The sequence below is a fragment of the Hemibagrus wyckioides genome, linkage group LG26 (assembly GCF_019097595.1).
Source record: "Hemibagrus wyckioides isolate EC202008001 linkage group LG26, SWU_Hwy_1.0, whole genome shotgun sequence".
NCBI classification, from domain to species: Eukaryota; Metazoa; Chordata; class Actinopteri; order Siluriformes; family Bagridae; genus Hemibagrus; species Hemibagrus wyckioides.
The window spans coordinates 9,670,567-9,742,655 of record NC_080735.1 but is presented as its reverse complement, the minus strand read 5'-3'; the positions used below and the strand labels follow the sequence as shown (position 1 = coordinate 9,742,655).

At 40.3% G+C, this 72,089-nt stretch overlaps 1 protein-coding gene across 7 annotated transcripts; it reads right to left on the bottom strand.

The window, feature by feature from the left end:
* Positions 1–15,082: 15,082 nt before the first annotated feature.
* LOC131346651 (mitogen-activated protein kinase kinase kinase kinase 4-like) lies at positions 15,083–66,504 on the bottom strand. 7 transcript variants are annotated; one of them, XM_058380197.1, is made up of 32 exons: positions 66,100–66,502; positions 65,696–65,761; positions 40,249–40,305; positions 34,693–34,818; positions 33,976–34,083; positions 32,981–33,071; positions 32,743–32,873; positions 32,531–32,585; positions 31,731–31,809; positions 30,716–30,891; positions 30,492–30,564; positions 29,551–29,761; positions 28,191–28,352; positions 26,042–26,128; positions 24,429–24,875; positions 23,007–23,156; positions 22,495–22,731; positions 21,390–21,493; positions 21,139–21,272; positions 20,955–21,052; positions 20,643–20,812; positions 20,416–20,533; positions 19,915–20,154; positions 18,925–19,042; positions 18,522–18,692; positions 17,787–17,930; positions 17,538–17,672; positions 17,322–17,422; positions 17,062–17,211; positions 16,742–16,901; positions 16,436–16,575; positions 15,083–15,875 (listed from the first exon to the last, which is right to left on the bottom strand). In XM_058380197.1, the coding sequence occupies exons 1-32, from the start codon at positions 66,154–66,156 to the stop codon at positions 15,792–15,794; spliced, it is 4,380 nt and encodes a 1,459-aa protein (XP_058236180.1). In that variant the 5' UTR covers positions 66,157–66,502; the 3' UTR covers positions 15,083–15,791. The 7 variants fall into 7 exon arrangements, with proteins under 7 accessions (XP_058236180.1, XP_058236179.1, XP_058236182.1 ...); XM_058380196.1 differs by having other exon boundaries at positions 22,495–22,737; positions 66,100–66,499; XM_058380199.1 differs by lacking the exon at positions 22,495–22,731 and having other exon boundaries at positions 66,100–66,504.
* Positions 66,505–72,089: the final 5,585 nt, after the last annotated feature.

The following is a 72,089-nucleotide window of genomic DNA, read 5'->3' as shown; positions in this document are numbered from 1 at the left end:
CCTTTGACAGCATCCCATGATCCAGTCCAGCCTAAAGTTCCACATCTAGAGCTACAATACTTTACAGGTATAGGACAGGAAGAGCTGTACAGATTATCACCATGGCTGTTCCATGATCCAGTTCCATCTAGACTGCTGAAAGAAGTGATACATACAGCTGGAGAGCTATTATTATTATTCATTTATTATTAATTATTATTTATTATTATTATATTATTAATTCCTCACCATACTTAGGTCACGTCCCTAAACCTCTCAAGTTGGCAGTCATTAAGCCTCTTCTTAAAAAAACTAAATTAGACCCTAATGAAATAACAAATTACAGACCGATTTCAAACCTTCCGTTTATTTCTAAAATATTAGAAAAGGTGGTGACTTGTTTTTAGCTTCTGACCATCTCAATTTTAGTCTTACTTGTTCTTAGTGCTGCATTCGACACTATAGCTCATAATATTCTTGTAGATCACTTACAAAAATCACACAGGTATTCAGGGACAGGTGTTGAAATGGTTTAGATCCTACCTGTCTGATCGATACCATTTTGTAGATTTAAATGGAGAACTGTCCAGTGTAATGCCAGTGAAATACAGGGTTCCGCAAGGGTCACTTTTAGGGCCTCTGCTGTTCTCAATATACATGCTTCCCTTGGGGAACATCATTAGAAGACATAAGATTAGTTTCCATTGTTATGCCGATGATACCCAGTTATATATCTCATCAAAACCAGATGAAATATCTAAATTGTCCAGAATAACTGAATGTGTCAAAGATATAAAAGATTGGATGACTGATAATTTTCTATTACTAAATCCAGATAAGACACTTACTGGTCCAAAAACCAGCACACAGAAGCTCTCGCAATTCAGCTTGCATTTAGAAGGATGTACTATTACTACTAGCTTGACAGTGAAAGACCTGGGCGTAATATTAGACAGCAACTTGTCCTTTGAAAATCATATTTCCAATATTACAAAACCAGCCTTCTTCTTAGAAATATTGCCAAGCTTAGGAACATTTTATCTGTATCTGATGCAGAAAAGCTAGTTCATGCATTCATGACCTCCAGACTGGACTACTGTAATGCATTACTAGGTGGTTGTCCAGAATGCAGCCAGCAGAGTTCTTACCAGGTCAAGAAAATACAATCATATAACCCCAATATTATCATCCCTGCACTGGCTACCTGTTAAGTTTAGAATTGATTACAACCTGCCAACCCTGCGAGGATCCTGAGGCATCCAGAGATGGACCAACTTCAAGTGGATTCTGCTTCATGAGGATATGGGTATATCGAAGCAACGCTGCCAGCCCTGTGTGGACTTCGAGGACGACAACAACCTCCTAATTAATACACACACTAACATTCTACATCACACTGTAGACTGTACATAACTGCACAAAGGACATTGTTCATATCACACTCTCTGGTGTTTATAATAATTTATAATCACACTCTCTGGTGTCACCCAAATGAGGAAGGGTTTCCTTTTGAGTCTGGTTCCTCTCAAGGTTTCTTCCTCATACCATCTAAGGGAGTTTTTCCTTGCCACAGTCGCACCGGCTTGCTTACTTACTAGGGATGATTTTGTCTAACATCTAGGACTTTTTACACTATGTTTTTGTTTCCTAAGTTCTGTAAAGCTGCTATGAGACACTGTTCATTGTCTCACTGAATTGAATTGAATTGAATTGAATTGATTCTTGAATTCTTGTGTTAGAGCAGCTTAGACAATTACAAGATACAACACCCACAAAAATATAAAATGAGAAATTTTATAGATAGATGGATGGATGGATGGATGGATGGATGGATGGATGGATGGATAGATAGATAGATAGATAGATAGATAGATAGATAGATAGATAGATAGATAGATAGATAGATAGAAACACAAAATAAATCACTTGTTGCACAGGACGTCTGTCAGAGACACATCCACCAAACCGCAGGGGTTTAGAATAGAAAAAGCAAAAAGTTTTTTATGAACAGAGTGTGTTTTGAATCACTATTTTGTAATATCAATTTCAGATAGACCGCAGCAACATTATGTTATAATATGAAAAGGTTGATCAATACTTTTAATTGTCTTTCATGCATAAACCACCATCCTTAGTTAATGAACAAATTAAAATATTTACATTCCTGCTGCTAATTTTCTGTGCAGCAAAAATACCTAAAGTAGATCATTTTTATGCCTCCAACACTGTATTATCAGTAACGATCTGTAATCGTTGCTCCTGTAATCCAAAAGGATGGGAAAATTGATAACACAATAGATACACTACTTGTTTGGTATACAGGATGCAAGATCTCACAAACCTTACTTTTTTTTTTTTTACTATAACATAAAGAACATTTTTCATTGTCCTCCATCTATCCATTCAATCCCATCTCTACATGTATCCTAACTGTCCACCTCATCTGTCCTCTCATATGAAAACCACTGAGTTGTGAATTCAGGGGCGTTTCTAGGATTTGAAAACATCAGGTGCTGAGCCCGAAACATTAGGGGCTAATTAGGGAGAGAGGGTAAGCAAGAATAACACGTTTTGTAAGGGCATTTTTTATGTAATATTGTTTAATAGTAAACACAAATGAACACAAATAGTACGCAACTTTAGAAAATTTCATCGCCATGCAATATTATCCCTGTTACAGCTTGTGTGTGAAGCAGTGTCGTGCAGATCCTTTTTTATCATTATTATTTTACAATAATCTATATTATCCTTGCACCTCTTATTTCATTCCTCATTTATGCTGGCACTACTGTATGTATTATTGTTTGTTTATTTATTTATTTATTTTGCCTCTCATTGTTCTCTCATCTCTCATCTATCTTGTCTACTTCATGCTCTTGGTGACTTTTCTCTCCTATTTCTTTGAGGGTGGAATCATCAGAGAGTATCCCCGAGACTTGACTTGAGCAAAACGGTCAATCACCATACTAGTATTTCTAGTGCTGAGAATTCCTTTATCAGTTGACAGAACAGCCGAATGATGGAGTCTGTTCTGGTCCATCGTTCCCCTTAGCCATCTCTGTATTTTAACTTAAATACTGCACTAGTTGTATAATAGAAAGTCATGATGTTCAGACTGTAATGTCTTAGTGCTTTAACAGTTTATATTTTATTTAGATCTATCTTTAGGCTTATTTCGTTTAAGGCTATTGTACATCTTATGTATGGAATAATATTCAGAACTGTCCTATATGTCAAGGGTTTTCAGAATCAGAGACAGTGGGCCTCCTTTTTGACACAACATAAATTTGTTAGCCAACTTTTATCAACTGTGTTAACATTAAATATTAAAAGTTAGGCTTATTATCTGGATAATAAGATTGTTGTGTTTTCTGACCGTGTTTTTGTTTTTATTGCTGTCGCTCTGTAAGGTATTTTAGTCACGTGGCGTGAAAGCGGCGCGGTGCACACCGACAGGTGTATGATATTAAAGTATTGCTAGAGGTACACCGGCAGGATAAAAGTCCCCATTGGTCCACTGCTTCTCAACCTACTGCCCTTCTCTAGCCAATCAGTAAAGTGACATCACTGACGCGCGACTCTGCCGGTTAGTGTTACCTGTCTTAAGCAAGTGAGATGATTTAATTAATACGTTTAAAGTTTCTTATGTGTGTCTATTGTAGTATCGTGTCAAACCTCCTGTTATTATGCTAAAGAGTATTTTAATGAACTGGACAAGTGTATCATCGTACAATCATTAGCATCATATCATAACGTAACATAACATGTTGCTGAGTAGTGCACCCGTAGCACTAAGCTCATGTGTTCAGTTTCATCATGATGAAATGTATAGCTTTAAAGTAATGTCATTCACTGTGTTTACTCTGATCTCTGTATTAACCCAGACTCTTAATCAGAGTCCTGTATCACCGTGTCCACAGGCTCAGGTCAGTCAGATACAGGCTCAGATACAGGCTCAGGTCAGTCAGATATAGGTTCAGGTCAGTCAGATATAGGCTCAAGTCAGTCAGATACAGGCTCAGGACAGTCAGATACAGGCTCAGATACAGGCTCAGGTCAGTCAGATACAGGGTCAGGGTCAGCAGGATCAGAGACAGACACATGCACTGATCAGGAAATGGCCAAGTGCATGCTGGTGCTGTAACAAAGCATAGATTCCCCATGCAATGTTTTCAAGATGACCGTTAATAAAAAGCTAGATATTCAGTTTTATATGAGGATATGAAAGTCTGCTGCATTTCTCTGTATCACATTTTTGGCTCTTTCCCCGATATTTTCAGGAGGCAGACTGCCTGTGGAAAAAGAAGAATAAACACTGTTCCGGAAACCAGGAAAGATAAAAGCTTTAGTCTGAATGTTCAGGGCTGCCATTACAGCAGTGTTCTTGCTTATACAAGATGTACTTGTTTGATATATAAAATACAATTGTTGTTTTTTTGTATAATGTTTTTAAAGTATTTGACTCTGCACTTCTGTTTCTGCCCATTGCAGTTTTTGTAATTCTGTGTCGAGGGCTGTTACTGCTAGTTCTGTCCTATGTTGAAATAAAGAAAGAAATAAAATAAAGTTTTATTAAAGCAGTGAGTGTTACTCTTTCATATTATGACCAGAGAGAGAGAGAGAGAGAGAGAGGGAGAGAGAGAGAGCTGTTTATTCATATTATAACAATGGCTTCTTGTCAGAGTCAAGCTCAAAATAAGAATTTATTTCTAGACTCTTTATTTCTGTCTGTGTGTTAGAGACAGATCAACATCATTATGGAGTTGCATGCCACCATAAAAGCTGAAGAAGGATTTAGGGTTAAATGCATTGCAAAGTGATGCTATAAATGTAAATAAAACATATTTATTCCAAAATTTGCTGCACATAGTTTAAAACTAATAAACACAGATATCCTCCAAAGTCTCAGGATGGGGAGTTTGGGTCAGTGTGTGTCCTAAACTGTGCCTGTGGTCACAGCATCCACTCAGTCTCTGTAAGCACAACCCCAGGTTCAAACACTAACCGGCAGAGTCGCGCGTCAGTTTACTGATTGGCTAAAGAAGGGCAGTAGGTTGAGAAGCAGGGACTTTTATCCCGCCCCCTAATCTTTATGGCGCAGATTTGACGCCATAGAGATGTCAGCCAAAATCGCATACAATAAACAGCAACAGTGCTCAACTAAACCGATCAACATTTATTTAATTCCTCTACACTCCGGTGGCAAAATCCGGGATAAAACATTCAGGGCTAGATTAAAATCATTCGTGGCTTGAGCCCCAAATGATTAGCCCTAACCGCGCCCCTGAGTTATGATCATTATTGAGTCTAACATTAAACTAGCATCCAGAGTCTGCTTGTCATACACTGCTGAGAGGTCTGAAGTTGCCTAGCAACAACAGTGCATGTTAACGTTAGCTCAGTCCATATCCATATATGATGATCCTGACCTGAGCTAATTTACTGAATCAACTGACTAACATCTCCTGTCTTTCTTTTCATCCATGATGTCATTAAAATCATCTGTTGCTGCTTCTGGTGTTTCATCGCTGATTGTGCCACAAACCACGATACCTGTTCATTACACCTTTCAGTGAGATATGTGTGCACGTGACATGTGTCCTGCTCGGTCCGACTCCTCAGCTGAAATTACTACTCTACAGTTTGCGCCTACAACATTACAGAATAAAGATAGCGTTTCAGACAATATATTATATATAACGATATATATATTATTATACAGTTATATATACATCATACAATTTCATTAGTGCTTCAAGTGAACACTAATGGATTTCCGATTTTCAGCAAAAAGTAAGTAAAGTAAATCTATCTATCTATCTATCTATCTATCTATCTATCTATCTATCTATCTATCTATCCATCCATCTATCCATCGATCTATCTATCTAATAGCTTAAGAAAGAAACCGATCCAAATACTTATATCACTTCTATTACATTATTCTGATCTATTTAACCTTTCTTTGTCTAGAAATGTCCTGATTGATAAGAATGTTGTGTCCATTGTTATTTGATTATGTATTTACTTTTTATCTTTATTTGCTTTAATATTGTACTGTACTATGTGTATACTGATCAGCCATAACATTATGAACACTGAGAGGTGAAGAGACTAACACTGATGATCTCCTCATCATGGCACCTGTTAGTGGGTGGGATATATTAGGCAGCAAGTGAACATTTTGTCCTCAAAGTTGATGTGTTAGAAGCAGGAAAAATGGACAAGAGTAAGGATTTAAGTGAGCTTGACAAGGGCCAAATTGTGATGGCTAGACGACTGGATCTCCAAAACTGCAGCTGTTGTGGGGTGTTCCCGGTCTGCAGTGGTCAGAATCTATCTAGTCCAAGGAAGGAACAGTGGTGAACTGGCGCCAGGGTCATGAGCGGCTCATTGATGCACATGGGGAGCGAAGGCTGGCCCATGTGATCCAATCCAACAGACAAGCTACTGTTGCTCAAATTGCTGTAGTAGATTTTCTATAAGCTGTGGCCTCTTTCAGGAGGATAATGCACCGTGCCACAAAGCAGAAATGGTTCAGGAATGGTTTGATGAGCACAATAATGAGTTTGAGGTGTTGACTTGGCCTCCAAATTCTCCAATCCAATCCAGCATCTGTGGGATGTGCTGGACAAACAAGTCCGGTCCATGGAGGCCCTACCTTGCAACTCACAGGACTGATAATGCTGCTAACATCTTGGTGCCAGATACCACAACACACCTTCAGGGAGCTAGTGGAGTCCATGCCTCGACGGGTTATTACATTAGCACATTACAGGACTGTGGTACACAATACATAGAACATAAACATATATGTTGCACATTCTGCTCCCGTTATACACAAAGAGGACTTGTGCACATCTGATGGACAATACCACTGCTTCTTATCATCTCATCAACTCATTTCACTGCATGACCACCCCGTACTGCTGCTGTCTGCACACTGCACATTTATTGCACATTATACACTTTATATAGTTTTCTAATTATACAGTTGTTACATTTTACATTTTTTTCTATACATATCCTATATTTTATATACATGTATTCTGTATACATATTATACCGTACCTTACTTTATTTTTATTTTATTTTATTTATATTTCATTTTTACCTACTGTAGAAATTGTAGTTTCATATTTTATCCTTGTCTTTTTTTCTGTCCTTATTCCTTTTCCTTTTTCAAGGGTGAAAATAGTCGTGTAAGCATTTCACTGCATATCATACTGTGTACGATTATGTATGTGACAAATAAAATTTGCCTCACACCTCTGTTGTGAGGGGCTTGAATAATTACAGAAAGCTATGGTGATTTATAAATTATCTCTATAATCTCTCAGCTGAGAACCCTTGGGGGGCATCCTGCTTCTTCACTATAAGAAAAAGCCAGGAGAATCCTCTGAAAAGAAAAAGGACAGATGAAGAATCTGATCCCCAAGATGAGTAGTCTCCTGCAAAAATTGGAAGAACAGAGACATGTCAGTTCTGTGTGAAGGGTCAGAAAACAGGATGATGCTCTATGATATCAGGATGACGATAGTCTGTCTAGAGTCACACCTTATATATTACAAAGATTCTGGACACATAATAACTGTTACCAGCTCTAGTAATTATTCTTTATAATATATATCTTCATTATAATCTTCATAAGCAGGCTCTCTCTCAGCTGAGAACCACCCAGGGACATCCTGCTCAAAAGAAAGCAAGGAGAATCCTCAGAAGAAAAGAGGGACAGGTGAAGAACCTGATTCCCAAGATGAGGAGTCTCCTGTAAAAAGTGGAAGCACAGAAGAGATAGAAGAGTACTTGGAGATGGGACAAATATCACACCCTTTGAAAAGTGTCAGCCCCTCAAGATTAGGTCTCAAGTTACACCTTATTATTTTACGAAAATTTCTGGACACATAACTGAATAATGGTTACATTATGGTTTCACTTTGTATTGCTTACTTGCCTTAAGATAATACTATATATAATTTAGTTTTAATACAGTACATGTACCTTTTATACATTAAAGTTTCTCATGGGTATTTGTTTGTTTTCTTTCTTTATTTATTTATTTTCAACAGCAAAGTTTTACACTGTTGGAAAGCTGTTGGGAAGTGGATCCTTTGGTTTTGTGTATGCAGCCATTCGGAAGTCAGATGGGAAAAAGGTAAATATCAGCACATAAAAAGTTAACTAGTTATCTGCCACAAACACAATACAAGACTTAAAATTAAATTTAAATTATGGATTTTTTTGCCGTTCAAGGTCTCCATGACCGTACTGTAGCTACGTTTAATAAATGAACCAAATATTGTAATAGTTCATAAAAATGAATCTGGACACAAAAAGACCAACATTGAATGCAATAACAATCATCATCTTAATATAGCCCTAAAGTAAACTTCAGTGGGGCACAGTGGCTTAGTGGATCGTATTTTTACGCAGCACTTCCAGGGTTGGGGGGTTGATTTGCCCTGTGTGGGTGTGTGTGGAGTGTGCAAGTCCAAAGATATGCATTTTAGCCTGACTGGCATCTCTAAATTGTACAGAGTGTGTAACAGTGTGCACAATTATGCCCTACTATGCTCAGTGTGTCCCCAGCCTTGTACCCCAAGTCTCCTGGTATAAGCTTTAGGCTCCCCCTAAGGCCACTGTGTAGAATAAGCAGTACAAAAACTAGATAGATGGAAAACTCCTCTTTGATTCACGTTAATTATGTTTATATTGAAAGATATGTAGCTTGCTGAGATATTCTGGTGATGCAACAGTGTTTAAATGAACAAAAAGATGATGATTATTATTAGTAGTAGTAGTAGTAGTAGTATTAAGCAAGGCCTTCAGGGGATGTAAACTATTAGAGTTTGTAAAAAAAAATACCTTTAGGTGGCGCTGTTTATTAGGTAAGAGGTTAATTAGGTATTAGGTTAGCCGCACACCCAAAACATCAGTTTTGCAGTCTAGTGGTTTATCATTTAAAAAAGGTTAAAGCAGATAACATCTTCAGAAAAGTGGTTAATTCTGTGTTTTCTAAATTAAAGTCAAGTCCTACTTTTATGTATGAGATTTTATATATAGTCAGCTAGCTACTCATTAAAACTGGCACCAAATTTGCATGATAGCAATGTGGCTAATGATCTCTTTCTGTTTTGCAGGTGGCCATTAATTGTGTGTCAAAGAAAGGCTTAGACTATATCACCCTTGTAAGTGAACTCACTTTACTTTTATTATGAAACGTATAAAAGGTGAAAGTAACAAAACAAAGTTAAATGTTTAAATGATGTCTCTTTTACCTCCTGGGGTGTGGTAGTTTTGTGGACTGATAAATGCTGAACACAGAACACAGGTGATTTTTAATGTAATAAATCAGATAAATGTTCTATGTATTTCTACTCAGTTTCAATACTAACCATGTCCACTCTGTTTTTAGCCCGGTGGTGAAGACATTCTATCTCTAGAGGTGGTATTGACGAACCATATGTGTGCAAGCCACCTCACTGCCCATATGTGATAGAACTGTTGGAGTGGTTTGAGACGCCTGAGAACGTCGTCTACGTCCTGGAGCGGCCTGAAAACTGCACTGACCTCTATAATTACTGTACAAGTTTACAAGACAGACTGCCTGAAGCTCGAATTAAGCAAATCATGCAGCAAGTAGTTCAAGCTGTATGTCACAGCAAGGACCGCGGTGTCTTCCATAGAGACATTCAATTACGCAACGTTCTCCTAAACACTCAGACCATGGAAGTAAAGCTAATCAATTTTGGCCTTGGTTGCCTGCAACCGGACACCGTTTACAAAGATTCTAGAGGTAACTCATCCTCAGGGATGATTGGAATTGGTTGATCAGTGGTGGGTCAATTTTGTGACCTTGCTTATGCTACTCTTTCTCTGTCTTACATTCAGCCAATCCAGTTACCTTCCCATTGAGATGGCTCTCTCTAAATGAGAAAATGCAGAAATCAAGGGCTGTCGGGCAGCTGGGCTTTTTGTTACTTTGCCTGTCAGGTGGACATGGGTATCCTGACAAGTTGCATGCCAAGAATCTGTCTGAAGGTCAGAAAATACAGAAGTTTCATACTTCCATATAGTAAAATGACTAGAATTAGAATAATTGCCCAAATCTGAGAGACAATATGAAGTTTTCAGATAGCTACCAAGTTTCTCTTTTAACCAATCGCATTACTGCACACACAGCCGGCTGCAGTCTCATAAAATGGTGTATGGAAGAAAACCCTGCAAAACGACCGACCATCAAGCAGATCCTCACTCATGAATGGTTCTGATGCCAGGTTAGTGCTCAACAAAAGTATAGACCTCAATAATAAAACAATCTCCTCGGTATCTTCAGCATCTGTCTATTCAGCTGGGGATGTGAAACTCTGGTGCTGTGGTAGAAAGCAACCTGCTGGAGTAGAGAGAGGAGTGTTGCACCTGCACATAGACAGAAAGAAAGCAAGACAGAAAGAAAGAAAGAACGAAAGGAGAAATAAAGCTTGACTGCAGTCAACTTTGTGTCTAATAAAGTCCAGATTTGATTCTTAACTTGATTTTTGGTGGTTAAGGACATAATGTAGTTTGTAAAAGCATTTCAGAACATGTAACATGCATCCTAAATTTTCAGGTCTCTACATGGTTTATCTTTAGATCATTTGTGGACCAATATTTGAGCCACACCCACAACCATAACGGTGCTGTTGAAGTCTGTGCCTTTGTTTAGAATACGACACTTTTAATAATTGCAGTTGGCCTTATAAGCAGCAGTGAGGTCCGTAAAAATGCTCTTTAAATCAAACATGGAAAATTACAAGCCAATGAATATGACATGAATGAATGACATGAATATGACTCAATGAATATGAGTAACCTTAAATGACTAGAATATGCAAAAGTGAATGCAATTCTTCTTCTTAAAAAACAAACATACATCCAAGAGCCCATAAAAATTTGATATGTTGTTATCTGATAGATTGTGTTGCATATATAATATACACTCACCATCTACTTTAATAGAAATACCTGACCATTCATGCAGTTCTCTATACAACCAATCAGGTGGCAGTAGCACAATGCATAAAATCATTCGGATACAGATCAGGAGCTTCAGCTAATGTTCACATCAAACATCAGAACATCAGGAGGGAAATTATGTCTGTGACTTTGATCATAGCACAGATATTGGTCCCAGATAGTCTTGATTTAAGTATTTCAGAAACTGGTGATTTCCCAGCACAAAAGATTTACGCACAAAACCCTAGAGACCGTTGTATACCAGGAAATAAACAGGAAATCAGCAGTGTGTGGAGGATCTGCAGGTTGAAACACCTTGTTATTAATAGATTGAGACTGGTCTAAGCTGATAGGAAGGTTATAGTAACTTATATATTCACTCTTTACAATCACAGTGAGCAGAAAAGCATCTCAGAATGCACATCAAACTGGAGGTGGATGAGCTACAGCATCAGAAAACCACAATCAGGTTCCACTCCAGTCAAGAACAAAATAATAAAAATTTTCACTGATCATCCGCCCACACATCCCCAACACTTAATGTATGCTGGTGCCTTCATGAGCATCAGTGAATGTTTAAAACTTTTGGAATAGTTGTGTAGGAGTCTCTCAGTTGTCCTCAATGGGAGAAGATGCAGCAAAAGAAAAGAATGTGGAGAATTTGGAGGATTTTCTGAACTGGTTCATTTGTGTGATTTGTATTAATGTTCATTTTTGATGAGGATCTTAACGGCTACACTTTATACACACCACGACACTGACCTGGCACAATGAGCTATTAGTCTTCAGTTGTTTTCTAATATAAAGATTCAGTTCAGCTACATTTAGTGCTTCTTTTTTTTCTTCCCTTTTTATTCATGTGTTTAATCTGAGCTCGAAAAAAAACAAATAATAAATGTTTAAAAAAAGTGCTAATTAAATGTCCAAACATTACATAACATTATTGAAACTTTACAATAAAGTTGTTAAATTACATTTGCGGTTTTGTATACCTATTATAAAGGAAAGAAAAAAACAGAGATACAAACTCCACCCCTCAAGAGGGGCCAAGAGTCAGAGGAGCAAAGCTTGCTGTGCTCTGTAGGTGGTACGTGGGCGGGGCATACCATCTCTCTCATGTCAATCACAGCGATAGTAGCCAATCACAGCTGTCCATGAGCTTACATACACTATATTGCCAAAAGTATTCGCTCACCCATCTAAATAATCAGAATCAGGTGTTCCAATCACTTCCATGGACACAGGTGTATAAAATCAAGCACCTAGGCATGCAGACTGTTTTTACAAACATTTGTGAAAGAATGGGTCGCTCTCAGGAGCTCAGTGAATTCCAGCGTGGAACTGTGATAGGATGCCACCTGTGCAACAAATCCAGTCGTGAAATTTCCTCGCTCCTAAATATTCCACAGTCAACTGTCAGCTGTATTATAAGAACATGGAAGTGTTTGGGAACGACAGCAACTCAGCCACGAAGTGGTAGGCCACGTAAACTGACGGAGCGGGGTCAGCGGATGCTGAGGCGCATAGTGCGAAGAGGTCGCCAACTTTCTGCAGAGTCAATCGCTACAGACCTCCAAACTTCATGTGGCCTTCAGATTAGCTCAAGAACAGTGTGCAGAGAACTTCATGGAATGGGTTTCCATGGCCGAGCAGCTGCATCCTAGCCATACATCACCAAGTGCAATGCAAAGCGTCGGATGCAGTGGTGTAAAGCACGCCACCACTGGATTCTAGAGCAGTGGAGACGCGTTCTCTAGAGTGACGAATCGCTCTTCTCCATCTGGCAATCTGATGGACGAGTCTGGGTTTGGCGGTTGCCAGGAGAACGGTACTTGTCTGACTGCATTGTGCCAAGTGTAAAGTTTGGTGGAGGGGGGATTATGGTGTGGGGTTGTTTTTCAGGAGCTGGGCTTGGCCCCTTAGTTCCAGTGAAAGGAACTCTGAATGCTTCAGCATACCAAGACAATTTGGACAATTCCATGCTCCCAACTTTGTGGGAACAGTTTGGAGCTGGCCCCTTCCTCTTCCAACATGACTGTGCACCAGTGCACAAAGCAAGGTCCATAAAGACATGGATGACAGAGTCTGGTGTGGATGAACTTGACTGGCCTGCACAGAGTCCTGACCTCAACCCGATAGAACACCTTTGGGATGAATCTTTGCGAGTCAAGGCAGGTGAGCGAATACTTTTGGCAATATAGTGTACGTGGACAGCGTTTTCCTCTATATGTTACACTCACGTTACACAATAATCAGAGGAAAAGTTTGTTAATGGTAAAATGAACCAGGGAAAAATGTTAAGTCTTCCAAGGAGTTTTTCCTTTACGCTGTCACCTCTGGCTTATTCACTAAAGATCTACATCCACAATGCTACAACTGGATTTATTTGTCTATTTGTAACAGTGTAAGGCAAGAACCTTAAATGTAGACAAATAGTGCCTTCTAAAGGTCAAACCATGTCACAACAGCATCAAGCATCACTTAAGGTGGAAGGTGATGAAATAGTTAAAGCTACTTTTAAAGAATTTTAATTTTATTAAAAAGGTATAACATTATCAGCAGTGACAGTAGGGCTGTAACTAATGATTATTTTCATAATCGAATAATCGGGCGATTGTTGTTTCAATTAATCAGATAAAAACACCACATTTTTAAATACCTTTTTATTTTTATTTCAAATTACATTTACACATTGGGTGTTACAAATATGAACTTAAAACTAAAACTTTACCCTACCACAATGTTTTTCCTTTCCAGCTTTTAAGCAGAAAACTTTTGACCTTTTAAAACTTAAACCACAAACTGTTTCTTAAAGATTAAGTTATGATCCAATTCAGTCTTACAGAAATTTTGCACTGCATTATTTTTAATTGGTAACAAATACTGATTAAAAACAGTACTTAAGGGTCTTGCACTACAACTATTACCGCTGTTTATCATCTACATTGTGAATGAGGAGTAACGCAGCGCTCTTTACACAATAAACACCGGACACTGTGAGCCTGCAGATAATGCATTCACACAGAATCAAGCATTCACACAGAATAATGCATTCTCACAGAATAAAACATTCACACAGAATACAGCATTCACACAGAAGGCATGTTTGTGTTTACAAATACAAGACTCGGTGTTTAGGAATGGGTTTAAAAAGCGCAGTACAGAATGCCAAGGTCTCAGGATGTGCCATGAAGTTGCCATGACAACCTGCTACTGTAAACAAGGCTTACAACGCTTGCCCCGCCTCTGGGGCCTTCTGATTGGTCCAATGTTGTGAGTGACATGGATGAGCTGATGCTTGGAAAAGATGAAATCATTTGAACATGAGGCGTGCGAGGGCCTGCAAAAGATTTCTCCTTCATCTGCGATTCCCGCATACTTCTGGTTTATGTGCTCGTTCATCATTGTCGTGTTTCCGGGACGCTGAAGCTCCGCTTTGTAAAGTTTGCAAGTTACAACATTTGGCCCGCAATTTAATATGAAATGCTCCCATGCTTTAGAGGACTTTAGGGTTGCACACTTTTATCCAACATACTCGTACTCTCCTCCATTATTCCCATGTGTGTCTGGAACAACGCTGTGATTGAATGCGTGGTGATGTGCGCTGGCCAACTAAATCAATGTCATTCGTCAACAACGATTTTCATGATTGATTATTATCGATCTAATCGATTCGTTGTTTCAGCCTTAAGTGACGGGTAAGGTGAACACCACTGATGATCTCCTCAACATGGCACCTGTTAGTGGGTGGGATATATTAGGCAGCAAGTGAACATTTTGTCCTCAAAGTTGATGTTAGAAGAAGGAAAAATGGACAAGCCTAAGGATTTGAGAGAGTTTGACAAGGACCAAATTGTGATGGCTAGATGACCGGATCAGAGCATCTCCAAAACTGCAGCTCTTGTGGGGTGTTCCCGGTCTGCAGTGGTCAGTATCTATCAAAAGTGGTCCAAACCTTTCACTCCCGCATCAGTATGAGCTAATCTGGACAATCTAAAATCTGGCCCATTTATTCAGACCAAGGGATTGTTGGATGGCGTGAAACTGAAATGTGCATGTGGTATTCAAAGCATCAGTTATCAATGATATGGACACAAGACTCAAACAATGAGAAGGAAACTAAGAATTTATTTATCAAGTGCAATGCTTAAAAAATAAAAACACTCAATGTACTGTATATGAAACATTGTTGCAAGTTCATCAGCATAAAATCTCAATGCACTAAAGTCAACGTTGTTAAAAACGCCGGTGAGTAATAATCCCCCAAAGTAACCCGGACTACCACAATAATACAGTATGAACGATGTTTTGGCAGTTGACAAATTCACAGGAAAAAAAAGCAGAGCTCCTTCAGATCACCTGCTGCCATGAAGCCCCACCCCTGCTTTCCCTCGACTGTGGAGGAGAGAGAGAGGGAGAGAGAGAGAGAGAGAGAGAGAGAGAGAGAGAGAGGCAACATGCACGCTCCCTTCACAGAGTTCTGCACAAATACATTTACGTAAACTGTATTAGTAACTGTTCATGCGCTTAGATCCCTCCATGTGTTGAAAAGAGGAGCCCCTGAATGTTAAAAGTGTTACAGATCTCCAGGAAAAGTCTGGAATAGCATTTTACACTTCCAGCCTTTGCAGACGTGTCGGCTACAGGGGTCACGGTCACTCCCTTCCACAAATCTGCTCATGATTCTGCATTCACAGGTCACAGCTATTGAAAGAGCGCTGCTGCTGCTGACCCAAGAAGACATTTCAGCTTGAGGCTGATTTCATATCAATGCCGGCTTGACAGTGGTTCCAGGAACATTCTGTAGTCAAGAGGCTTTACCAGCTGAGCAGATTGCTGCGGCCCAGGGTCATGAAGTAGACCTGACTCGCGCCACCTTGGCGTACAGAAGCAAAGAAAACCTGCAGGAGAAACGACAGTTCCACATTATCAGACTCAGCTGATGTCCACTGGGTCTGCAAGGGTTACTGCTACTGATGGACACTTTCACAGCTAAGCACTCAAATACAGACATAAAGTAATGAATTATTCTAGATTTAAAACGAATAGTGAGAAGTGTAATTAAATATTAATTTCCTTTTGACACTAAATGGAAGAAAAAACTAGAAGGCCAATTGAATAAATTCAATATGAGCCCATTAAGAAGCCTGTAGTAATATATCGGCAGAGACTGAACGAACATTAGCAGTAGTGTTTGCTCTGGGAAAATTGTACCAATTGAGAGAGAGAGAGAGATGCTCATGAAGTGCTTTAAATTCTTTTTTCTATACTACACTACACACTAAAAAAGAACAGAGGTGCAAACAAGACTAATCCAGGAAGAGGAAAGAAATCACAAAACATGTCTGAGAATGGGAAGGCTCCATGCTTTCATCGGCTGTACTAATATTTAACCTGATAAGTAACGGTTTGTTTTAATCCAGTGCCATAATGTGCAGGCTGAAATTGGATAAAGTCTCACCTTGTCATTTCTCTCGCACAAGAATTTAAGCCTTTGTGCCCTTTTGTGCATAAAAACACCATCCAGATGGCCCGTCTCGACCGAGCGGATCTCTATGGCCTTCTCGCCCCAGCCCATGATCTGATTAGACCGGATATATGCTGCAGAGTAAAGGAGTGTGTCATCATGTGGATATACAGTATAAACACAGTACAATTCTGCTAATAATGATATATTTATGAGTTATCAGAGACTATAGCAGACGCTACATGCATTCTGCTCTTATCTACACGGTTGTGATGGAGTGTTCATGTGTTTTCAACGTACCCACAGACGTGGGCATCTCTCCCCACTGTAACACCACGTCTTTGGTGATGCGCCCGTACGTGTTCACATACACGCCTTCATCCTCATAACAGACCAACAGCTCGATGCCATCCGTGTTGGGGAGGATGATGATGGCGTGCGACTGGATGCTGGTCTGAATCTATCAGATTAAAAACGGCGCAGGGTTAATCAGATAATCAGAGTACCATCTATGAAACTGAGGACAATGAAAACGTCAAACACAGAGTAGGGCTTTTCATGAGCTTCCTGCCACAGCTTCCTGTTATTGAGAATGCTGCAGAAGTACACAGGGTGCTTACATGCGTGGGCAAATAGATGTCGTAAACAGCACCCGAATCCACATCGACTGCGTGGAATCCAGAGCAGGAGCCATAGATCACCTTTAACCTCTGACCCTCCTCTACTGTCAGGTCCACTAGCAAGGGCTTGTGTACCAGGTCTCCAAATGACTGCAAGAAGAAACATGTTTGATAAGTATATTAATATCTCAAAGCATGCGTGGGTCAATTAGTTTAGTGTTACCGAATTTCTAAAAGGAGTGTTTTTACTTTGAACTCACCTTGAAGGCCATGAATTTATGGTACGGCTTCGGTGCCCATGCATAGACCTCCACAGAGCTTTTCAAGGCGAGCACCAAGAACTTGATTCTTTCATATTTCACTGTGAGAGAAAACATTTGAAATTTATATTTATACACTATGTGTTTTGAAAATCACATTTCTATTAATACCCCTGATAACTGCTTAAGTCCAGGAACCGTGAAACAAACACATACCAACTTTGTAGTGCACACAGCCCTCCAGCTCTCCCACTGTAGTCCACCCCTGCTTCTTCTCTACCTCTGGGTCATTGTGTAGGATCTTGTTCCTCAGCCAGGACAGATAATACACTCGCAGCTTGTTCTTTTTTCCTGGCACAAAACAAACACTAAAGTAAGTTAAATCAGCTCTTAAAAGGCACTGGTGTCCACTTTCTTGGCTACGTAAAACAGATACAGTGCATCTTCCCAGGCTCTATATCTTACCTGATATTGTGACCAGGACATTGAGGCCCTCGAGAACATCCATTTGTTGGAAACGGCGCCGGTTGATCAGGGGGTAAACTTTTCCCTGCCCACTGCGATCCAGAAGCAAAAGCCCACTTTCTGTCCCCACCAATAGGTTCACACCTACAGAGGAAGAACGGGGAGTTTAACCAAAAGTAGGAGTATAATAACGAAAATATTTCAGGTCCTGCTCATAAGGAACAAATATCCAATGAAATAATCATATAACTGAGTTCAGCCATCCGATATAAAGATGAATAGAGCTAGTACCTCTCTGTTTAACATTGCTGAGTGTGAAATAGTTGGACATAAAATCCAGAGAGACAGGGATGTTATGATTTTAATGTGTTCTTAGAGCTCTCATGGATACCACTGGCTGCACCTTATATTCGTTTTTATATCCAAAACATCTCATTTCCAAGTCCCTGGTAAGATGAGCTGGCTTTGATTAAATATGGTTTTGTGAAAAACAAACGAAAGCTATAATTGATTCACCAACAAACTCGAGCTAATTATCCTCAATGATTCTCTTTCAATCTGCACTAAATCATCAGTCTACTGTACACTTACGCTCATGCTGTTTAGGATTATTTCTGGTAGCTATTTAACTTCAGCCTTCATTTCACAGAAGCTTGAGCTAATCAGCGATAGCAACCAAGCATGACCGACTGTTCATAAAGGGTGTTAGAATTAGTCAAACGGTCAGTTACATACCCCAGAGTGCAGCACACAGGATCTCGGAATTGAACCTCTTCTTGTACTTGCGGATCTCAGGAGTGTCGCTCTGAGGCCGAGTGTTCACGGGGTTTACATTAACCACCGAGCCTTTCCTCATGGGGTCTGGCCTTAATGCTTCATGCAGCCGACTGTCATTCCCGATGACCGCTGCACAACAAGACCAGTCATTATCTGCTTTATCTGATCTATGTTAATGTATGATGTATGTTGCATTCATCTTCTATGATATTTTTATTGCACATGTCTGAAAATAAAACTTAAAGCAACACTAGGAACTTCTCCTGGTGCATTATACTGACTGATACAAAGACTGCTGCATTTTATTTAAATTATTACGCTACTATCCTCATGTGGTATTATTCCTATTTTTGTGACTTACCCATGTTGTTGAGAGAGCTGCCAGTGGAGGGGGATATTTGTAGAAGGCGAGGGTCAATAAAGGGGGTGAAGGAAGAAGACGACTTGTGTTTTTGAAGAGAATTACTGCCAGAGAGTGTCTGGGGGGGGAGAAAAAAAAGAAAAAACAAGTCAAGTAAATGATAGTGACTATATATAGCAGAGAATCTGGGCTTGTTTTTACAATCTCTTGAGTCTAAGACAACAATCATTCAGAAAGCTCTGGCTGGTCTCACAACTGGAACCAGTTCACAGTTAAACAATAATATAAAAATGTTCAGTGTTGATGCCTCATTAACAAAGTTAGTGCAGTTTAAGTGATTACAACAGCTATAAAGATGCACTAGGAACAACAAAAAAAAAAAAATGAAGAAAGTTATAAATTGTGACCCGAGAAACCGTGCCTGTTAAAATGGAGACGTGCGAGATGAATTAAAGAGGGTTGAAAATGAACTGAACGGTGTAGAGAGAATTGAGAAGTAGAAAAAAGATGAATGGATAAGCTCATTTAAAAAATTTCTCTGTACTGAACCTGAGCCTTCCTTAAAAATCTAAAATAGTGAGTGGAGATTTTTTGAAGGGGGGAAAAAAAGGGGCCAAAAGAAAAAAATAGGTTTTGCAAAGGAACTGTTAAAATATTCTGCTGTTTTTTTTTTTGTTTTTTTTTTTGGGGGGGGGGGGGATTCTACCACAAGCCAAACATCAACATAGACAAGAAAATAGCAAATAAACCAAACTGAATATTTAAATGGGTGAGATTTTACTAAATAGAACAAAAAAGCAAAAAATAACAGCTCCCTCGAGGGAAGGCAGTATCTCAAATGAGCCCATTATAGTGCTGGTGGTGCTTAGAGCTCGTCCATCACCCAGCATCAATCAGAAGGGGCGCTGATGTGAATTAGCGGTGAGTAGTGTGAATAAAGCTGAGTAAAAACTAGCCAGCAGTTCAGAGTGGTACAATGGCTAAACATACCTCGCTGGCAAGCAGCCTCTCCAAGGCGGATTGGGGGGACATGGAGGGACTGGTGTGACTGGAGGAGGGGGAGGAGGTGATTGAGGGGGAGGGGGAGTGATGGCTCTGTTGGATGAGATCAGGCAGCAGGTGAATACGGCCTGCGAAGCCATTTCGCTCCTGGTGGCCCAGAGCTGGACCGTGACCAGGGCCAGGACCCGAACCAGGCCCGGGAACCAATCGGATTTTCTCTGCTACACTCTGGAATCAAAAACAGGCACAGCTGAGTCTATACTCCGTGGGGGAAGAAGAAGGGAGGCAAGAGGGCCAGTAAACGAAATATTCGGATTTGCATACAAGTCTCAAAACTGCGAGAGTGCTGTTTTTCCAAGTACAAAAGTAGAAAATAAAGAAAAAAATAATATCATTCAAAGTACATACAGAAGGAATGGATGAATGATGACACACAAAACATTAAACAAGAACAGAAAGAACAAGAACAGGCCTTTCAGCCTCTCGAACCTGTCTGACAATTAAAGTGCCGTCTTTAGAGGGTGTGATGGCAGTGTCGCTTTCTGCTTCATCGTGAACAATCATGGTCTTCACTGACTCCGTTTCACCGTTGCTAACTTTTGCAGAGCTTCAGGAAAGACACATACATGAATAATTTGATTATTTCAATACTGAAAGCATGTTAAATGTGTAGCGTGATAATATACGCGATTAAAAACAGGAAATAGCGAGCACACCTTGCCCTCGAGTCCTCTGTGCCGGATGTAGACTCGTTACCCAGCTCCTGTTCCACCTCATCATCCTCTTCTGAATCGGAATCCTCACTAGATGAGGAGTAGTCTGTCACCTTGTGAGGAGGACGTGCCTCTTCAATTGCACGCACCTCATTGGCCAGTAGAGTGAGATCCTAAGTGTGGGATTTATAGATGCACAGGTTTCATTAATAGAAACAACAGTACTCCTTCTCATTCCTGAAAATATCCATTTGGCTTAAAAAGGTGTGATGGATTTCCAGACAACAGAACTAAAAATAAAGCTTAAAAACTTACAGAGGGCCTGGTTGGTCTGACAAAGTCCTTCTTTTCCTCTGATTTTTTGCCAGCAGTTTCTTGCCGTGGATGTGGCGAGCCCTCAGATTTTGAAGATGCTGCAGAAAGGAGATAAAATCAATGTAAATTAAAATGTCCTACTATAACGTGTTTCTATGCATTCGGATGTAGCAGCAGCACTCACAGCGAACCCTGAACTTCTCCCCTGAGCTCTGAGAGCTAGTCTGTGAGCTGGAGTTACTGGAGCCGGAAGAGCTTCCACTGCCTGGTCTAGCCAGCTTCTCCACCCGATCCCACAGCAGACGCGGCTCCACGTTGCTGACGGAAAGATAAGCGGTTGAAAGCTGGATGAATAATCAGTACTTTTTCATGATTCACTCGTCTAAATTGTTGAGATCTGAATAATTTGAAACTGTATAAAACAGTCAAAGGAACCTTCCAGCGTTCCTCTGTCCAGGTTGGCTGCTCTGCTGGTTGTTCTGAAGAGGCGAGTCTCTGCGGGACAGTACAGGGGATCTGGATGTCGTCCTCAAAGGGACCTTTGAGTAAAAAAGTCAAAAATTGCAAGTAAATAAAATAAATCTATAAGGCACAAGCCTATTCAAATGATTCAGAACCTTCTGTGAATTTTTGGATCCATATGATGAGGTGTTTTTTGCCATTGTACTTTTCAGTTAATTAGTATTAGTAATATTAGTAGTATTTGGATTAGAGAGTGTTAGCCCAACACTGTGAATGTCAGTCAAGCCGTGATGAAAATCTGATGGGGTTAACTGCAGTGTGACTAACCAAGAATATTCTTTATTAATAAAAAAAACCCTTATTTAATACATTCCATTATTTCCAGTTTAGTGACTGTGTGAAGCAATCGCTTAGACTTTTCATTGCACCAGGCTCAGACAGTGACGCGATTAATCCTGTGCTTTCTTTTAGTAAATCTAACGTTCCTATATCTGCATATAATATCAGCAACTTTTTATTATACACATGCTTTAAAACAAACGTACATGATCTCCCCTATTCTACCGTCACTGCTGGCAAATAAAGCTTGTACAGGGTTTGGATATTAATCAGAGCCTCTGTAATAGAGGATGCTAGCTTGGTGGAATTAAACTGCCTTAATGTGGACTCTCAAAGCATTTCATCAGCACCAGACAATTTCTAAGCCAGTGTAGCTCAGTCTATTAGAGAGAAGCTGCATGAGGTTGTTCATCTGGGGCTAAAAAACAGAAATAAAAAATATGCATCCACAGTGTTGATTCTATTAGCGGTGTTATCTTTTACACTCCTGTTTAATATTTTACCTCGACTATGTGACATGGCCAGGAATCATATATTATGTGTGATTTAATTCATTTTATTTAGCAATAGTAAGAGTTATATTAATTTATTTAAGCATCAAAGTGAAGTATGGTAATACTGCATCATTATCATGATTATCAGGACCTGCCTAGTTTTAATTATTGTGTTGTTTTTTTTTCCTCCTCAGGTTTACAAGCATCTCACTTTGAGCAGGAAAACATCTGGATCCTGCTCTTACCTTTGGTGGAACCTCGTCATTGTGGGATGTTTCGGGTGTCTCGTGGCTCCGAGACTGTGAATGGGACAGAGGGTGTGGATGCTCGGAGCGTGCGGGGTGTGCAGGGTGCGCTGGGTGGTGTGGCTCCTGCGAGCGCAGATGGAGATGTGCAAAACTAGGAACTGGATCGCTGAACGAATGGGAACGGGACACGGGGGGAGCGGATGCGTTGTTTTTTAGAGCGGCCAGGTGAGACCACTGGACCTTGCGGAAGGGGAAAGAACAGAAGGAGAGGGAGTGTGGGGAGGGGGGGTTCGTGAGGGGGACAAAAGAGCACAGGCACAGTGAGACGGACAGGCGTGAATACAGCCAAGAACACAAAATATGGGACAAAATGGGGAGGGGACAAAAAGGACATTCCCCTTGATGACCACACTGTGTATAAAGTCATCTGGCATCATACAGACATTGGCATAGCAAAATACAGTGCGTCATGTGAGAGGCGGGAAAGCTAAGGACATGTCCGGCATTACCTGTGGTTCCATGGGCTTGTGCATGCTTGAGGACTCGGATGAGGTGTTCCCGTTAGAATAGGGCTCAGATGAACGGGGAGGTACCGGCGGCTGCTTGGGTGGAGCTGTCTGAGGCGAGCCTTGATGGTTCTTACGGTATCTTTCATCAGCCTGCCACAAAGGACACAGGACACCAGGAGATTAACAATTAACTGGCGGACATGACGGACATCTCAAAGTGAACCGACAATTACTCCAAGGCAGGAAACTTGCATGCTGGTGCCTGGGTAACAACTCAGCAAGCTGAAGTAAGAGATGAATGAAACGGACAAAACTGTGTTAGGACATTGCCGCTCTGGCTTATAATCAAGCCAGCATGAGTTTCATGCTCATTATTTATTTATTTTTCACTCACATTATCTAAATATTAAGACAATCAAAGACTCTTTTTCCTAAAGAGCAGAATCAAAGCCAAACCATGACATGCAAAACACACAAAAGGGGGAAAAAAATGAAGCATTTCTATATCTGGGATCAAACTGACTACAATAACTAATATTTATCTATAACCATTGTGGTCATCTTTAAAAAACATTATTTAAACACAGCTCTATTATACGTCCTTCAACTGGACTGTATAAATGTTGGTTTAGTTGACACAAGAAAGCAAGACAAGGCTTAAAAGGAGCAAGGATGTAGTTTTTACATTCTAGTTAATGACTATGGTGGTCAGTGATATGGTTTTCTTTCTGGGTGAAAAAAGATATAATCCAATTTTTGTAAAGAACTATGTAACTGATGCAGAGTGTTTCCCACTGACACGGTGTCCAGACTGGCTCCAAAGCCAGGACAGAATATTAAATGACTTATTTTGTTGAAAAATAAATAAATAAATAAAATCTGAATTGAAACAGAACTTAGTGACAGTAGATTAATTAAATGAGGTAATTAAATTTAATTAATTAAATGAGGTAATTAAATGTAATTAATTAAAAGAGGTGGTCAGATTACTAAAAGGTTTTGACTAAATACATAGCACTTATTTACTGATGAAATTAGAGCTCATCTTCCAAAATGCAAAATCTATGTTGATGTTCTTGAAGCGTAATTCATGTCTATGAGGATTTGGTAAAATACAGACAATCCAGTGTATTATGTTGTAAATGGTCACGTTGTCAGTGGAGACGGAATGTGGGATGACCACAGTAATATTAATAATGATGCAAAATGTGATGTGGTGGATAAATAGAACATAATGATTCTAATATATATGCGAAATCAGTATCCAAAGAAAACCAAATTTCCACTGCTCCCACCAGCACACTTGTACCTGACTGCCATTTAGTTAAAATGTTCTTTACATGCAAAACTGAGCCAAGGTTAGCTCGAGAAGCCAGAGTAGCAGCAGGCAACAGTGGGTGGACCAACAGGATGGCTTTTCACCTCTCCGACTGGCTGGGCTTCAGACACCGGGCCACCGGTTGGAGTTGACCGGACGAGGGGTTCGTCAGTCCTGTCTGTCTCACCCACTGGCTGTGTGACTAAAGGGCTCGAGTCCACTGACACGCTCTCAGTCTGTTCCCTGCACTCATCAGTAAGTGCTTCATTCCCATCTACATCATTATTCTGCTCTGTGTTTTGGTCGCTGCTGGTCTGACAGGGACTGTCAGCCTTTGGCGCACACTCGTCTGCGTTCGAGTAAACTGGGGGATCGGGGCCATCTAAAGGGCGAGCTTGGGGTAGTTTTGCCCAGTCGGGCTGGGCCGTGAGGGAGGAAGTGCGCTGTTTGGGCCCGTGCTGCAGGGAGAGCAGGTAGGCCTGTTCCTGCTGGAGCTGCCGCTGCAGCCGCTCCGCCTTCCGCTGCTCCTCCAGCTCCCGCCATTTGAACTCCTGAGCACAGAGCGTAGCTCCATGAAAAAGCTCCACAATTATTGAGGACATTTCCATGACGGTTAACTCATTACATGTATTTGAACAATTATACCCAGTATGGTCTGTAAGATTCAATCATCATTCTATCATCATTGTAAGATTCAATCATCATTCTGTAGCTTATGCAAATACTGCACTAGTGTGCTCTAGAGCCATAGTTCTCAAAGAGGGTTCTCTAAAGCTTACACAGACAAACTCTTATTATGCCAAGACAAAAATATTATTTCACACATTTATATAATGTGCAGAATGAAAATGATTTGTAAAAAAAAAAAAAAAATCCTAGTGATGGTCTTTGAATTTATTTATTTTTCTATTTCTGATTATTATTCAAGTTTTACAAGTAAAGACGTAACTGACTTTAAACAGTTTGAGAACCCCTACTCTAGAGCATGTGGTCCTAGACACTACCAATCTAAAAGACTAAAAGTGATTAAATGTCTTTATGTAGTTCTGACTATTTTTGTAACACTGGTCCCTAAAATGAAAACTTATATCAGACAGAAACCTTACACCCAAACGCCACACAATGTCACCTTACATACCAGTAACTATAAAATAAAAACTGTATTTGTTTATTCACTGATGTGTACGATGGATGGAAATGGGAAGAAAAGGGTCAAAAAGGAAAACCCAGAGAGAGAGAGAGAGAAAGAGAGAGAGAGAAAGAGAGAGAGGGGCATTTGAGTTTGTTTGTGGCAGTCCCATATTAACTCATTTCCACTTTCTCCCCATGAGACACTGTGAAGGCTGTTTACAACATAAACAGCTCCCTGCAAAGACAAGAACAATGACTCTGGCCTAACCACAGGAGAGAGGGGAATAGTAGGAAATCCCCTGCTCTTCCTGCTGGGTATTTCCTGTGGCCGTGTCATGAGACTGCGCTTATATAAATATATGTCTGGACGGAGTGAACCTTCTCCCTCAGGGAGCAGATGGTATACTGAACGAGATACACAACACCATTAAAAACATTAGTGAATCTTTCATCTCGTGAAATCTCAAATCATCCCATTTTAGCTTAACAGGACAGGCCAGAAATAACAATCAGTTCCAGGATAAACTAAACAGACTTGACTTTAGAAAGAGACGTAAACACGAGAAGGAAAGAGCAGAGATCGTACCAGTAACATGGCCTGCTCGTGAAGCAGCTGCTGCTGAAGGATCTCGAGATGCCTCTGCTCCTCTTCCAGCTGACGGCGGATATATTCCTGTCAATCACACGTGTCAAGGTTAGACTTGGGGTTAGTTTCAAAATGCCTTCCAAGTGTGTTCAAAAATAATAGACGTGTGTGTGCATCCTTTGAAATCCTTATGACTAAAATACAACCAGAAGAATGTTCTTGTTTACCTCCCTGTCATGACTCCCTTTTTTCCCTAGAATATAAATATAAGGGGAGACACAGGCCAAATTCCCTTATTCATTCCACACCATGGAGAAAATTAAAGGAGCGGTTCTCACAGTGGTGTCGATAAAGTAAATAAACTTTTTGTCTCTTTTTACAGTTGTGGAAGAGCAACACATTTTAAGTTCTTGTAGTTTCTGCTCTATTTCTCTTCTTTAATTCATCTTCTTTCGGTTTTTCCCTTCAGGGGTCGCCACAGCGAATCATCTCTCCACCTATCCCTATCTTCTGCATCCTCAAGCTTCATATCCTTATTTATTACATCCATATACCTCCTCTTTGGCCTTCCTCTTTGTCTCCTGCCTGGCAGCTCCATGTCCAACATTCTCCGACCAATATACTCACTCTCCCTCGTCTGAACATGTCCAAACCATCTTAATCTGTCCTCCCTAACTTTGTCCAACATGAGCCGTCCCTCTGATGTACTCGTTCCTAATCCTGTCCAACCGTGTCACTCCCAAAGAGAACCTCAACATCTTCAGCTCTGCTACCTCCAGCTCTGACTCCTGTCTCTTCCTCAGTCACTCTGTCTCTAAACCATACAGCATGGCCGGTCTCACCACTGTCCTGTACACCTTCCCCTTGATTCTCGCTGATATTTCTCTCTCTCTTCTTTAATTCATAAGACTTTAAATAATGTCTACTGGGCCATTCCAGTGTGAAAACCTTTCGGAAAAAATACACAGCTGTGTTATTATTGATTATTTAAATCATGTGTTTATGTTCATAGACTAGACTGAATTTCTTTTACAGTTAATTGTTTTACATTCCCCGGTTTGACTCCTGTATTAGAGAATATCTCCACCCATGACCTTTTGTATTAAAGAAAATAAGACAAAAATAGGTGACGTTTATAGAAACAGACAAGGTATTGAATAAACTATATAGACAACCACTGCTAGGAAAATATCTAAGAAGATAATTAATCTGTGTGGTCATGAACACGTCTGGACGAGGGTGCGAAGTGAGGAGGCTGTTTAGAGAAGCAAACTTTTTCATTTTGCAATCATCCTTAGCCTCAATCAAGTCTCCAAATCTACAATTACGCACCACTTCCATGACCGCAAAGCATTGGGAAGGCATGCCAGAAGAAAGTCTTTTCTTTCATCTAACCACTGATGTAAGCACCTGGAGCTCATAAGAGACTACTGAAACTTTAACTGGAACTGGGTTCTACAGTCAGCAGGGTTTGACAAACAAAATAGGTTGAATAGGCATAAAAAAAGGATGGCTATCCAGAAAAAAAAAAACCTATTAACCCAAAAAAGGAAACTGTACCAGGTTTTAAAAAATAAAAGTCTCTCGGCTTCTGCCAAGAAACTGCAACTGGGTCATGGTTGAATCTTTCCGAAGATAATTATATAAAGCATGCATCCAAAAACCCAAACAAAATCGATCCAGGCTTGTGACTTGACCATCTCAATCCTTTGACCTAAAGAATACTGAAAATCTGTGAGGTGATCTGAAGAGGAGATGATGTACGACACTTGAGGCAAGATTGTGAGGAACGGTCTGATTCACTGCTCCGAATTCTCCAGTCTCGTTGAGTTTCAACTGAAGAATCGGTATTATGCTGGCAAAGTGGGCGCTGAACAGAGGAATAGATCCAGGTGCCAAAAAATTATGATGTAGTTTTATTAAAATAAATGTATTAAAATCTTTTCTTTTCTTCAAATAAATTACTTTTAAATAGAGCTTGACTGTATCGGACATATTCGACACATTTTTGTTCAATGTTTTCAGTACAGCTCTGACGCATTTTATATTATAAAATATGGCATCCTAGAATTCCTAAAATTAGCATCATCCATGAAAAAAATTCTGTTATCTAAGGAATTCTAAGACCAGAGGCCTCTTTTTCAGTTACCTGTTCGCGATCATTCCGTCTTTTCTCTTCTTCTGCCCTCCTGCGCTCGTCCTCCTCTTTGCGCCGGCGCTCCATCTCCTCTATTCTCCTCTTTTCCTCCTGCTCCCGTCGCCTCTGCTCACGCTCCTGCTGCCTTCTCAACTCTCGCTCACGCCGTTGTTGCTGTAACACACCAGGAGAGGGCAACAGTGAGTGCATCGTGTGTGCAGAAACACTCCAAACCGTGCAAGCAGATTGTTTTTTATTTGAACACCAAGACATACACGATTTAAGTTTTTGCCATTTTAGCTAGAAATTTATCCGAGTGTTTTTTTTTTTATATAAAATAAATAAATAATGAGAGAAAATGGCCTTCCTAATCTCCTGTCTCTCTATAACCTACTTTTAAAGGCCAAGCTTAAACTCAATTATAGTAACGTGATTTGACAAGTTTGCCATGTAAACACAATAGCTGGCAACAAAATGACAGGGAATTTCTGACTGTCCTCTCTGTATTGGAACGGCAAGGTCCATTGTTTTTGGGTTTGCGATCAAAAGATGAATATTACACAATGGATCAAAATGTCATCTTTCATTTCCCCATATTTACATCTAGATATAGACTTGGAACAAAGCACTTTTGAATGGAGGCCACTCCATTTTTATCTGTTTGCAAATCCCTTGCTTATAATAACTGCATCAGGCTGATGACCCAGAGTGCTGTGCTCTCAACTTTGTTTGTTTTGTTGGGTTTCTCCCTTCAGTCTCCTCTACAGGAGGTGAAAACCTGCTTAATTGAGTTAAGGTCTGATGATTGACTTGGCCAGTCTAAAACCTTCCACTTTTCCCTCTGATGAAGTGCTTTGCTGTGTTGGCAGCGTGTTTTGGATCCTTGTCTTGTTGCATGATGAAATCCCCGCCAATTAGATTGGATGCATTTCTCTCTAACTTGGCAGACAGGATGTTTCTGTAGACTTCTGATTTCGCTGTACTGCAAAAATCATGCGTTACATCATCGATAAAGATTAGCGACTCTGTTCCAGAAGCAGCCATTGCAAGTCCATGCCGTGAGACTAACTCCACCGTGCTTGACCGCTGAGCTTGTATGTTTTGGATCCTTTTCTTCTCCGTCACTTAAGTAGAGGTTAATCATGGTTCCAGAACTTTTGTGGATCAACTCTGTATTTCTTAGCAGATTCTAATCTGTCTGAAATACAGTCTGGGGTGTGTATTCCCCATACATGATCACGGGCTGAGATTTTCATTGATAAAAGTGACGAGCAGAATTTGAACTGCGCTCTGAGCTGAAACTGACCCAGACACTCGCTGCGTTAATCAGTTCTCTAAAGCAATACATACACAGATGCTTCACCCCCCTCACCTCCTCCAGGCGTCTTCTCTGCTCTTTCTGCTGCTCGATGCGTTTCTGGCGCTCGGCCAACAGTTGGCGCTTGTACTCCTCCTGCTCGCGGAGCTGCTGCTCTTGAAGGAGCTGTTGTCTCTTCAGGGCCTCTGAGCGCTCCTTGTTTTCCTGCTGCAGCCGGATGAAGTCTCGCCGCAGCGTCGACTCGCCAGGTACGTTCACTATAGAGCTGTGAGGAATGACAGAGTAAAGACACTACAATCACCTGGTTGGCAGGTGATTTGTTTAATTAGCTTCACTATGCTACTTTTTTTAAGTGGTAGAAGGGATGGGAATTATAAGAGCAGCTGGACAACAAGATCACATGCTAAAAAAATCCCCTATACTCTAGCTGGCCTAATAGCCAGACCTGGAGGTAACTCTCTCACATCTGTCAGTCTCATCACTATAACAACAGTCCATTTTTAACACCAAAGTAATGAAATATTATAATACTAATATATCTAGTTTTTAGAACTGATTTCTTTTATATTACTGCCATCATATTATAAAATAGGACATTAAAACACACGACAGACTTTGCTTAATGGTTCAATCAAACATCATGATGCTACCACCACCATGTTTCAGCGAAAAGACTGTGTTCTTAGGGTGAGGAACAGTGTTGGCTTTCTGCCCAACATAGCACTTTGGGTACTTCGGGAGAACAAAATGGAAATTTTTGGCCTTGACTCAAAGAATACCCTGGCTAATGCTAATATTCCACCTCTCCACAAACATGTTGAGATTAAAGCATACACTGTGTGGTGTAAACAAATGACCAAATGCTGGTGGCCTTGACTTAGCACTGATCTGTTTAAGGGATTTAAGCCATCTGAGCATGAGGGGCTCCATAACGAGAAACGGAGAGAGGAAAATAAACACTCAGTCACTGGAAAAATATAAATATATTACAGTACCTGGGTTCTCCTTCCTGCTCTGGAGCCTCATCATCTTCATCTTCACTTAGACTCCAGTCATACTCTGTCTCATCTGCAGGACAGTGGTACATGTAATTCAATCATCATTGAATAATTTAATTTTGAATGTGACAATACTATAGTTAAGTACTATAAGAATACATCATCAAGGACCTTTATATTCATGAGAAAACAATAAACAGGCATAAAAGATGGAGCCGGACCTTTCTCGCCCCTCTTCTTGCGTGTGTGATCGATGTGGTCCTTGAGCTGGATGCGGACCTGCCTCTCGTTCGGCTGGTCTCTGATGAACGGATGTTTCAGGAGCTGATCGGTGGGCGGCCGCTGGGTATAATTCTTCACCAAACAGTTCTCGATAAAATTGATAAACTTCTTAGACCTGTTGATGGAAAAATGTCACTTCATAATTTCCCATCAGATAAAAGGAGAAGTAACTTGTCTTTTCACGAGCCACTCGTCTAGACGCCGAAATTTAGGAAGTTTACAATAAAGAGCTGTGATGTGGAAGTGTCCCTGAGTGAAAGAAAGAGGTCAGCTCTGAAACTGGCAAAAACTTGCTTCAGTATCCCAGATTGGAATTTTATTGCTGGAGACAGAGGAGCAAGATTTTCTGAGGGTTGTATCATGGAAATTGTGAGATCACATGTGTGAGAACTGAGATCAGCCAAGACAAGGTTAGAAGAGGCACAAGGAAAGACCTTTGTTCTGATTTACTCCATTCGCGTACGCTCGGCTATAGTTGCCAGGTTGTTAATGAGACAGAATCATTATGGGCAGGATGTATATTAGCTCTGCTCTTGCATCAAGTCTTAGGAATTCTCCAATAAAGAAACCTTTCACTTCAAGTAAAAGATTCATCATTATCTGAAAAACAGACCTTGTAGCTTGTCTCAATAGTAGACACTATATTCAGGTTCATTAAAAATTATAAAGTACAGGGTGACTTTCACCAAATGTTCCTTTTGGCATGTGTTTCAGCTTTCATAGCCACCCTATTAACATTTAAGGATAATGCACTCATAGTAGTGGAAACCAATCACCACATTCCTGCCATTCTAAAAGGCCTTCGGACTTCGGAACCAAGTAGTAGAGGACTTACATGGCTGGGTGTTATGTAAGGACACTGATTTAAAGCAACAAAGTTTACAAACAATAAGCTTCACTATAACTGATGAGCTCATGCGTACATAAAAAGGCGCAACTGCTCAAGAATCTTACCATTTTTTGGACTTGAGCCGAGGAGGTGGATTTCTTGGGATGAGGAAAAGAGCTCGCATTGGATGCATGTCACAGAGAGCTGGGAAGGAAAAGGGAAGGGAAGCTCATTTTTACAAACTCCCTCTGACAACCACAAGTTAAACAGTAGCACCCACATATCCTCCAGAAGAGGAAACCTCAGTAACCCGGCACCCGGGAAAAGTAGCTTTAGTGTCTACATCAGTTTAGTATTCATAGGTACCTGGTGAAGACGTTCCAAACAAACAGGAAATAAAAAACTGTCCTTAATGACTTTCACAAAGTACACCTTGATGTGTGTATAAACTTCACCGTGGTACAGCCTAATGTTGTAGCGCAGTGACTATAACGCAACCTGCTTGCTTTCAATTACATCAGCTGATTAAAGGAAACTAATGGACTAATTATTGTATTGCTGTGCAAGCTAATATTTCTTATTTTGAAAATATAAGATATTTCTACATGCAGCCACCTAATAGTTAAACATAAAGACCTTAACCAGACAAAAAATATTTTCCGTGCAATACAGACAGAACACAACAGCAAATCGATGACTTGTTGACTTTTTGCCTAATGCATAAACACAATGTGCCAATTTAGAAACTTTGTTAGAATACATCCTTTATTTGTTGCCCTTATCATCAATCAATGTGCTTAACCAATTAACTAGCTTTTTATAAGCACTTTTTAGCCTTTTCCGGCATTTACGAGTTGTCCACCCTTGTCAGCACATGAACACATGACTATATAGGACATAAAGTGCATAAGTAAGGTTTACTTACGTGGAGCTCCCTCGGCCATTTCGATAGCAGTGATTCCGCAGGACCACAGGTCACTCTGCATGAACAGACATGATTAATGCTTTTAGGTTTTTCCTTCACAATAAATCACATTGACCTCAGAACAAAATACACTTCACTAAAAAGGACATCACTTTCCAATAAAGCCCAATACTGAGCTAATAATCTCATGTATTCCTGAAAAGTAAACGCACTCTGTAGTCGTAAGTAGCGTCAGGGTTCTCATCGCAGGCAATGACCTCGGGTGCCATCCAGTAAGGCGTGCCGATAAAAGTGTTCCTCCTGCCGACTGTCCGATCCAATTGGGCACTCACACCGAAATCAACTGGAGAAGATCAGAGAGAAACAAGATGAAGCAGATGCTGGAATTAGCAGCAAATGATTTGTGTACTTTAATTACACACAATTACCGTATTGATTTTATTCACTTACCAAGTTTGACCTCAGCGTTTTCGGTTAGCAGGACGTTTTGGCCTTTGATGTCACGGTGGATCACGTGGTGCGCATGCAGATGGGCCAGACCCTGAACATTGATAATGACAATGAGTACACACATGAAGGAACTCAGTCCTAACTGGCAGATTTAATGCACAAATACAAGAAAGTCGGTTCAAATGTTAATGGTCAACCGCTTAAATATATATACATGTTTACATGGATTTCTGAATTAAAATCACACACTATTGCTGCACGACTGTGTACTCTATACGCACTTTATATACATTTATAACCTCACAATCTGTATATTATGGACTTTAATTATTTTCTGTATGGCACCGTTTGGAGATTAAATGTATAGTGTAGTTATTTTACATCTGTACTTTTGAGGGCCAACAACAGCTGGTACATACTTGGCCAATAAACCTGATTCTGATAACTTATCCCTCTCTAGATCTCCAGGATTGATTAGATGGCAGTGTGTGACATCTAATACATTAAAAACTTGGATGTATTCAAATTAGGCTCTAAGGCCTTATCTTAGGCCGTTTTGGACCAAAATGAAAATAAAACCTAATGTTTAAAAATATAAGCTGACATTTAGACAGATAAGAAAGAATAAAAAAGGTGAAAAACCTACAGATATATACACTGAATACTGAAAAGAACTAAAACCCACAGCAGTAAGAATTAGGTGTAGTACAATGTCTGTGTGCGTCATGCAGTCAGGATATAATGTGCAATAATCACACCAGATTTATAATTAAACTCAATTATCGCTACAAAAGCACTACCTCTATCTCCTTTTGCTCTTATTTTCTGGACAGGATATGGTCTTGCTTCTAGTATCGAAGTATATATCGTCTTGTGTGTTACAGTCTTGTGCTATACCTGCACAGCCCTATTCCGGCTTCTTATACCTTTGTGTTTATACAGAGTTTCATTGGTCAGAACCCTGAGAAAGGGAAAAAATAAATAAATCTGCTCACTCTGAGGATCTCTCGTGATATGTAGGCGATCCAGTCTTCCTTCAGGCCATTCTTGGTGTTCTTCACCAGGTCTGTGATTGAGCCAGCTCCACAGAATTCCATCACCAGCTACAAGGAGATACAGTACATTTACATTTCTGGTGTTTGGCAGACGCCCTTATCCAGAGTGACTTGCAATTTATTTCATTTTATACAACTGAGGGTTAACGGCTTTGCTCATGGGCCCCGCTGTGGCAGTTTGGTGGACCCGGGATTCGAACTCACAACCTTCTGATCAGTAGTCAAACACCTTCAACACTAAGCCAGCACATCCTACAGTAAGTAAGAACGGGAATTACAGGAAACTAATCTTTGATGAAGTGGTTTGAGAGTGATTTCTCTCCCTCATACCACAGCCAAATATTACAATTCTGTATTAATTTTTTAGTGTGTTAATGGTTCAATTTAATTTGAAACATTGTGAGACATCCATTAAACTGATCAGTCTCTGTTATCGCGTATAATCAAACCAAATTCAAAATTAATAAGTCTCTTTGGAAATAAAACGCAGCTTATTACCAAGAAATCTAATTAAGTTACGTTTTGAAGACTTTCCTATAGAGGAAAACCTACTGAATGTTACAAAGTGCTGATGATGCTGGAGACTCCTCCCACAAATTATAAACAAACGTGCCAATGTTTATTGTTTTCTTTGTTAACTAACGTAGAAATACTCACCCAAAGCTGATCATCATGTCCCGGGGGACTCTTCTTAATGAATGCTCCGTAGTATGTGGCAATGTTTCTGTGGTGCGAATATTTCTTTAGCATGTTGATCTCCAGTTTAATCTCCTCCTCTTCATCCTAAAATCACAGTAAAAGGAGAGATGGAGATAAGCCTGAGATAATTAGAACAGACACAGTTCGTGCTAATTCTATTTACGCTGGCACTGATGGGGTCTTATGCGATTCGGCCTGTGACAGATGGATTCACATAATGAGATTTTTTTTTTTCCTCCAGAGCTAACCAATGTGTACGAAGAACGTTCTTTGAAATGTGCGTAATTGGCTGCCTTCCTCTAATCCTCAAAACGGCACTTTTATTACAGAGACATAAAAAGAAAAGCGCGCAATCCGCTTAATCATGGCTAATAAAATTAAGAGTAATTGATTAGCGTGGTTTTGCTGCGCTGGCGTTCAGTCATTTTTCAAAGTGGTATAGATGAACGACCGCCAAGAATCTCCTAATGAACACTGTGAGGAAAGTAAATAAGCAGGATTGCTTTATTTGCCAAGGTACGATGTTTTACTCTGAAAACTTTGGACGACGGACAAAACACGTTCTGACCTTGGAAAGAAAAAAAAAACCCGTTGAGTGCTTGGAAAAAAACAGCTGGCAGACCTTCAGAGATGATACGCTGTGTCCGTTCACCCGGACGGAGACAGAAGATCCACACAATTATCTGCTGCCATTACTGAGTGAAAAATGCAGTTGACTGCAGTGGAGTTCTCGACTGCTCCGCCACTCATTAAGGCTAATTCAAAACACACTGTTCCTCCGTGAGTCATGTGCAGCGTGGATGAGGCATGCTAGCACAAAGGTTTTTCTGTCTAATGCAATCAAATAGCCTCCTTTTCGCTTCTGCTAGTCTGGTTGACTGCAAAGAAACTCCAAACTCAGAAACTCTGATCGTTATGCACGTTACACAAACAACACACTGCTGAAATTCACTATGAAACCAACAAAAAGTCCTCCGTTGTTGGCGAGAACAGAGAAATGTTTTGCAACTAGTAATCCCTCTGTAATGTTTGAAATCAGATGCATTTGGTTTGTTTGCTGCTTGGTTTGGTTTCACGCTACACTTATTTACGTGAACCAAATATGTAGAACAAATATATAGAGATCGTTGGATAGATATGAAGGGCTAAAAAAAATCTAAAAAGCTTCAGAGAAATGTAAAAATGACTAGTTTCAAAACAATTTCTATATAAGCTCCTGAGAGGGTCCCAACAGAAAAAAAGGTTGACCTCATCATAAGGAGATTTCACATGTTTATGTTTCGATGAGGTCACATTCAGGATCTGGGTGCTAGCCAATCTCTCGGTCTCTCCATCTCTCTTTTAAAAGCCAATCGCTGGCATCTGTGAGCTCGCATGTGGGAAAGTGTAGACAGCATTTTCTTCCTTTCTCCCATCTGAGGCAGTACGAATAGCAGTTGAGAAAACATGTGGTTGGCTGAGTTCACATGTCTTGGCAGAAAAGCATGTGTTAGATTTCACCCTCTCTGGTTTGGTGACTGTCGCATGATAGGGGACACCTGACTGGTGGGAAGACTAAATCTGAGAGATAATCAGGAAGAATCCAATACAAAAAAAAAAGCTTAAATAGCCTAACCTAAACTTTTATTAACATTTCCAAGAAATTGGACCATTTCCATGCATTATCTCCCATTACAGTACTAATGGAAATTTTCCAGAATGTTTTGATTGGTCCGGGAATACCTTAAAGAAACCCGCTCCCAATAAATAAACTAACATATTAAAAGAAAACGCATACAGGAGATTAAAATGTAGAGCAAAGTTCTAACAGTGAAGTTTTTCCTCATTATTGCCAGCAGACTGAGCAGTGTGTGTGCACACAATCGTTTTGTCCATTGGGGTGACATCATCGTTCAACAGAGGTTCCCCTTTCTTTCTCACACTGACACACACTTCCTCAGGCTGTCTTGATTATCCTTCTCTGACGGGTCACATTACAGCCATCACCTGACACTGATGAACAGACACACACGGAGCCAACTCATGACTGTGCTAAAACATGCTGGCTTCCGCTGCCGACCCCCAGATCAGAGCAAATAAAGCTGATCTTGGAACAAGAGTAGACGATTGTGTCTGCTTTGACAACTAGGCAGGCATCTGATGTAGGCCAAAGGGTATTTATTTAAAAAATAAACACAAAACTGCTTGACTTTGTCTGACTTCTCAACTTTAAACAATCAGTAGTGACTTCAATTGTATATTATTTTGGAAAAAGAAGTGTGAACTGGGAAGTTTCACACCTCCCAGTAAGAAAAATCCATGCAAAAGTCCTTGAAGCTTGTAATTCCTCAAAGTCATTAGATTCTTAAAATCTCAAATTTAATCAAGTTCACATTCGGACATGTCATCGTTCAGAGCGTAAAGTCAAAAATGGGAAACAAAAAGAAACTCAATTCTGATTAAAAGGACGATCAGATCATTAAAAGGTTTTTTCATTAGCAGTGTTCCTAATCAAGCTGTGCACTTTAATTGCTTTTCCCCGCATTATTAAACAATGAACTCTTACACACTGCATCCTAAAACAACTGGAATCATTAGGGCACCATCCAAACAACAAATCTTTGCCGTAGTGGTTGGTGATGTGACCTGATTCTATGATACACGAGATATATGTGTGTGGGTGTGTGTGTGTGTATTTATATATTAGTTTTCTTCACACACTGGTCATGTTTTGTACAACATGACAGGTTTGCTAAGACAACATTACAAAACTAGATTACAGCAGTAAAAAGAGGAAGAAGTCTTTTAAAATCTGTACAAGCTTCAGCACAAAACATCCAATCTGATTCTGCAATTGTTATGAAAATGCTGACTATTTACAGTGTCTACATTAGATCATCATGTTGCCCTTTGGCCAAATAAGTGCATGTGTGCGAGTCTTATTATACAGAAATCAACACAAACCCTCTGTCTCACAGGATACAAACATGATCTCCAGGATAATTTTTCAAGAATGCTACATTGCTCCTGTGCGTAAATCATTTGGATCCAGCTTGGTATGTAAAGGCCAAGTTTGGTATAAAAACAAATGAAAATTTTAAGAACGCTACACACAAATTTATGAGGACGTGACCTTGCCATAAGGTTTGAAGCACACAATTGTACTGGTTGTCTCTGTAGGTTGTAGCATTAGTTTCCCTTCACTTGAACAGAGAGGCTCAAACCTGATTCCAGCATGACGACGCCCCTGTGCACAAAGCGAGCTGCATGAAGACATGATTCGAGAAGGCTGGAGCGAAAACTTGAGTGTCCTGCACTGAACCTTGACCACCTTGAACACTTTAGAGAGGACTGAAACACTGACCGCACCCTAGATCTCCTCACCCAACCTCAGTGTCTGATCTTACCAATGCTCTTGTAGCTGAATAAAGACAGATCCCCACAGCCACACTCCATCATCTAGTGGAAAGCCTTCCCAGAAGAGTGGAGCTTATTATAACAGCAATGGGATTTTTAACAAGCACATATGGTGAGGTGTCCACAAACATTTGGCTATAGCGTTATGGCACTTTATCATGACAAAAATTTCAGTCATATTGCTAGTAGTCCATACTTGCCACATACTACATGCACTATGAAACCCTTTAATTGTGCAACAGGCCGTGTTTCCTGCAGAGTCTGTGGGAGGTTTGGGGAAGGAATACCCCTTGAAAATGTGGTGGCGCACACACCTACACACAGGGTAGTAGCTGAGTGTTAAGGGGGGTATGCCCACCCACGCAGACCCTATTAAGAGTCCACACTCTCAGCCTCAGCAGATCCAGACTTACATCCTGGAGCTTACAATCTCACTGCTATCCAAAGCACCAAATCACAGCCAATTTGAATGTTCCGGCCAAAGCGCTGAACAAAAAGCTGTTTCTTTTTCTAGCTGGCATTAGGAGTGGCTGTAGGTTTAGTAATCAGTATTTCTGGTGCCTTGCCAATTTTTTTTTTTTTTTTGGTGGTCTGTGTTCAGGCAAATGAGGAGGAATGTTATCTCGGGTCCAATTACCCAGCCTCCCTCGCTGTTCCCATGTGGCACAGATTCAGTTTAAAGGGAAATTAGTGACTGAAAATATTTCCTATAAAAACAGTATACGAATTAGAAGAACTAAAGGAAGACCAGATACATGTAGTTGTTTCCAGATCTTTCTTTACATTGGACTTATGTGGCTATGAAGCAATCTGTCCGGTCTGAACACGAACACTTTGGATCGTCTGAATAGACAAAATCGATCTCAAAGCTATGTCAATTTTGAGTCTAAATCTACATTCAACACATCATGATCTGGTTTCTTCTGAAAGCTGTTTTGTTTTTACTGCGAGGCAAAAACATTGGCTTAAACCCTGAGAGCGAGAAGACCGTGAGACCAGTTTTTTAAGGTGTTAGAACTTGCCTAAGACGCTCCTTGTTTATGTCCTTGGCAGTGAGCTGAATCATATCACACCGTTGCTCAACTGTTTCCTGTAACAGGTGGCTTGTTAATCAGGTGACGAATGTTAGGTGCACACCCTACGCTTGCTCTGGTGTTTACCATTTATTCTGAAAGGCAGGTCGATGGATATTTTGAACCCGAGTACACTTTTCGAGTCTATATAAAGTCACAATTGAAGATCTCTATATACTAAGACAGATTTTATAGTGGACAAGTGGGCTGTCATGATTCTGGAGAGGGAACAAAACATGTCATAAAAATACCAAATTGGGAAAACAAAACAAAAAAAAGCCCACACAGTCTGAATTTACTGAACACCCAAAATTCAAATGAAAAATGGCATAAAATAGTACATAATATGCGATTTGGGACCAACCTACTGTGTACATCTTCAAGTTAGTATGCACAATTACATTCACTGTCATCTTAAGTGTAGCTGCCTCACAGTTCCAGGATCCCTGGTTCCATTCTGAGCCTGAAGCCTTTTTAAAAAGCTCACTGGACAAAAAAACCTGTCTGTGTGGATGGAAGGCCAGAATGTAAATAAAAATATGCTTTTTCAATTTAATCTGTATTCATGTGGACATAACCTGAGCTTTGGTTACTGTGTGTGTGTGTGATTTCACATGGTCTTCTGGTCTTTTCACATGTCTGTAGGTCAACTGGCTACACTAAAGTGCTCTATACATTAGGTGTGAAGATGTGGGATTGGTGTGATGTGATGGCCTGATTTACCATCCATGGGGATTCCAGCCTCTCAAGAAAGATGGATGAATGGATGGATCGATTGGAAACACTCATGGGCTAACTACAAGGTCGAAATAATGATGGTCTATGTAACTTAAACCAAAGCTTTTACCATGATATTGAAAAAGGTAGCAGTCTTTTGATACTTCCTTCTTTATAGAATGAATTGTTCCCACTGCTGTTGTAACTCAACACCAAAACCAATCTGAACAGAGGTCACACTTGTATCCAAGACTACTTTAGATCTAACCAACATGAAATCTGCTCTCTTTACGGATGAAGGCTGTAACAGAGCAATGCATTACTTTACCTCTGTGACGTCCATAACCTTGATGGCCGCCAGCTGTCCTGTTTTGACATGTCGGCCCTGTAGGGGAGGAAGAGAAAAACAGAGTTAGTCATCCGTCTCTCGCACAAATATTGAAGAGAAATACTGACCTTTCTGAACTGAGAAGAAGTGGTTTGGATGATTATACCCCCCCCCCCCAAAAAAAGAACTTTGCGTTTCTTATTACTTCCTCATGTATATTCAGAAGAGAATAAACTAATACAAAAACACAGTGACCACATCATTGCCACATTGTTGAAAGAACAAAATCACACCAGCGGGATGATTTCCAGTTTAAGTTTGTACTTTTACAGTTCGTAAATGAACGTCTAGCCTCCACTTTGCCGTTAGAAGTTTAATCCCAATCCTGGGCCTTTGAGTAAACATTCCCACACTTTGCTCAGCATATTTCATGAGACTCTTTTTTTCCCCCATTGGTGTTCTCTCACTTCACCCATTGCTGTGTCCTTCCCTCCTCCATTACATAAACAAAGCTAAAAACAGATAGGACTTTTCCCATTTCATATAACTAATGCCCAAGTCCCTCAGTGAAAAGTGTTATTGGGCATTTAGATAAAATAGGTGACCTGAAACCAATCAATCAACCGTATAAGACCTTGTATTGTAGAAAAGATTAAAATGATTACAAAGTTTTGTGGGCTTAAACTGGTAGTCATGTGTAAATATGTGCAAAAAGGTTGCTTTCTCTTGAGAAATAAAGTTTGACACTGTGGGAAAAGTACCCTCAGAGTGCAGCTTAATGCTATGTGAATGTGGGAACTAATAAAGAAATACTACCAGACGTCAAAAACAATTCAGACCTAAACTTAATCATCTTCAAATGGATCTCTCACAGCCTGGAGCTCTGACCCTCAGCAGAAGGGTTACTGGAGAAACAAAGATGAAAAGAGGTTTTGTAGGCATGGAGAGTCATGCAGACCTCCTATCTCATGGGAATAGTAGTGTCCATCGGTGACGTCATCCTGCCTCAACATGTTCTGACATGTGCTTGGATGTGGTAAGCTTAAATCAAAAGAAACTAACAGAGCCTGGACCGAACCTGCCATGAAGCCATGTGGTGTTAGATTTCTTGCTATAAGGACCAATGCATTGGCTCTCCCAGGTTCCCTTGAAATGAAGAAGGTCATGGGTCAGGGGGATGACAGAAGAGAAATGAAACCAGCTCTAGGATAGACAGATTAGGATTGCTTTGTGGGTCAATACACTGTCCTTGGCAGCTTTCCCAAAGGTAAAGTGGGATTGCATCATGCTGCTGATGGAAACAGTGTGAGGAGAGGGGGAAGCAAAAACACTGTAGGACGTTTAACAAGTTTCACAAGCCGTAACTTCACTAATAAAACCAAAAGAGGGTAAATGAGGGGTGGGGGGTGGGGCACACTTCCTTTTTTTAACCTAAATAACCAAATACTAAAATATTATTTAGATAGAAAAGGTCCTGAAGTCCTAAATGAATACAAATACAGACACAGACAGAAGACTGGTTATTCATGCTAACATTTTTTTTTTTTTTAAATAGAAAGCTCCAGACAAGGTGTGTGTGTGTGTGTGTGTGTGTGTGTTGAGTCTGGGATCCCGCAGGGCAAAACAAAAAGGTTTTTGCTTTTATGTGAGGCTTGAAAAGGACAGCTTGTGGAAGTGCAGGGCTTCGAGTGATTTCAGCAAAATTTCCACATCAACTAGAATTAAAAATAACCTGAAACTGGTGGATAGATTTTTGATCTTTTACCTCAGTATTTGTTTGGCAAACAAGGTAACAGTTGTGTGCATGCATTTCTGATTTGCAGCATTTTCAATAGGCGGATATTATACTCAGAACCTGGAAAAGTCCAAGACGAAGATGTGCATGGATTGCTTTGTTTTTAACCAATCAATTCTGAGCTCCAGTTTAACAACCCCAACACTGCCTTAGTATTAAAATAAAGCCATCTATGAACCAAATTTCCACACAAAACAAAAACATTTTCATTTATTAAACCACCACAAAACACATTATTTGATCAAATCCACATATGAATACTTTGCACATTAAACAAATACAGATTAACGGCACTGCAATACAAGCTGCAGCTAGTTTCTGGTCCACTAAGTTTCCTTCAGCTGAATAATTTATGTGAATCCATGCATTTGGATAAACTGCAACAGAGCATCACCAAAGAGTCACCAAACTATGAGCAATTTTCTTATATTTTATATATCTGCTTTATTATCTGCTTAGTTTGGTCTGGTAAAAAAAAAATCTAACCATGGGCCATACTTCAACAGTTGATCACCACCCATGATTTAGATGAAACCCATTTAACCAATGTAAACAGAGTTCATCCACAAATGTCGAGATTTAAAATAGTTCAGTTTCATTATAAAAGTTCAAGCCCAGACTTCATCGAAAAACAAAACCTTGAGGTTATTTCCCTTTAGGGATTAGTGCTATGTCAGGACCTTTATCCACTCCATCCAGAGATGAAAACAGCAAACACATCTTACAAACACACTGATAAAACTAAGTGTCCAGTATCTCAAACTGCTGCCCTACTGGGACTGCAGCCAACAGAAAGCCCCGCAGATAAAAGCTGGATCGTGAGCTCATTGTTTTTTGGAACCCTGCAGAGTTTTCGTGTCGAGTCACCCGGTTTTACCAAGCTGTAAAACTAATACCAGATGAGATTATATCACTCAGCGTGCATAAAGACTGCTAAAGAAAATGCTTTGAAATACATTTCACTAACCGTCAAGTGATGGAACAAGTCTTTAATGGTGCAGACAGGAAACTTAACTCTGGAGAGGAAAGGAATAATTACTGGCACAAAAAAAAGAAACGCTTTGCCCTTTCACATCCACCAAGTGCTTCACATGTACTCAGATTGCTTCTGCATTTTTCTCCATTATCTTTATACTGCATTTTCTGGCAACACATGCTTCCGGAGCGTCCCTTTGTGCATTGAATCTGTGTGTGCGCCTGTCCGTCTAGATAAAGACAGAGGCCTCTTCAGTGCTTTGGGTAAAACTTTAACGAGTGTGGTTTATCTGGATGGCTCATTAGGATCCCAGGCACCACTAGTTTAACCTCCAGGCTAAATCTCCATGTGACCCCTATCTCACTGCCTTTGTGACTTTTTAGGGCAACTCTGATAATCCAGGAATGGTATATTCGTTCAATTTGGTAAAGAAACCAAAAAATCAGGGGGATTTCAATCAAACATAGAGGTCATGGCAAGAACAATTACTGAATCTGTTTGGAATCATATTTCCAACAGACTGTGTAGGGGAAAAAAAAAACACGAGGCTATTTTTTTTTTTGTATTTCTCATGTTAAGTGGCTGCCAATTATTATCATATCCATAAACAGAAATGAAAACATAGTGTTTCAAGAGGAAGGCAACACTCTAGGGACCTTAAACCCTGAGAATACTGATCAAACGAATTCTGTAGTAAGCAAGTCACAAGCCTTCAGAGAAACAAGATGTCATGAAACCCAACAAAGAGCCATTTTTAACAAAGTGCCAAACAAGCATTGTAGAAATCCCATCTCTGGCACAAGAACTACAAGAAACCAAGAAGAAAGAGAATCACAGTCAAGAACTAAACGACACTACATGTTTTTTTATGAGTTCGAGCCAGAACTGAGAAGGATGCAGAGGAAGAGGAGGACGGTACCAAGGAAGTCAGTGTCCCAAACTGTACCAAGCCTCAAAGAGACAGTCATTTGATAGCATCGCTTGTGGAGCGCTGGACTTCCCTGAGGAAATGCCAGTGAGGACGAGTCATAGAGAATGCTTTGAGAACCAACGCTTGCAGAGAACCGTCAGCTTTTTAAAGGGTAAATGAATGGCTGACAAAAACCGTGGGGTACAGTTCATAAAGATGAAGAAAGCAACAGCATGGCTGCAAAGTGTCACCACAGCGCCTGCAAACAGCACGGCAAACTAATGGTGTAAAGAGTTCGATCTGGAGCACAAGCAGGAAATGGTGTTGTGACCCTGTCTAAGTGGTCGAATGTCCTGAATTCAGATCAGTGAGTCACTGCGAACGTAACAGTTTAAACAGCTGAAAGAGGAAAGGCAGAAAGAGGGTTGAGAAATCCAACCTGCATTTTTGGGGAATCACAGCCAGTTTCAGAAAGAAAGATGGACAGATAGCAGGAAAGAAAGATGGACAGATAGCAAGAAAGAAAATGTTACAAATACAAGAAACAATAACTTTTACACGATATAAACACTGTGATGGAATCAGACTGGCATGTCTGACAGAATAAGCTGCAGTGGGAATTTGTACACACAGAACACTGGAATTATTCATAATTTAAAACAAAAATGTTGCCAATAAAAGACTTGATGGTGCACCAGGAAAAAGTTTATTTCTGCTATTAAAGAATATTCGTGTGTCATTTTAATTTTAGTCACAACGCAAACTCCACCTCCACAGTGCATGCTGTATGCCGATGCCTGACAGTTCCATGTTTCCTCTGCAGAAATTATATTCCATTTCCATCCATCACTGAAAGGATTGTGTGTGAATGTTCCAAGCCCAGAGAGAGCCAGCTTACTTAAGGCTACAGTGTTTTTATTTTGTGGGTTTTTCAGCCACATCTACAGTGACAGTAAGTGTGTGGTGGTGTTCCCGAGTGTGGAGAGTAGTCTGAAATCAAATGAGTGACTGGGACAGGCCTGTAAATGCTCCATTAAACCTGTCTAAAAAGTGCCCTAAGACCAGTAATGTGGAAAGAGCACATGATCCTCTGTTCTGTTCAGGTCTCCAGATGTCAATGGTATATTGTTCAATTAACAAAAATTGCTTTGTCACAGATTCGATTAGAGATCTAGATTATGATCAGGTCACCATCAGCCATAACGCTGACAAGTGCCACTGTAATGAGATAATCAGTGTTACTCACTTCACATGGCAAGGAGTAACGGTCAGTTCGGGAGGCAGGAAAAATGGGCAAGTGTAAGAATCCGAGAGACTCTGGTCAGCGGGTCTTGTGAGGTGTTGCTGGTATGCACTGGTTAGTAACTACCAAAAGTGGTCTAATGAAGGATAACCAGTGAACCAGCAACAAGGCGTATTAATGAGTGTGGGAAGTGAGAGCTAGCCCATCTGCTTCGATTCTATAAAAAAAGCTAGTGTAACTAGAGAAAAAGTTAACGCCGGCTATGATGAAAGGTGTCAGAACGCACAGTGCACCACGTGGCAGAGCAACACAATATTACACAGGTGCTTTTAATGTTATGGCTGGTCGGTGTATAAAACCCCCATAAATGTGTGCATGTATAATGATGATAATCTCTGTTCTCCGTGACTAAACATCAAATACAATGGCAACCTCATAACTACCAGGATCCTCGTCTCCATGAACGGTTCACGGTCCCGTTCAATACATTACCACTTCTGCATTTGTAATTGTAAACTCATCAAACCAACTTTTTTTCTTTTAATCTCAAGCAGAGCACTGGGCATTAAACACACCATTCGTCAAAAAATCTCACTCAACTAGATGGATGGAGCTGTGGAAAAATACTGCCCTGTTGTGTGGAAAGGTCATTAAACCACTCAATTGGTCTGCAAGAGAGTCAATGTTCATGTGTGTTTCCATGCCGGATTTCCATTTCCATGTTATTTGCTTTAAACTGTGCTTGATTAAACCTGTGAAAAACACAGACACTAACACCATTTATCTTGCACAAAAAGCGGAATGAATTCTCACACACACAAAATAAAGAAATAAATAAAAATAGCACAAAGGTGTATATTACCAACCTAAACAGGCAGACACAGGATTTTGTGTATACAAGAAATGAAGCTGCAAATTGGGCATTAGAATAAACACTATTTTTGTATAAAAATTAAAAGATGGTTTACAAAGAGCAGAGGTTCTGATTAATAACTGTAGGAATTAAACTGAGCTTTCAACTGATGTGTCCTTATTATTGTGTCTTTTGTCTTTCCAGTTATTCTGGCCACCTGTTCCAAAAAACGCCTTTTTCTGAGAGTCACATAGATGCTAAAATGTGAAGACATTTGCTCCGGAGTGAAATTGAGTAATGGCGTGAAATCCTAACGATTCTCTGGAGGAAAAAAATCCTTCTCGTGGCATCCAAGACTCTACCTCGTGCCTGGATTTCCAAACGATTTCATCACCCTTCGAAAAAGCAGCACCGATATAAAGGAAGGATTTCTTCTATGTAAAGAAGGAGAGAGGATATTTCAAGCAGACCACAAATCCATCACTATAATTAATGAACATTACACACAAGCGTGACCCAAAGTCAGCAGACACAGCGATTAGCGCTGGCTTTCTATAAACGATAAGCAGCCAGGAGTAACACGGCTCGGGCTGAAAAGTGAAGCCAAATCTCCTTGGCTTTGACGGAAGAATGCAGCTATTAAAACAGCAAGCGTTATCAATTTCAAGGCGACCCCTTTGGTGGGGTCAGAGTTCACAGGTGCAAGCTAGAGGGGTTGGGGTTGAGTTTCCTCCCTCTCAAAACGCTGCTCTCCACAACACCGAGCCTGAGATGTGATCATTCTGGGGACAAAGCTGTGAGACAGAGATAATAGTGCAGGAAGGAATGCTAAAGAGCTGCCTTCTCTAACAGGAAGTGCTGAGAATCAGATTGGCAGGGAGGAAATGAGAAGAGGACCTGGGAGTGAACACAGATATATGAGCTGAGATGTCCTGCTAAATGTAAAGAATCGTAGATAAAGAGTGCTTGGAGCACTAGATAGCGGAGTTGTGTCTGGAGATCTGAAAGAGCAAAAGATCCCAACGATGACCAGGTTAATGAACACAGCAGCTCGACTACTAGTGTGGACTCACTATAAACTCATTAGAGCATTACACAGGTGTGTGCTAATCTTCCACAGGATTAGCAAACACTACAGCACCATCCAAGATATAGACATAAAACTTAAAACAAACCAGATGTGAACTTAACTGGCCTTTAAAATTGAGAGGAACCATTTCAGTAGATAGTCACTTGAAAGAAATGTAGAGATTTATTCTGTTCTCTTACATACTGAGAGGAGGAGTGGAAAAATGACAGATTCTTCAAACTTTTACATAACGTCAAACACTTAACATCAATAAAAGATCTTTTATATGTATGAATAGATTTCAAGTGAATTCAAACTGATGTACAGGATCTTGTCTGGAACAGCACAACCCTATACTCTCCCTGAGGGTTATGCAAGTTTACTTGGAACTTTCAACCAGACTGTCCATCTGTGGTGGAATTAATGCACTTCCTCTAACTCATACTTCTACTCCCCTCGCTCTCAGTTAAATATGGTGGCACTAATATTTATCCTCTGTTTGATATATCGCTTTGCTTTTATTTCCTCAGATAATATGAACAAATGTCAATGTAAATATCAACAAGTCAACTGTAGACACTGATAAGTAATTAAAGGCTAAATAACATTGATAAGCTAGTGGGGCAGTAGTAGCTAAGGCTCTGGGTTGTTTATCAGAAAGTCGGAATGCTCAAAACACCAACACCCGCAAGCCGCCATCACTGGTCCCCCGAGTAAGCCCCCCAACCCTCCCTGCCCCAGATGTGCTGCGTCATGTCTGACCCTTTGCCGTGACCCCAACCTCCAAAGCTCGGGTATGCGAAGATACAATTTCACGGTGCTGAAACATTTATGTGACAAAAATAAAGGCTTCTTTTTTTCTGATGAATAGTTTTTAAACTCAATCGACAAATTCAAAAAAAGTGTGAGGTTCAAACAGGGTTGCCAGATCTGTCCTGATGTTCCCACCACTTTAATTATGATCCATGGGAATGATGCAAGATCATGCTGAGAAGGTAAAGTATCGATTACACAGCTGCTAATAAGCAATTAGACAAAGCAAGAGGAAAACCAGCATGAGAACAGCTGCATGTTAACACAGAGGCCTGTGCTTGAACAACCCCTGGGAAGCAGCCAGAATCCACACACACACACACACACACACACACAGGTTAAACAGGCACACTTCTATATATACACACACATATTCCCACAGTCCTGCATGTTCCATCACCCTCCTGAACACTAACCAGATGAGCTCTCAAAGTAGAAAGAGCCAAACACCACAAGACACGGAAGCAATGTAAAGCTGTGATACAACACCACACACTGACACACACACATTGGCCTACTTCTGACTACAACCTAAACCATGACTTGTAGTCACTCTGGTGAAAGGCAGATTACTCCCAGTCTCAACCTCAGACACTCCACATACGGGCTTGTGGACTATATGGTACGTTTTGTGGCCAAAGGTTTCAAAAATCTCAAGACTGAATCCGATTGGCTGTCCACATACATACTTCCATATCCCAGCTCACATGACTACAATTATTCTCGTTACTTCTACTGAAGCTTCATATCATCTAGAACCACGCTAGACTGTTGAAAGTGCTTTACACCACCACATCTCTCACAAAGGATAGAGTTTTAATGAAGTTGTACTGAAAGTGAAGAAAAGCAAGGAGGAGAAAATACACTAAATTAACAAAAGTTTTGGGAAACCCCTCCAAATCATTGAATTCAAGGTGTTGTTTTTCAGAGGTTGGGTTTAGCCCCTTAGTTCCAGTGAAAGGAACTCTTAATGCTTTCGCATGCCAGAAAATGCCCTAACACATGGTGGTAGGAAATGTAAAGTCACTAAAATCACCTGAGCGCTAAGAAAAGCAGAAGTCAGGGTCAGCGTGTGTTCTATTATTTTTCCATTCTTCAGTCCAGATATCCTTCTGCTGTAATATGGCATAAAGCAGCTCAGATTAGTTTATTAGTTTAATGACAAAAAAAAAACTCCTTTCTTTCTCTTTCGTTGCCTAATTTCTTTCATTCCTTCTATAATTTCTTTCTTTCTGTCTCACATTTCTTTATTTTTCTTTCTTTCCCTCAATTCTTTCTTAATCTTTCTCTTTGTCTTTATTCCCTTGTTCCCCTCATTTCTTTTCCCTTTTCTTTCTTTCATTCACTTTTTCCTCTCATTTTATTTACTTTTTTTTTTTTTTTACTTTCATTCTTCCTTTCCCCCTTTCTTTCTTCTCTCTTATTTTTCTTTTACTTTTCCCCCCATTTTATGGATTTTCTTTCTCCCCATTCTTTTAATTCTTTCTTTCCCCTTCTTTCTTGTTCCCATTTCTTTTTCTTTCTTTTTTTCTTCACCCCACCACCAATTTTTATTGCATTACTTTTTCTTTCTCCCATCCCCCCATCCCCCCCTTCTTTCTTTCTTTCTGCCACATCCTGTGGGTGGGGACTGAATCAGGATTGAAGGATGATCTTTCTAAGAATTGAAAAAAGTGAAAGATTTTGATTTAAATAGACAAAACGCTGCATATCTGAAGGCTATTACTTAGCTTAACTTGGAGTTCATTCGGTTCAGCACTTAAAACCACGTTTTAAACCGCCTTTGGTAGGCAATTAGAGGTGTAGATACGCACACCGCATGACTGGCTGTTTAATTCTCAATCCTCATAGTTTTTTAATTGAAAAAACGACACGTGTCAAGGTTTCGATTCGGTCCCGTTGTGAACGATGTGCCGTCTGGTGTATAGCTATTACAGAAGAATCACTGGTTTCATTCATTTCGGAATAGGATTGAGGCACAATGATGTTTTATTAAAAGGCAAGCAGAGAGCAGGAGGGCTCTGAGGATACGCAGAGCAATGCTGGAAAAGCAAATTGGTGAGACCAAGATAAATGGAGCGCTCAGGAACATTTGTTCTCTGACAGTTTGCGTATTGTTAGGGTTGAGCCCGTTACACTGCGCAGGGTGAAAAGGGCCTCTGCTTTACTGCAACAGCAGTGTCACTCTAAACACAGCTGCTCAATCACCTGCCCCAAAGAGTCAATGGCTCCGTCTCAAATTGTGTATTTTGTCTGCGTGTTCACAGTGGAGAATCTGTTCAGATGTAAAGCCTTATTAAAAATCTGCATGATGGGAAAAAAAAACTGCGAATCCTTGATGCCTTCTTTTATTTTTCTGATTGCTCTGCCTGTCGTAAATGAAGGAGAAACGTGTCCGCCATTTTGGATTAGATGCACCAACGAGGGAGAAGCTGCAAAACTGGAAATGCAAAAGCAAAGTTATTTCATTGTCATAATGATCTACCTTCAGACATTCACTTCCTAAATTACCCCCAATGCCATTTGAGTCTGCTGATAGCCAGAAAAAACTACTTATAGAGATAATGGTTGGCTGAGGTGGTGAATAAAATGGTTTACTTGCTAAATATGCTATATATCCCAGACCAACAGGGCCACATGCATCTTTGCAGAAGAGGGCATGTGGTCAGATTACATCTGAACTGCTAATGTGTCCCAAACATGATGAAAAGTCTCTTTAAATCTCCCATGTGGCCAGCTACTTCTGCGCCCCATCCAAGCTGCTCTCTCTGACACACGTGATATAATTTCTTTGTTTGTCCAAAGGATGATTTGCATGTATTGCATGGAACATGGAGATCTAAATTACATGTACGCTACCAGTCATGTGATGTCCACTCTCATATGGATGCTTTTTCTAATGGTTCTTAACATCAGCTATGTGCATAACCCGCAGCAAGCAATCCTTCAAAACCGAACGGAGCGCAGCCTGAGAAAGTGGATGCGGATTGCAAGCAAACCGAGACTGGACAACAGCACTCATCTAACAAATGATCTTTTCCCCTCTTAGTCTGTGTCTCACACGCAACACACACCTGCAAAAGAGAAGGAGCAGGGTGAAATGGTGGAAGTGAAAGAGAAAGCAGAAACAGGCAACAGCAGCCTGGAGAAATAACGTGACACGGTAAGCCATGAAATCTGCAGCGGTCTACAGGAGCAGTGGGCAGTAATGGTCTGGCTATTGATCGAGTAATGCTGCAGCTCCAAGCAGTTCGGCAGAATCACTGCTGCACTAAAATGTGTCCACACCACACAGTAACATTAGATCTGATGTGTGGTGGACCGTAAAGCTGTTATTGTCAGAAAGATTGCCTGTGTTCCTGGATCTGAGGCCCCTTCTACATGTACATTTTTTTTTTTTTTTTGTAAAAAACTGCGTTCTGGGTCACTGAAAATGAAGCGTTTCAAATTTCATTATAAACCCTCCTTGGTGAAGACCTATTAAAACTCAATTTTTACCTTTTTTATTAGAAATCCTTTAATCATGGATGCCGAAAAGATTATACTTTGTGGTTTCTTATTTGATAAAGTGTTGGCAATTTAATTTTATAATCATCATCATCATCGTCACACCCTCAGCAGCTGTGTTGCCACAGCACAGCTCTTGAATCCACACACTGGTAGTAAAAACTGCACTGATGATGAAGATTTGGGGTTTACTAAAACCTTTAACTGGGGTATTATTTGGGGTAAAACCACATTTTCCAAAATGTCCATATACACGTACAGTGGGAGCCGAGAGGCTTAAAAAAATGCAAACAGACCTAAAGGAATAATGGCCTCATCATGTTTTATATGCACAACATCCCTGACAATGATGTAGCTCCTCCTCAAGTGGCACTGAAACCTAAAGTCTGAATCCTGCTTTGGTTCCAACAAGCACATTCTTCAGCCGCTCGACTGGCTGCGCTCGGATAAAGAGAATTCCTGGGATCTGGATACTTTGATGTAGGGAATCTGCTGTATAAGCAGCCAAAGGAGGTGAACTCTGGCCTCAGGCTGCTGGGCAAAAGCCTTGCAAAGCCTGGAAGTTCACAGAAGCATTAACAGGCTGTCTAGTTGTGTTCATGTCAAAATCTGGGAATCCAGTGAAAGAACTTGTGTGTATGTTTGTGTGTATGCCATCATTATTCATGTTTGGATTACAGAGAGATCATAGGGTTAGAAAAGTGTTAGGCTGAAAGTGTAGGATTGTGGATAAAAAAAAAAAAAAAAAAAAAAAAACAGAGCAAAGCAAAACAAAGTGGGTTAAATCTCCCTGCCAATAAAGTTATCCAAAGTCAGCCGAAACATAATGAATGCTTGCCTTTTTCCTACGTTTAAGCTTTTAATATCTTAAGCCGTTGAAAGACACGGTACTGGAGGGTCACATAACAATAACGATGTTGAACTCTGGAAAATAGATTAGAAATGTATAAAAGCATTGAAACTATGGCTCAAGAGCAAAGGCACAAAACTGCTTTTCATCAGTGTGAACTGATTAGACAGACTGAAATGGGGCTAAACAAACTGAAGGGTTAATCAGGATTTATTGTGGTTGAAGCTGTGAAGGAAGTGGGAACAGTGCTCTTATAACATGTAAGGTTACTATGGTAACATTACACCATGGTAGCCGTTTGGTTTTTACGTGGGTAACATGTCTCAGATGTAACTAGTGGAACTGAGGAACGATGTTTTGCCTTAGAGCAGAGGCACCCCAATTTACCTGCGAAGTGTGACTACAGGTTTTCATTCCAACGAACCAGGAGCCGTGTCCAATTCCACCTGCTGATCAGTTGATCTTGACCTTCATTTGGCTAGCAGATATGGCTCCTGCTTGGTTGGATTGAAAAGCTACAATCGCACCAGCCCTTTGCTGATTAGATAAGACTGCCTTGCAGTCTCTCAGGGGTGAAGGTTGCCTTTCATCACTCACAGAAATAAAGTGTCTACACACTATCTTTGCTTGTCACTGGGGTGGTATCCTCATTGGTGCAGCTTTTTTACCTTTTTTTACCTAGAAAAGAAGTGTGTACCTTTGCATACTAGTCAGCCCCAGTCCTGGGGAGCCACTGGCCAATTCCCAAAACACCAAATCCAACTCATGAAGCGTGTTAGAAAAAGGTCAAACACTTCAGCACCTAAGTGGTGCAATAGGAAAGTGCTTGCCAGAAGATTGTGTCCAAATCCCCATGATTCCACAGCCATCTATGGCCAGGAGTCCGAAGGCAAACTTGGCAGTGCTCTCCGAGTAGGAAGGACGGTGTTATTCCCTCCCCAGACAAGTGACACTAGCAACTCATAGGCATGTGTGAGCTCACGCATGTGCTAAAGACATTTGCACTTTCCACAAAGTGTTTAGATACCCAAGTGAGTACTGTGAAAAGATGAAGTGGCTGGCATCATGTGCCTTGAAGGAAGCACATGCTATCCCTCAACCTCTCTGGTTGGTAGCTAGTTATAGCTAGTTGGTGGGTGGGAAGTGGTAAATAAAATGGGGAGCAAATACAAAAGCAGTAACCTTGAGTTACCCAAAATTAGGAATTACACCTGTTCATGTAAAACACACACTGAAAGGTAGAGATGATTGTGGGCAACATGCGAACATACTGGGTTTAGTACCTTTAATTCCTTACATGCTTTTTCGCTCCTCAGTTGTACCATGCTTCTGACATGGTGCGATGATAACATAGTAATCTAACATGTTATGGGTGCATGATGGGAGCACTGCTTGCACTATCATTAAGCAAGAAATAACCTCCTCCATGTAAAGTGATTACAGGACCCTTTGGGGCTTCTAACAACCATCCGCATTGGGTAAGGATGGTGGAACTGTGGCAACTTCAAAATGGGAAATTTTTTGTCACCGTCTTCAAAGAGCCAAGGATTAAACCAAGCGCAAGCTGTGCGGTGAGAGGGTATCATATTCTGAGCAAGCTGTAATAAAAGATCCCCATTTATGGAAAGTGTAAGAGTGCAATTATTCAACCAGTGGAGATGTTAAAAAGAGAAAGCGAGCTTCTTTTAAACAAAATGTGGCTTTAAGAAGAGAGAGTAGGGCTTTAGGACCTGCTGGGGGCTCCAGATTAGACCACATTAGCCAAACAGAGCGCCTCTATTCAGACAGTGTCACGGACAGTCGGGGTCTTTTTGCTCTTGTGACTCCTATTATGGCCGAGGAAAGTGTGGGTTGGGGCAGAAGATACAATGGAGTCAAGGACAACAGGAACAGTGTTGGGTGATTTTATGTACATGTGAATTTATGTGTTTGGGCAGCTTAGCAACTATTCAAGGGCTTAGGTGAGATGTCCCCCTCCCCACTACCTCACCATCTCATTGCTTTTGTTCAGCTTTTCCATTCTCTCTCCCCGGGACCATGCTGGCAGCGAGCCAGAAAAATGTGTGGAGTCCGATAATGCCTCAGGTCAACGTGACACTTGGCTACCAGCTGAAAGGGTGACACATTCAACACCCAACCACTTTACCCATAAGGACACGAGGATGAGTTAACCTCTACCGTTTAAGCCAGTTCTGTGAGCCTCCAGCATTCAATATGATGAAGACATAACCCCAGCAATTCCTTTAACCGTTGAGAATTGACATGCACAGACAAAATTTGTAAAGCTTTATACTTTACGCTACCAAACGAGCAGTCAAAAAATGCATAGCATTTTAAGTTGTCAAAGCCCCTAAGCAAAGTTTTCAAGCCACGAGCTGTTTTTTTAAAGCTGAGAAAATAGCAAAAGAGCTTTATTTAGAGAAAGAGAATGCTGAGAAAAAGAAAATGTGCCTGTGGCCCACCACTCCCTCTAGCACACTAACCCACAATTCAGTTTCCATTGAGCTAAATATAGCACTTAACCACAGTATGGGCCGTTAACTCCAAACACTACGCACAAGACTTGAATACAAAACGATACTTAACCAAAATAAAACTTGTTGACTTGTGTAAAGTCTTTAGATTTTCACTCCTGGTTAATGCTATACTGGGCTAAAGGTGAGATCATGTGTAAAAAAAAAAAAAAAAAAAAAAAAAAAAAAAAGATATGGAGACTGAGTGCAACTGGGTTCCACTTCCTCAGCTAGAGTTACAACAAACATACAGCTCGCCCAGTGTGGGGGATGCCACAGATGCTAAAACAGGCGGCCTTGTATACACTGTGTGCATGTATGTAATTCTAAAATACAAGGCCGGTGGTGTTGCGTGTTTATAAGGCTCAAACTTCGCTTAAAAATAGTCGAGTCTGCAATTAAAGAATGCAGCGTTTATAAGAACCCACGCAGGACAAGTCATAGCGATCCTCAAAAACCCTTTGGATGTCAAAAATAGACAACTAGGCCACAGCCATATGGCCTCCATGCGCAAGCCTCCACTTTTCTACGTCTCTTATTTATGCTTAGCATGCAACACTTGATAAGCACCAGGTTTCAGCAGCATCGGCAATCAATCTACCGCTTCCGCTTTCCTAAAAATCCCGAGCGCATATGAAGTCTTATTCAGGAAAGTTATCAGTAAGGAGCTGAGCATGAATACTACACACAAACTGCTGGGAAATTAAGGTGCAGTGATTGGGACAACTGGTAGAATTGCTGGTAAGTTATCAGGAGGTCTCAATGTGCAAAGAACAGCAGATACTGTGAAGCAGATCTACTAAGCAGGAGGAAAAAGAACTTGCTGTCTTTTGCAAAACAAACTTTCAGTAGGTATGTAGTAATGATTAAGCGCTGCTTTGGGTTGGTATTATGTAAACTAATACAACACCACCAAACACCACACACTTGACCACAGAGCGAACGTTCTTTGCTCAATTCTATGCATCGAATATAGATGGACGATCTTCTCAGAATCAGGAGTGTGCAGATATATGGAAACCAAACTTAGCACAACAGAAGTTGCCGCAAAGCTGCTGTCTAGCTCTCTAGCATACAACATGCAGTTGCCTTACAGCTGTGCCCATTAGAGATAAATAACCATGATAGTCATGATGAAAAAAGAACACCAAAGATCAGAACTGATCTGTTCACCAACAACAACTTGCTGTCGATGAGAAAACAATCGTACACCCATTCATTTCCCTTAGTCTGTATTAAGCACTTAGCAAAGTGAAACATTGGGCTCTTGATAGTTAAGTTTCGAGTTCAAATCCTAGCACCATTAAAATCAAGTTTCATTCATCATTTCAGATCTTTGAACAACTCTCATCTGCTCAGTTGTGTCCAGTTGGTACCAGACCTTGACCATTGCAACAAATGTCACCAAAAAGCCATGCATCACTTTCTGTGTAATGTGAACCGGTGAAAATACAGCTTAATGGCTGGTCATCACTGTGTTTATTATTATTTTAATGCCTCCACGGCTATTTTCATGACAACATCAAGGTACCTAAAGTGACTAACGAACATCATGCAGATTCTAATAGTATTACAGCAATACTATGCCAACAGAGTCAACAGCATTCAATAAGAGATTTCCTGGTGAGAGAGAAATTTTGGTAGACTTCTAAAGATACATTTTCTGTGTAAAAGTGTGATTGTGTTACTGAGAGAAGGACAGTGCATTAGCATATGCTGCATGTTACAGGAATCACATGTTGGAGGTTTATCAGTAGGAACACATGTGCGAGTGAGCACGGACTCATCGTGTCTGATTTAAAGGGGAATGTTTGAGTTTAATGCTCGATTCAATTTAATTCAACTTTACTTGTATAGTTTCATATTTGTAGCGGCAACACTGGCGAGTAAGCCAGATATGATAATGGTGAGGAAAAGCTCTGAGACGAACCAAAGGAATCCTCATCTGGGTGTGATCATAAATCATTTCCTTTCTATAACTGAGCAGCCAAGAGCAATTGTGTAACCAAGAGCTTTTGAGCTTATTGGTTCGATATCAGATAGTGGGAATTGAAAATCAGTCATTCTCGGTTGGAGTGCTTCCTTAACATGCATGTTTATCACCGGGCAGCTAGATATGATGACCGGTTATCATTCAGCTGAAATGTATGCAAGGTTTTTGCATTTAAACAGGCATAGATTCGCTGTTCCTCCTTCTGATCGTGTCTCTGCAGGCTGGGAGTCAGGTGAGCCCCTTGCTGGGACACACTGTGGGTCCATATGGCCCTGCCTGGTATTAGACAGCATTAGGCAGCTTGCACTAAGAGGATGTGTTCATCCAGTGCCAGCAGAACACCACAGGCAGACTCCAAGCTGTGCTTCTGCAGCATCTCTGATTAGAAATGCAATTTGGATCAGTTTTTTTTTTCTTTTCAATTCTCAATTAGTGTGGTAGACTGTTGCAGTAAAAAAATAAAAAATAAGCAAAAAAATGTATGGAAAAAAGTAAGTTTTTAATCGGTGTGAAATAAGATTGTTGAAGCATTTCAGCAAATGAACCCAAATCTGTTCTGAACGATTATTACATAAATGCGTATAGAAGGGAGTGGAATATTTCTGTGCGGGTAACCACGGCTGTTTGGTGGCAGACTGCAGGTGCTTTTACATGCAAGCTTGCAGCCATTTGCATCATCTCTCATGGCTCAGCAGACGAGTCATTAAGGTTGTTAAGTTGGGCCACTTGAGCGAATCTCTCAGGAGATGTACAGATGTCTGTATGAAGCTGTATACAACACTGCCTGCCTCTCCCCTTTACAGTGGACTATATTTCTATTAGAATAAAATTTTTACATTTCCATACGTGTCTAAACGATTAACTAAACCTTTTACCAACTGAAGCTAATCCATGTTTTTAGGCATGTAAAAAGTGGCTAAGCTCTAAAAAGCAGCTCGGATACATAATCTCTGGATTAAAAACGGCTGCAGATGAGCTACAGAAGGCCTACAGCTTTTCAAGATCTTGAAAGCTTTGTGTCTGCTGTGATGCCGATTTATCAAATTTGTTCCTTTCTTCTAATGGATTTGCCTTTCTATAGCCTGTCATGCTTGTTAAAAAAAAAAAAAAAAAGAAGGGGGCTGCGTTATCTGCCATATTATCTTAATAATATTAGCCTCGGACAAAGGCTGCATTTTTAGATGACTGATACCTCGCAGAGAAAATAAGCCATTTTGTCATCCATCTTGTTTCACAAAGGCATTGAAAGTGGTTATAATGCATTTAATACCAAGCTGATAGCCAGTTATGGTTCCCACTGGGAAGATATGATTATTGAGGTGGATCAAATGGATTATGATAGCCTCGAGTGCTTTGAGAATCTGGCTTTTGCATCTGTGTAACAAACCATATTGTTAGGACCGTTTCGATGAAAAGTTCATTTTAAGCACTGGATCGAGCTTCAAAATGGCTGCCGCGGTAGAATGAGATGGCAAAACTGTAGACGTCGTGTACCGTCTGCCATTCAGATGACTAGCTTAAAAAAAGGGGGAAGGAAAGGAGAAAAACAATTAGGCTTTTTCACTTGACCCATGGGCTGCCATGTGACTCGTCTCCTCCTGCACAGCACTAGCCAAATATAGCAGGCAACATGCCCTGGTTCATTAGTTACCATGGGACCAAACAAGTAAACAGTAGCCAAAAGGGTTTGTCACACACGCTGGACTGGGAGTCGGTGCCAAACTGTAGCCTTCACAAAAGCAAAGCTGGAGAAGCAGACCAGTCAAGAGTGTATAGACGCATGCTTTGTCAAGTTCAGAGCTGCTTAGAGCTGAACAAAAACCACACAAGGGGCCTTTAGGGGAGATTCTGAAATGGTGCATAATAATAGAGAAGCACATGGAAAGGAAAGAAAATGTTCAAGAAGGTTAGTGTTGTAGCTCTATATAGACTCTGTACACTTCACTCCTGAGCCTCCTGCATGACATGACTGGACCCACCAGCCCACAAAGGAACGAGACAGACGTGCATCGTCTCTCAGTCCTGGCAGCCTGGCAGCGGAATGACCTTCGCTTAGTGGTCTGAACTGCTGAGTCACTGGCCGACTTTAAACCAGGACACCAGACTGACTACAAATCCGCTGATTTGATGGTGTTCTCTTTTCTTTCTGTACTCACTTCCCTGTAACACTTTTTAAGCTTGATAGGACTCTTAGGCCCCGATCTGTTCAACTCAATTAATTATACGTTTTTGGTCGAGACTTCAAATCACTTTTAAATAAATACAGCTAAAAAAATAATACCAGTAAAGAAATGCTAACATTTACACATCATTGGTTCCACTAGAAGATATTCCTTGAAACTCTTCATGAAACAACACGAGAGACGTTTATAATAACAACTGAGAGAAATTTATAACGTCTGGAACAGCGCCTCCTCCTTCTAGTGCAAAAATACAGCCGTTTTATCTCATGCCAAACATCCTGGAGCCTGTGAAAGTTTCTGTTGTATTCCCCTAAGAAGAAGGAGTCGTGGAGTGTACAGATTGGGAGCGTGTGTACTCCGTGTGACCCTGGATGCTGGCAATGAAACATGGCACCGTGACAGGAGGTGCGACTGGATGATGGCAGGATTCTCGCCCTCTGTGGGGCATTCCCTACACTGAGCAGGAGAGGGCCGAGCTATTTAAGTCAAGTCTGGCACCTCTGAATAATAATGCACCATGTAAAACCATCGTACCTGTGGAATCGCCGAAACAACCACGGTTACGCTCTCATTCATGTGAAGTAGGACAGGGAGTAGTTTAGGAGGATAGATTGAGGAGAGGTCGAAGGAAAGACTGTCAGGATAGGTGGGTGGTCCTACGAGATTAAATGAAAGAATAGAAAAGAAAACCCTAGCTGGGATCCAACAAATGACGCAATAGGCTAGCACTCGAGTCCAAAAAGTACAGTGAAGTCCAGTGAGAGAATTAGTTTGACTATATATGGCCATTATATGGTGGAATTGCTCTCGCCTGCTCGCTCTTGTGTGCTGCACATCTCGAGTATTTAGTGTCTTTCTTTAGTTCGAGGCGGTTTTAGAAAGGCGGCCACCTGAGGATTTCCATTCTTGAATGCCAGCTGGCACAGGGGCGGAGCGGAGTGATAAAAACCTCAAACAGATTCCACAAAGCTCTGCTCAGAAGCTGCTCGTCCTCTGAAAGGCATTAAGCATTTGCAGGCGGCATCAGTAATGCCTTATAAGGCTACTGTTTTATTTTGTTTTTTTATTTAAACCTCTTATTTTCACACCAGCAGATCCTTAATATTGTGCACTCAGAGCAGTCAAATTTGGCGAGATTCTAGAAATCTTCACATTTACATTACATCTTCACACTTGCATTAAAACATGATTCTGATTCACTTCAGTTTCAGTTCAGTTCACTCAGCTACTTAACACACACACTCTTCCTCTTTTTTTGCTGTGGGTGATGAAATGCATGACCTCACACACGGTGAGACTAAAGAAGAACAATGGCAGGAACTACACCAGGAACCTGTGAAGTTTGTAAAGAGTCCAATTATATAAATTTTAAAAAATCCACAAAAGCCAATTTCAGAAACAGGTTTTAGGAAAAAAGGAAGTAAATGACGAAGGGATTTAAACAAGTTTTTGCCATTGCCACAATACACGCTACACGAAACGGTCTGCAGCAATGCATTACAGCCAGACACATGCAGCCTTTAGCTTCTGTCACAGCATGTGATTTGCTGTTGGACACTGGCGTGTTTGTCTGGAGTGTCCGTTGATCAGATAAGCTCAAAGACCAAGCAAAAAGGGGGTTAGCCAACAAACAGATGAAGCAGTACATCACAAAAAAAAACCGAACAGGAACCTGTGTAAGAGCCAAATAACTGTTTAACACAAGGAGAAGGGGGAGATCTGTTTTGCTTAGCAGGACAAATTCATACTGACAAATCTCTATGAATGTACAGAACAGCTACTATAAACTCCAGATGTGTTATAAAAACCCCTGTATTCATGATACATCATTAGCTAATACTAATCAGTTAAGTCTTCACCAAACAAGATCAGAAATGACAGAACATTTTACCACAATTATCTAGTGTAGGTCAGCGACACAAGACAGGCTGTTTTTTCTTTCCCCAGATGTGCGCCAAACAACAACAAAACACTGAGGCAAATGTCGGGTTGTGGAGCTGCTCGTTATTAAGTAGTGGTCACACCAGAGACCACAGTCCTGCCTTCTTGTCCTCTATTACTTCATAAGATAGAGCATAAGTAACCGCCACCAGAAGCGGTTCACGTCCTGTGTCTTTTCCTCTTTAGTTAATTCAGTTTCCTGACAAAGTCACTTTTCACATTTGATGCTGACCGCTGCTTTGTCAGAAAAAGCAGAATGTTTTATTACTCCTGAGGTACTAAATGTTCAGAAAGTGTCCCGGGTTCGAATCCTGGGAGCAAAAGGCCATGTTCTTTGAGTGGGAGGGAAGACATTCACGCTCCTGTCAATCACAGCAATACTAGACTGAGGATCTGAGAGTTTATGTTTCTGGAAGAGGGCTTTCCTCAAGAGTGTTATGCTGTCCTGAGATGCAGCATAAGCAGAGCTGAAGAAGCTCTGGCTGGATGGCTTTGAGGAAGCACGTGTTGGTCGTCACTCTGTTTAGCTGGTAGCTGCTGGGTGGGAATTTGGAGATGACCAAATGGACACAGATGTTGGCACCAAGATACAGGCTCAATTAGTTCCTCTAACGTGAGTCAATGCTTACAATTACAAGAAATGACCCGACCTGTCCTTCTGTCTTCAGTGATTTTCAGCTCACGTGTGCATCCTTATGATTTCTGCCTGGAAAACTTTTGTTACTTGAAATACCGAAGAAACATGTGAAACCTGACACACTACAGTTCTCGTCATGTGGGTAGGCAAAACTTTTGCATTCAGCTTTACATGATAGCTCAAAGCCTGCAACAGTAAACTTACACACCGAAAAAAAAACCTACATGACAAAGAAACAGGGAGAAATAAAAATGCATTTGCTTTAATGCGATTAAACGTGAACTTCGATCTCAGTGAAGAGATTATTCCACGAGAGGCTGTTTAACTGAAAAATAAAATGAGGTGGTGTCTCGGGGCTTTCAGTTCAAACATGCTCGCTCCTTCCCTGTGTGAAAAGAGAAGCAGTCTAAACAGCCCACTGAAAAAGCCAAACAAAACCACCTTTGTAATAAAGCAGTTAGGGCGCTTGGTGACACAACGACAGCTGCTGCCTTCAGCGTTAGACCCGACCTGCTCATTCGTCACTCTGATAAACAAGACAAGCAAACCGGCCAATCAGAGGGCTCGATACAAAAGCCGAGCCATTGTACATGCAGCGCACACACTGTTGAGGAGGAGAAGAAGAAAAAAAAGAGTCAAGACATTTAGTTGGGGCAGGCCACATGGCAGTGTATCAAAGGTTTGAATATTCAACAGCGAGTAAGCAAAAGAGCGCCATTGAGCAAAATGTTACTGAGGAAACACCGAGCACATTATGAGCTGACCGCATCTCCTCATGGAATAAATATGCACGCTAAAGGCTTTCATAAAACATCCAGCCTATATAACCCTCGTCTCTGCCTACGTCAGGCAAATACAATCTGATTTTGTTCTGTATACTGGCGTACTGTGCACTAGCAACAAAGCTTTACCGCTAGAGGTAGAGAGTTGGGGGAAAAATGGGAAATGAACTGCAACATTTAAAAACCAAACAAAAACTGGGACTGTAGGATCTTTCAGCAAAAGATTTTTTATATATATTTTATATATATATATATATATATATATATATATATATATATATATATATATATATATATATATATATATATATATATATATATATATATATATATAATCTCATTTATTATTTATATAAATACATTTGTGTGTGTGTGTGTGTATATATATATATATATATATATATATATATATATATATATATATATATACACACACACACAAAATTTATTTATATATAATTTTTTTTTTTTTTTTATATTATTATATTATCTTTTTTTTCCCCAAATAAGCATGTTTGCATATCCAATAGAGTCCAATATCTCCACTCAACCCCAAGACACCATCTGTTCACATATAAGCTGGCAAGAAAGCATGTGGCCTAGAAAAATGTGTCAATTAATCACTTAGGTGTGAAATCTATGTGGGCTATACACCCAAGTGTACAAGAATATACTCTACATCACTACAAATCTGAAGGTATTAAGTCACTAAATACACCCCAGTGCTGTTTAATTCATTTTCCACAATAGAATCTCCATCTACAAGATCAAATCATAGATGCGTGCAGTATATTAACACGGGCCATCTAATATTTAATAGTTATTGCTTCAATAGTACCGACTTGCACATAGGGGCATTTATGACTGATATGTTTAAAGAAAACACAAAGGGCTTAACTACTGATAGGGTGAAATGTTTATTGGAAACGTTTATGGAAGGAGTCTCCAGTGTCAGTGCTTTTGTCATCAGCTTATTGGAGTTAACAGAACAAAGAGAAGGCGGTTCGGGAAACGAGTGTTTACAGCTGTTGTAATGCAAGTGACAATAAAGACCAACTTCCTTCACCGAGTTTCCACATCATCATATGCAGCAATAAATGGATAAATAAAAAAAAAGTACGGAGGAGTCATGCGATGCTGCATCATAACACACCTTCATTGATTATTAATCTAGAATGGTGCTCTCGGTTATGTTTACTATTCTGTGCATAGCGGAAAAAGAAAAAAAAATTACAGTTGCAGTTAAGAAAGCAATTCAAACATTTATTCCAGCAATATTGTTAGTATGTTATAATGCGCTTGCTCCATCCTTGGAAAAACATTCCAGCCCTTTTCTTTCCAAATGTTAAGGTACGTTAAAGTGTATTGTGAAAAGGAGAAATGTGAAATGCAATATGCTTTAACCTTAACCTCTCTTCATGCAGAAAAAGACATGTTGAAATACTGAACATTTAGGCTCTCGAGTCTGACCTGGACAACATCCACTTTTTTTTTTTTTTTTTTTTTTTTTACAAACAGTTTCTAAAATCCCCTGCTTATTCCCCACCCAGAAACAAGTGGCTTAAAATGCAAATGCTTAAACAAGCATAAAGGAAAGCGTCACCTCTATTGAAATGCAGTTGAACGTCCTGAACGAGTAGGAGTGTGCACTTGGCTTGCTATGAGCACAGAAATGAACATTGTGCAGTGAACACACTGGCTCTGTGAATATGCACAAGTGTGTTACAGTGCACACAGCAAAGAATTCACACACAAACGGTTACACAATGCTATTATTCATGCTTAGCATAAATAAAGCTGGAATTAATGGACATGCTAATCCATGACTATGGTTTAAAAAAAAAAAAAACAGTAATAAAAATTGTTCAGTGCTACTTTGGCATTGATTAAAATAAACTTTCGCTCACCAAACAATCAGATATCGAATTATTTCACTCTGGTGGTCTCAAGCATTTAGCGACTCATTTACAAGATTTAAACACTTCTGAAACTTTTAGCACTGCAGCACAGGAGAGTTTTTAAATAAATATTGCAGTATTCACAAAGGAAGCACACAATGCAAATTCTGCACCGCTACATTTATTTATACCCCAGCACTGTTGAATTCTCCAATCTGGGCTGTCGAAAGGTTTTCATTATACGTTTACAGAAGGAGTCTCCAGTGCGAGCGGTTTTTCCACAAGTAAGTTTTCCATCGTGAGAAGGTCTTCAAGACAGAGGGCATTGTGCTCTCCTGTTTCTCAAGAACTTGACAAGGTGTGTGTGCGCACGTGTGTGTGTGTGTGTGTGTGTGTGCGCACGTGTGTGTGTACTGTTTTGAACTTCAAGAGAGAGGGGGGTAAAAAAGTTGCATAAGAGAACATATATTTCACAATACATGCGATAACAGGAGCTAACTTGTTTCACGGTTATTCAACGACGTTAAAAGTAACTATAATTGGATAAAGCGTATGAGGTGTCGCTTGTTTTGTCATCGATTTCAGACTGGTGGCAGGAACTCCATGTTGTGGCTCATTTTTTTTCCCCCCGACATCATGCCGCTGTTGTGTTTTACTCCTTAAACACAGTGCATTGGTGTAACTGGCATCGGTTTCAATCTATCCATTGATAACAACAGTTGATCTGCAATAGCTATACGTCATGGAGGACCAATGGTGTAGTTACTACTTGTTTTTGACGTCACTTCCTGCGTTTTACCCTATTAGCTGCCTCAAGAGTATAGTAACGAACCTAAAAATACATTTTTTAGGTATTTTTTATCTAATAAATGGGACAATAAAGGTCACAACCCAAGGTAGTCGGGACAAACTTCCCCCCCCCCCCCCCTGCGCTCAGAAAAAGCGGAAGTGGCGTCATCTGCCATGCTCGCGCAGCAGAGCCCAGTCGAGGCGTAGCGCGTGCGCTGCACGTTACAGAGACTGCTCGCTTTTCTTTTCTTTTTATCCTTTCTCTCTCAAAAAAAATAAAAGTTGTGGCAATTGTAAACGACACGAGAAATAAACTAACGCTTGCTATATAAGGTGGCACGTGAGAGCTTTGGGTAGATCCCGGAGGTTGTGGAGAGGAGGAGAGGAAAAATCTCCAGCTCAGGACAAAAGACAAAGCCAGACGGCGAGTCACATTGTACTGAAGTGGACAGCGTGATTCTGTCACCAAGTCTTAACTGGAACAGCAGTGCGATTCTTACGCAGACTACCACGCGATCTAACTAATAAAGTGATTAAAAAACACGCCTTTTGTCCACAACGGCTCCATGCAACTCCACCCTCGCCGTCTGAGACACAGTTCCGTTTCATTAAAATAAATAAAGAACTGCATGGAGATGTAATAAACTGCCACACTGAAAGCAGTCTCATCTTAATAATTAAAAAAAGAATCCAACCTTGTACACTTGTCCATACGTGCCATTTCCCACCACTTCCACTAATTCAAAGATCCCGGCAGGGTCCTAGAGGAGAAAATAACAAATAAATAAACACATAATGTCAACAGTGGAAACATTGTTATTAAGTGCAACTGAAATAAACGATGAAAGCAGCTGTTGCGCTCTGGGCTTCATTTCCAAAACACACACACACACACACACAAGCCAAGGTTTTTCAAACAAAGGAGAAAAAACAAGAGCTGAAGTCTAACAGCAGCCTGCACTCCAGCCCTGGGTGCTTTACACACGTACAAGGAATGGGAAGAGGAGGAAAAAAGCAGCAAGGCGAAGAGAAATGTCCAGTGCTTGCAAATGATTTCCTAAAGAGTTAAAGTGATTGCATTTCCACTCTTGATACTCACCCGCAACGACGACAGGTCTATATCGACTAGACTTTTAGCCGGAGAGTCGTTCGCCATCTTCTCAATAATAAATACAATGTCTCTCGTCTTCACTCTGAAGCAATCCTGTGACTGCACTTGTACATCTGCAGTGTTTTCTAATTAAAAATATATATTGCCACCAGAAAGCAAACGGCTGACTCCGGAGCCGTTAAGGTGAAACACATGCACGGTTTACTCCATGTTGAGGTGGCAGAGCGATTGTGCATGAAAAACACACACACAAACACAGGAAGCCGGTCCGCTGATTCACACTGAGGGAAGGGCAGGGCTTAGTCAAGAAGACAACGCGACCGGGAACTGCGTTGAATTACTCACAAAAGAGTCACAGGTTAGACCTGAGTGGGGAGGGAGGGGGAAAGAAAACAATTAAATATAAGTGAATAATTACTATTTCACTCAAAAGATATGAGGAGCGGGGCGCTCGCGCTCTGAGACGCGCGCACGTGCGCTGTGGGTAAATTGGCAGGGTGGTCGAAATGAAAGGGCGTGGCCACAGGAAACAATCGGATTACATTTTAGCTACAGTGTGCTAATAAATCACTCATCCGCCTGTTTAACTGACTGATACATTAATAATGGTCTTATGCCCGGTTACAAATTGTCGAATCGACGACATAGACTGTAATTATATGCTAGGGATCAGCAATTGTCGAAGGGCCACAAGTCCCTTAAAAGATTGGTCAAGACATGTGTGGGACACTCCATATAATCAAAGTCTTATAATAAATGTGCCATTGTGATGAAACATATAATCGTAGATATGACGAAGTTTTGTGTGAGGTGACGCTTACTGAACGTTGACAGAAGGAGTCTCTGGTCTAACTGTCAGGACAAAGGAGTTTGTGTGGAGAGAGTGAAAAAAGACTCTGTAAAGAATAAAACTTGGCTGTCGCCTGTTTGTAGCTGCTCACATGTAAGCGATAAGAGGAACTAATTTGCTTTGTGGACATTCGACAATAAATTGATCAACTATACATAGATAAAAAATGTCATTCATTAATATATGTTTTAATCGTATAAGATGGCAAATCACTGTGGTATAAAACACACATGAAAAGAATCAACTTCAGGCTTCTTCCAGGCTTCCAATCCGTCATATATTATTTTCCTACAGCATTACACTGTGTTGTGTTTTATTCCTTACACGGCAATCACTGATCAGTTTTTAGAATCGTGTGATTCTACCCAATGCCTAAACCTAGGATTCTTTGCATGTTTTTTCCATGCCAGTGTGTCTTTCCTTCTATCCCATCCTGAGTGTATTTCCACCTCATCCCCAGTGTTATTCAGTTAGGCTCTGGAGCCACCACAATCCTGACCAGGATACAGGATAAAGTGAATACAGGGATGGTAACTGTGTTATATTTTATTATATACAGTCCGGTCATGAGCAGTCCAGGCAGCCATGTTTGGGTAGGTCAGTCAGGCTGTACTGTGAGTATATAATTTGTCCATGCCTATGTCTATATCCAGTTAAGACACCCAAATCTATAACATGATTTTTGAGCTTTGAAGTGAAGATGAATATTTGAAGAATTTTAGGGATCAATATCTCATTTGGAAAGGTTGAAAGCTGATGACATGTCATGTTTTTGTTAAAACCACAGTGGCTGATAGACTATATACTAAAGAATATATACTAAAGAACGGGGTAAAGAATTAACCCGTGGTCCTATTTTAAGTGTGCCTTTTATTCAAATGGGAGCTACCTTCTTATTCTGTTTAGCTAATACTTCCTTCACGTGCTATCACTATTATGCTACATGTATTATGTGTTCACATTCTTTTTTTTATTGGAAAGAACTCGAAACATGGATCATTCATAATTTTTTATTATAATTTTTATTCATAATTTTTTTTTTTTACTTTTTTACTTTTGACACCATAGCACATTACTTAGTTACCTTTCTGACAATAATAGAATCATTTTAGTAAGATACAAGCTATATTTATGGTTTAAAACTGCACACCATGTCTGGTTGGTGATGGTTGCTGATTTACATACATTAAACTGTTGCTGAAATACATAATTGAATATGATCAAAATGGCAAGCCCTAATAATTAGCTGCATTAGAACTGCTCCCATCTCAGAAACTCAGGTATTAAAGTAATCAGAGTTTCCAAGTCATAATTATGACTTGAGGGGTCGTTCATGTGCAAGTTCCCAATGGGAAACTGTTTTTGTATTTATGATCATTCTGATGGCACATGAAAGCAGCACACATCCAACATTTTGGATGGATCACTCCAAGGATACCTGAATACAGCAAGGTGATTTCCCACTTCAGCACACCTAATAATCCTTTTAAATAACTGGTGTGTGTGTGTTTGAGCAGTCCAGTGTGCTGTCCCCTGGACTGAAACTGATGACTCCTATTGGATGCAATAAATGTTTAATCAAAAGAAATGGTTATATTCTGAGCCCAGGAGCTCAAGTGGGTGGAATCCAACACAAAACATCCAGAAAGGAGTCAATTCCCTCCTCCAATGAGGTGAGGCGATGGTCCCAGATCAATTTGCAGGCTATTTGCCAAGACGCCAAATCAGCATGAAGTTTGGTCGACTTCCCAGATGGCTATTCAATTTAGCAGTAGTTTATGCCATGGGGAGCTTTTTATTCAGACGTATTATTCTGGCTGGCTGAACCGATGGCGCTTTCAAATGCAGCAAGGTGTTCTCACTCAGTCGATGCCAGAGGTGTCCATCTGTTATATTAGACACCCAGAATCCCTAAACAAACATACTTCCTAAATGTTATCATCATCATTAACTCGTGCGTTCAGTCATCTTCAGAGCCTCTTTCTCCTAGTCAGGGGTAAAAACACTGGGCACAAGACCAGAAGACATCCTGAAAGTATGCCAGTCCATTGCAGTGGTGTTAAATTATATAGTTAAGCAGATTACCAGAACAAACTTAAGCCAAGGAAGCGATTGTTTATCTGCAGTAGTAGCCTTCATTCACATATCCCTCATCAAATTTGTACTGTCATTAAGTACATGGCTAGAGGTTACAGAATAGAAACAACAGTGATGACATATAAACTTACTTCTAGACTGAAAAGTAACTGCTGTGGGATTTTGAAAGACCTAGTGATACCTCACAACTCGGGGGGTCCTGGGTTTGATCATGTGGGTTTGTGATCGGTTTACTGACTGTGTGGAGTTTTGGTAGGTTTTTCGGTTCTCTAGTTTCTTTCAAACTCCAAAAAAGACTAGAGGTTTAGTGTAAATAAGAGTGGGAATGGTTGCCTGTGATCTGTGGTGAAGTCTCCTGTCTTGGTTCCAGTGTCCCTGAGATCCACCGCACAAGGTTTCTAAAGATGATGAGTGAATTCTCACTAGTTAAAGTATTTCATAATTGAAATTGAAATGTTTTACCACTTGAAATAAGCAAATATACCGTATGTTCTAGTATAAAAAGACAATTCCAAGAACAACCTAATCTTGAATTCACATCTCATAGAAATGAGCTGAACACAACGGTAAGAACTGAACACAACAAACATCACTAGTCCCTGTATGACTCAATAACTGACAGACAAGACAAACCGGTCAGGCTAGCTGTGTGTGTGTGTGTGTGTGTGTGTGTCTGTCTGTGTCTGACAGAATCTTTGTTTATCAATCCATTCTGCTGGTAAATGAATAATTTAATGGGAGCAGAAAAAATGTTTAATAGTTTATACAGCTTTAGTCTGCAGTGTTGTTATAAAACCACAAATACTGTAAAAGAAAAAAAAGTAAAATGTCATGAAACAAAAAGCTGCCATTTGCACTTCATCTAAAATAAAACAAAGAGTAAGAATGTTTTAAAAATGGCTATGAGCAGGTTGTTTTACAAGGAAGCTGGCTCGAGCAGATGATTTTTACACTGAACACTCAGATCACTAGGTTATTTGGACACCATTTTGATTTTGCCCTCTGGCTGTTTCAGTGTCATCTAACTGTGCATAATTCTGTAGTTGGCCTGTTGACAATAAATGCACTAAATGCATTGTATAAAGAACTGACCAAGCGGCTGAATGAAAATCATGACATCATATGTACCATGAGGTCAGATCCGTGAGCGATTGGAAGGTAAAGTATGACTCAAAGCAAAATATGACTCCAACTTACTGCTCATGCTGTGCATCATAAGGTCAATAATGACCCTGCTGAGAAAGCCGGATAGAAGGATAGAAGTTGGAGTGAAAATGTATTAGAGTTAGTGCAGAGAATCAGTATGAGCAGACATGCGCTACGTTACAATATACCACTGCTGAATGATCAAATCTGATTGGTTAGACTGTGTTTTGGAACAGAAGCTCTGACTTTAGAGCAAAATATGAATGCACTAATCAATATTATCATTTCTATTGTTACAATATACACTCATATAGTGAATGATTCATCCATGGAAGGTGGTTTGTTTCCCAGCTCTGAACTGCAGGCATAGAGTTTGCACTTTCTCCTCATGCTTCAAGGATTTCCTGCCACAGGCCAAAGGTATGCATTTTAGCCAGATTGGCATGTCTTATTGTGTGAGTGTGTGTGTGTGTGTGTGTGATTGTCCTCAGCAAAGGGTCCAGGGTGTCCCCCTGTCTTGGGAGAAGCTCCACAAGCTCCATGTGACCGTGCATCAGATAAACACTACAGAAAATAGGTGTAGGGATGGATTTGTTGATATAAAGACGATTTCTGCAAAGTATTGCTTTTAGTAGGAGCCTCCAGTGTCGCTGCTTTGCCACAGGTAATGTACTGTCAAGTATTCTGGCACAGGAAGGATTTTGATTTGAAAGCAAACAGGGGAACAACCTTTCAACGCTGCTATAACGTCAGTCATAACCGTTGACTGGTGTCCCGTAACGTTAACTGAAGTGCTGCTCTTTAATTAATATACAATAGTTGTATTTGGCAAATGGCTGTGGTATTAGAGATATTAAACACTTCACAAGGCATGTTGTTATTGGAAAATAATAAAGTTTAGCTAACAGTGTTTGGTTTGTGTCGAAGGCCGCATGACACCACCATGTTGACTGTTTTCTGGTAGAGTCATGTTTAATTCCTCATGCAGGTCTCACACTGAGGCAGCTCTTAAATTCAGGAGGTAAAATAAGAGGGAGCTCACAACTGATAAGCTAATGTCTGGCTTTCACTGATAAGAGCTTTGTCACAACACCGTTTGAGGAGACTCACATCAAATGTAGCAGGAAGCGTCTGGTGAAATAAAATGGAGGGTGTAAGACTTGGGCATGTATGGAAATGCATGAAACCTTTCCATTTGTACATTGTGTAAACTCCAGATATCTTTCAGATGATGTTATCCAGTCGGAATATTCATGGTTTGGCGTTTGATATTTTCACCAACACACTTTTAAATAATTTTCTTCTTGCTTTAGTTTTTATTTAAGATTTCTAAGTTGTACCCTGACCAAATCTGTAGGTCTTTATTAATTAACCATACCACTATATAAATGATAATAGCAAAGAAATACAAACAGCTAAACAATGCTAAACTCCAAATTTGTTGGCACCTGTAATGAGAATAGGCACGATTTAATATACAAAAACAGACACAATTGAAACTGTTTATTCAAGCAGTTAGAGCACTTTGTTTCCCTAAAGCCCAGCAGCCTAGTGCTTATGTATAAATATGAAGTTTTATACCAACATCAACCACCACCATGAAAAAAACAAAGCACTTTTAACACAGTATCAAGCTAGACAATGCCATTAAATCAGGAAATTCAGGAAAGGTGACATAGAAGTAAGTAAGTGCTGTTCATGTAATATGAATGCATTTTAAGTAAATCATTAGAAAGTCCATAATATCCTCATAGGTGCTAGTTAACCACATTTTGTGTGTTTGCAAAAGCTGTGCTAAATATACAACCCAGTAACTCTGTTACTCAACAGCCACTGGGCCTCATTTATATTTGCACATGCCAAACTACACTGTTTTACAAAATAA

Coding starts and splice junctions, on each gene's coding strand:
- LOC131346651 (XM_058380196.1), bottom strand. CDS start 66,156: ATGGCGAACGACTCTCCGGCTAAAAGTCTAGTCGATATAGACCTGTCG. Junction 19,043..19,914: donor AGAGGCTGCTTGCCAGCGAG/GTATGTTTAGCC, acceptor CTCCCCCCCCAG/ACACTCTCTGGCAGTAATTC. Junction 17,423..17,537: donor CTGTGTGCACTACAAAGTTG/GTATGTGTTTGT, acceptor TTTCTCTCACAG/TGAAATATGAAAGAATCAAG.